Source organism: Globicephala melas, chromosome 5 (assembly GCF_963455315.2).
Source record: "Globicephala melas chromosome 5, mGloMel1.2, whole genome shotgun sequence".
NCBI classification, from domain to species: Eukaryota; Metazoa; Chordata; class Mammalia; order Artiodactyla; family Delphinidae; genus Globicephala; species Globicephala melas.
This window is the reverse complement of record NC_083318.1, coordinates 99,857,228-99,918,175: the sequence shown is the minus strand read 5'-3', so window position 1 is coordinate 99,918,175 and position 60,948 is coordinate 99,857,228. Positions and strand designations below refer to the sequence as shown.

At 40.1% G+C, this 60,948-nt stretch overlaps 2 protein-coding genes across 3 annotated transcripts in view; both read left to right on the top strand.

Moving 5' to 3' along the window:
- The first annotated feature begins 857 nt into the window (after positions 1–857).
- On the top strand, positions 858–34,861 carry HPSE (heparanase). Of its 2 annotated transcripts, XM_030878048.2 has the most exons (12): positions 858–1,197; positions 12,177–12,322; positions 14,071–14,196; positions 18,880–19,053; positions 21,128–21,296; positions 21,608–21,655; positions 22,161–22,254; positions 22,699–22,805; positions 23,931–24,045; positions 26,919–27,037; positions 28,216–28,362; positions 33,255–34,861. In XM_030878048.2, exons 1-12 carry the CDS (start codon positions 974–976, stop codon positions 33,412–33,414), a joined length of 1,629 nt encoding a protein of 542 aa, XP_030733908.1. In that variant the 5' UTR covers positions 858–973; the 3' UTR covers positions 33,415–34,861. The 2 variants fall into 2 exon arrangements, with proteins under 2 accessions (XP_030733908.1, XP_030733909.1); XM_030878049.2 differs by lacking the exon at positions 18,880–19,053.
- A 25,130-nt stretch (positions 34,862–59,991) lies between these two features.
- COQ2 (coenzyme Q2, polyprenyltransferase) overlaps positions 59,992–60,948 on the top strand; it is an 18,644-nt gene continuing 17,687 nt past the window's right edge. The window contains exon 1 of the mRNA XM_030878046.2: positions 59,992–60,325. Within this exon, the coding sequence (XP_030733906.1) occupies positions 59,992–60,325 (334 nt within the window). The remainder of the gene's footprint in view (positions 60,326–60,948) is intronic.

Below are 60,948 nucleotides of genomic sequence, written 5' to 3'. Positions count from 1 at the left end.
TAATGTCTCAGAGCTTGGGTCCTCACCTGTAAAATGAGGATAATGCCCACTTGTCAGCGCTGTGGGAGTGAAAGAGAATACAAGGTAAAGCACCTCCTGCGGTATCAGGCATGTAGTAAGCCCGAAGTGCATGGCGCTTGGTGTAATTACATACCAATGTAGGCATCAAAGGGAAAATGAAGAAAAGTTTGGCCAACAGCTAAAGGTAAATGTATGGAGGGGAAACTTGGCAAAGTCCCCAAATTCAAGGGACAGTCGTTACCCCACACTTGTATGGAGGCTGTATGTCCCGAGTTTCAGATATTGGGACACCTAATACTTTAAGGCTCTGCTAAATACTGTTTTCATGAGAAATTGATAAGAAATATTTGGAGTTAATCTCTTTCTAGGTGTATGTTAGCCAATGCTCAGATTTTTTTCCTGGCAAAAGATGCCTGGGAAACAGCAGTCCCGCCAGAGGACACATAGTTAATCAGATTTTGGCAAGCTCAAGGAACAGGCAAGTGTTCAGAAGCCAGATGAGAAGGGAAGCGATAAATGCTCACTGGAGGCTTTAGTTGAGGTCAGAAGACCAGGCGCCACAGGCGAGGACCTGGAAGAGGGCACCACTGGCGTTCTCACCAGCGCTCACCGGACATTGTGCTTCAGGAAGCCGATCCGGGATGCCCAGCGCTCCTCCCCGGGAGCTCCCTCCCCAGGCCTCCCGGGCGCTTGGATCCTAGCCACGTCCTCACCCTTTAAATAGGTGTGGGTGGTTTCTTAAGTGGACGTGACCACCGCCGAGGGGAAAGCGCGCAAGGAGGTGGGAGCGAGCGGGGAGGCGGGGCGGGTGGAGAGGGAGCAGTGGGAGGGGTGAGGAGTGAGAGGGCGGCGGAAAGGAGAGAAGGACGCTGTGGCCGGGCAGGAGGAAGTGCGCCGGGTCTCGACGGTCGCTGCGCACCCCTGGCGGGTGGGGCCGCCAGGTGAGCCCGAGATGCTGCTGAGCTGGAAGCCCGGGCTGCCGCTGCGGCTGCTGCTGCTCCTGGGGCCGCTGTGTCCCTGCTCCCCGGGCGCCCTGGCGGAACTCGCGCCAGCTGAGGACGTCGTGGTGCTGGTTTTCTCCACCGAGCGGCCAGTGCATCTGGTGAGTCCCGCGTTCCTGTCCTTCACCATCGACGCCAATCTGGCCACGGACCCGCGGTTCCTCACCTTCCTGGGGTAAGTGCGGGCCTGCGGGCCCTTGTCCTCTCTCCTGCCCTGCTGACATCACGCCCGCCCTGCCTGCCGCTCTCTTCTCTATACTCTGGGACCTTCTCATCTCTCTCTCTCTCTTTTTCTCCCCAGCCCACACCCTGCAGGTCCCCCAACCCTTGTTTTCTGCCTTCATTCATTCAGCAAGTGTTGCCTGAGTGCCAACTAAAGGCCAGGTATTAGGGGAAACTGAGGAAAGAAACTTCCCATCTGCCCCAGAAACTCGCCGGAAGGAGGGGGCCCGGCAAGTGCACCTGGAGGGCTTTGAGCATTTGAATTTGCTGCACCTTGTAGGACAAGTAACACTGTGCGCCAGGCTTCAGTCTCTTAAACTCTGTTAGTAAGGTTAAAGGAAAAAAACAACTTTTTCCTTGGGGGAGGGGTGGGGGAAGGAAAAGGCCACAAAGGAGAATAAGCTTACTTATTCTATAATAAGACTTTTAAAGAGCAGTTTTACATTCACAGCAAAATTGAGCACAAGGTACACAGATTTCCCATACTACGCTCTTTAAAAAATTTTTTAATATCACATCAGTGAGACCTGGAAGACTATTTCAGTGACTTACAGAGCCTTAATAAAAAGCTCTCTCTCCAAGAGATGTGCAAGATGTGGCGCTGCTTTACTAGCTGTAATTTTTTTTCTCACTTGAGAAAGACTGAGCCTAATGCAGGTTCACTGGCCCCTGCCCATGAGTGCAGGCTGATTCCAAGATAGGGCGCCACAGGGACAGACCCAGGTCATCTAGGCCACTCATCTAGGTCATGAGAGCCTCCAGAGATGACCATACCTCAACCAGCACAAACAACTCGAATCCTGCCATTGCCAAACACCTACAGGCTGGGCTTTCTGTGCCCACACCTTCAGCTGCTATTGCTAATTTCAGTCACTTCCTTTGCAAATAAAAGCAGATAGTCTAAGGTTGCGAGATTGGCAGTGAGACCAGCCTTGGTTCCCAGCTCTGTCCAAACCGGTGGCTTGGTTTTTACAGGTTGCTTGGCAGCTCCAAGCCTCGATTTCTTCAACTGTAGAATGGAACTTCTAAAACCTTCCTGTAGAATTGCTATGAGCATTGGATGAGATAATAAATAAGCACTTAGTGTTTGACAGTGCTCAAAATTTGTTAATTGCTTCTTCCTGGAAATTGGTGAGTATTTGCTAACAATTCATCAGTTCTCTGTGCATTTCTTTCAATGGTAGTTAACCTCTATCTTTCCCCATGTGGCAAGAAAGGAAGAATTTCCTGGTGGAAAGGAGTTCCCACTTTTTCCCCTTTCCCTTATGGAAAGTGAGCTGATATCAGGCAGAAGCTGGCTGAGAGACAGAAGGATTATTCTGGTGAAACACTGAACTAGAGGGCTCCATATCTGAGGACCCCAGGCCTAGCTTGGGATGGGGGTGGGGGGTGGTGGTGATAGGGGAAGAGAGGGTGTGAGGTGCCTTACTGCAAACAGAAAGATTAAGTAAATGACCATTTATTGAATGTGAGAAGTACTTCACGTACTTCTTGAAATGTGAGAACTTAAGCCCTTTTCTGCTGCTGCAGCCAGCATATACCCTACCCCTCCCCAAGGAGGAGAGTTTGGGTATCCCTTCCTGGAGACACAAGTCCAAAATAAAAAACCTACAGTATGACTTTTGGGGTCCAGGCCTGATCACCCTGCAGGCAAGCTAACCAACTTGATAGCAACGCTCCCCATCCCCAAACACACACAGAACTTCCATTCTTCTGAAACACATCTCTTAATTTCCCATAGCACTCTTTCTTCCCCCCTGGTCTCCACCTTTTTGTTAAAGGCTGGAGGATAATGAAACCAAAAAAGCATGGCATGCAATCAATAAGACTGTTTGTTTACAAAACACAATGTATTCCTGTTCATATGGGCTTCTCTCCAGGGCTGGCTCCTGACCCCTCCAGGTCCCTTCCCTGAGCAGAAGCTGTTTTCCATGCCTACTCCCCAGAGGCATCCACACAGTTCTCATCTGAGACCTTAAGGACTGCAGCTCAAAGAGGAATGAGCTCCCTCCCCTTCTCACCTGAGACGGAGCTTCTGAATTAGGGTTTGAGGGTCCATCTCCCCAGGATGGCTGTCACAGTGCCCAAAGTGACCTGGCCATCTCAGAAGACAGAATATTTAGCTTCCATCTCAAAAGACAACACAGGGCTTATCATCTATCACAGGAGCGGAGAGTCAGATGGGCATTGTTGTATTTCAGTTCCTCAAGAGTGAAGCTGCTTGGGTGAAGATGGCAAGAGCTGAGCAGATGAAAGCTGAAGTACTAAGAAGGGAAGGATTATAAAAATAGCTGGCACTAATTGAACCGCCGTCATAGGCCAGGCCCTGTTCTAAGCATCTCCTAGGCACTAATTCATTTAGTCCTTGCTACAAAACTGTGAGGTCAGTACTGTTATCATCCCCATTTTTAAAATGAAGAGATTGAGGCCTAGGGAGATTCAACAACTTGCCCATGGTCAGCCAACTATGACATGAAGGAACAGAATTTGAAGCCAGATGCTAATTGTAGACACACGAGTACACAAAAAGAAAATAAAGTAGTTCATATTTTTTAAAGGCAGCAGAGGAGGAATGGTAGAAAAAGATTGTCTGGAAATAAATTGAGACACTGATGTAATGAAAAGAAGCACTGTCTTGAGAACAGGAGAATCATGGCCCATATCGCTACGGTACTTCAAAAGAGGCCTAAGCAAATTCAGTCAGATGGCACGGTTCTGGTTTCCCATGGTGGCAAACAGATGTGTTTTGGGTTTGTTTTTTTTTTCCCCCACATTTGCAGTTAAAGAACATGGAGTACACAGAACTTAAATGCCAATGGTAGAACAATCTAGAATCAGAAAGGAGCATCTTTTCAGTTTGCCCTCTTCCTGGAGGTAACTCATCAACCCAGTCAAAAACTTCCTAAACCCAACTACATGCAGAGCTCCCAAGGGGCCCTGGCCCTCAAAGATGGGAGGACAGAGACCAGCAGGGCTAAACAGAAATAGAATGTGGGCCTCATGAGTAGGCCACATAATGTAATTTAAAGTTTTCTAGTAGCCATATTAAAAAAGGGAAAACAGAAACAGGTAAAATTAATTTTAATAATATATTTTACTAAACACAAAATATCCAAATTACTATCATTCAACATGTAATCAACATAAAATATTAATCAGATATTTTACATTCTTTTTCAAACCAAGTCTTCAAAGTCTGGTGTATGTTTTATATTCCCAGCACATCTCAGTTCAGACTAGGCACATTTCAAGCTGCATGTGGTTACTGCCTTGGCAGTGCAGCCACATTTCAATACAAGCACTGTTCACTAATTCAAGGTAAAAATTAGAGCGCCGAGTCAGTGGTAGAAATCACAGAGCAAAAACGGTGATGCTACACAGCGATTGCAGTGATAATGCAGCTGTGCTTGCATTTCATAAGAATTTGCCTATTTTATTTCAGCAAAGTTCATCCCTTCTTGCCAATTTGATAAATATTTATTATTAATAACTTTCAATAATCAGATTCCTGCATCTTCATGGACAAAGTTGCTTTCCATATTAGAAAAGCACTTATTATCAATGTCAAATGCATGTTTTGATAAGCAATGTTGGAAATAACCTCAGGCCCTCTTTGTGCCTGTTGCTGAGAGAAAGAACCACAGCCAGAGAAACAGAAAACTGAGAACAATCAACAAGCCATAGGCTCATAGTTTCTGACCCCTGAGACTCTGCGCTTCCCCCTGGTTGAGCAGCGCTCACTGTTTCCTTCCTCCACAAAGTCTTTCATTGTGCAGCCTAGAGCCCTTTGCAATGGTAACCCTGCTCCATTTTCCCTGGAGAATATTCTGGCCTCCTCTTTGCCCTAGCTAAAACTTGGCTCTTCTTTTGAAGACCCAAGTGGAGAAGTAGACGCAACTACTTCTCTGAAGTAGCCCTTTGGAGTAGAAGCTGTGCATTCTCCCACACTGCAACCCTCCCCCATTCCCCAGTGTAGCTTCTAGATAATTGCCCACTGGTTTGAACTCCAGATTGCTGTGGTTCAAATCCCCATTGGCTTGTTACCTTGGGCAAATTACCTAGCCTGCTTTTGTTCAGGTTCCTTGTCTGTAAAATGAGGGTAATAATGACACCTACCTCTTTGGGTTGTTTGGGCATTAAGTGAAATAATCTATGCAAAGTGTGTAAAACACTCAGTTTGGATAACTTGATGCCTGCTAGAGATGACTGTCCTGATCCAGGGTGAGGTTTGCTATCTCCACGTCTGGCTCTCCTCCTACGCTCCTTGCGACCGAACTCTGCTCCCCTCTTATTCACTCCTCATTATTGACTGAAGATCCACATCGATCTCACAGTCTCCTCTGCACTCCCACGTCCCACCATCATCCTAGATGAATTCAAGTCCACTTGAATACTGTCTCTCAGTTTCCTCACACCCACGTTTTCTAATAATCTTCACTCAGTGTTTTACTGGAGCCAGTTTCCACCAGCTGGTGAAATGTGTGCATTTCTTCGCAACTCCATATTCAGTGACATCAACACCATTATCTTGAAATCAGCCTTGATGGGAATATTTACACCATGGAAATTGGCAAATGCAAAAAACAGGGCACTTTTCTGGGGGCGGCGGGCAGCTTCCTAGAACACACCATTTCACTCCATTTCAACCACCTGATGCCATGGCCATGCCTTGACTCTTTCCATCACTAAGAACCTTTCAACATCTGAAATCTTAAAATCTCCAATTCTTGGACTGTACTCCTTACCCTCTTAGCTTTTTTTTACTTTGTGGATCCCACCACAACTATTTTTTAAGTACCTCCACTGAACAGCCTCTTCCTTTTACTTCTTCCATATCTGATTTGGGCTTCTTGATTTATCACATGAATCATTTTTATGATAATATTCCCCAAACTCCTGCCCCATTTTTCTTCTTGCTAAAACCCAAACCTAGCTTAGTCTAACTATATTTTCCCTCTTTGGAATCTATAAGGTGGCCATAAAGTCTGGAAATGGAAAATATTATCTAATCATGTACTGTCATACATATTAATAAGCCACTTATAGGTATTTGCCTCTGCTTCCAGTCTTAGTGGCCACCCTGCATAGCAGGGCTGTTACGCTCTTGGGGGCAGAGGGGAATCTCCCAGTGACATGGATTGATGTCGTGCTGTAAATTCCTGGCCTCCAGACTTACTTGGCCTTTAATGCTACTCCTTAACACTCCTTTTCTGGCCTCTCTCGTTCTCCACTTCCTTCAAAACTCTGATCCCACTTCCACTTCATCACTCTTAGTCTATGACCACATTTCTCTTTCCCAAAGAAAATGAAGTCGCTAGATAGGAACTTCCTTTTCTTCCTGCAGTCGATCCTGCAGACAGCATGGCTACCTCTAGCTTTTTTCCTTTCTCTCTTCTCAGCCCAGTTCTTCTAGGTCTGCTGTGGATCCTGTCCCCTCCCCAAGGACTTTGCTCTAGCAATCATCTAGAGAGATTCTTCTCTCTCCAGTATCTTTAACCTCTCCCTTTTTGTTGGATCCTTCTTCTCAGCATAGAAACATCCTCAAGTCTTTCCCATCTCAAATACCTCCCAGCACGTGTGTCTCTGCATTCACCACCCTCTTTCTCCTCTCCTTTGCAGCCTTTCTTACTAACCATGCCTTCCTTAGTCCATCCTCATGATGTCCCCATCATCGTGTCATAAAATCAATCTCTCCCACATCATCAGTGACCTTTTATTGTGAAATCCAATGACTACCTTTCAATCCTTATCTTATTTGTCTCTATTATGGGTTGAATGTCTGGGTGTCCCCTCCAAATTCATATGCTGAAGTCCTAACCCCTGGTACCTCAGTCTGTGACCTTATTTGGAAATAGTGTCATTACAGACATAACTAGTTAAGAATTGGTCAGAATGGAATGGAGTGGGCCCCAATCCTATATGACTGATGAGCTTATAAAAAGGGGAAATTTGGAGACAGACATACACAGAGAACACCCTGTGCAGATTGGAGTTACACTGCTACAAGGAACTACCCGAAGTTGGGAAAAAGGCCTGGAGCAGATCTTCCCCCAGCACCTGCAGAGGGAGTATGGCCTTGCCAACACCTTGATTTCAGACTTCTAGCCTCCAGAACTATAAGACAATAAATTTCCACTGTTTAAGCCACTCAGTTTGTGGTACTTTGTTACTACAGCCCTAGCAAACCAATACAGTTTCCCAGAAGCATTTGACAAGGTTGACAATGGAAACACTCATCCCTGTGTCACTTCCATTTCTGGGGATTTCCCCAATCTCTCTAACAGTTCTTCTCCACCTCTTCTTCTAGTTTATCTTCAGTGTTGATGTTCCTCAGACTTCTGACCTAGGCCTTCTTTTTTACTTCACATAATCTGAGTGGTTTCACCCACTTCCGTGGCTTGAATTACTGTTCATGCAGTGGTGTGCCAGAAAATGTTTCACGACTGGCTCTCTGGGAGGAGAGGAGACTGATTTATGTTTTTTTCTGATTTCTGTAGTATAAATATCCCCACCATGGCTGACTTCAAACTGCCAACAGTTTAACAGCTGGTTCTCAGAACGAAACAGTTGGCTCTCACAAGCTGGTACGAGTCAGTGCAGGGTGGCTCCAACTCATCTCTGCTTTTGTGTCAGAGATAAGCAACTTATTTTTACACTTAAGGTAAAATAAAAATACCTGCAGACGTTTCTTTCCCCTAACAAACTGTTCCAGAAATGGAATATCTGCAGCTGCTTTTACGTGTTCTTTTGTTATTTCCACGTCGTTGTGGTGGCAGTGCTGATGCCAGTGGATTTTCCCCCCTTTCTTTTCACTGTATATGATAGAAATACTGTACCTTTGATCAATTTTGTTTTTATGAAAAGTTTGCAGCTGTTTTAAATCTGGTTTTTGTCAGAGGGCATCAAAATTGTATCTCAAAACAAGAAAATATTCCATTACAAAGGAGACAAAAAAGTCCTTCATACCAATACTTTGAAACATGTGATTTCCTTTACTTGGCAGGAGCCGTAGCACTGGGTTTTAATTTTGTTCAGAAAACAGTCTTTGTCTGGACCCACTTGCCCTTTCATCAGGCTGGACTTAACTGTTCATTCACTTGACGAATATTTATTAAGCACCAGCTGTGGGCCAGGTACTTATCTAGGTGCTGAGGAGATTCTGATGAGCCATACAGAGTCCCTGCTTTCACAGAGCTTAGCTCAGGGGTGGGGATAGATAGTAAACCAAATCAACAAAAAAGGAAGCTAATTTCAGAGAGTGGTGAACGCTGTGAAGAACATAAAGGCAGGGTAATGTGGTCGAGAGTGACCCGAGGTGGTACAGTCATGCCTTCTGGGAATCAGGCTCCGATCCTCAGGCATCTGAGCAAGGTCGTGCACAGACACACATCTTGTGATACCACAGCTCCTTCCTGCTGCTCACTTACCCTTCCTTTCCCAGACAGCGCCAGTCTCTCCTGTCTCAATTACTTACAGATACCAGTTACACAAATCTAAATGAGCTTCCTCTATCATCAAACACAATCAAAATCAAAATCGAGGACCAGAATCGGTGCCTGGACAAAAGCAGTGGAACAGGGCCATCCCAGAGTGACTCTGGGAAAGTTCCTTGTATCAGTTTTAGGGCCACATCTCTGCACCTGTGGGCTAGGGATTCACTAGTCACTGACTTCTAGACTGAGGACTCTCCATTCTACACCTCGCCTTTATGTGTCTTCTGAGCTCCAGGCACACGTGGCCAAGGGCCTAATGGCAATGTTTTTTGGCTTTTACTGGCATCTCAAATTCTACAGCACTGTGCCCTGCCCCCATCTTCCTCCCTATCTCCAGTCTATCACCTATTCTTCATCTCAGCAAATGATATTACCGTCTTCCAGATGCTTCCCAGGGGTGATCTTGGACTCTTCTCCAACGTCCAGTTAAACACCAAATCTAGTATTTGTGTCTCCACATGTATCTTGAATTTATCCCTCTCTTCATCCCCACTGTTTTTACCTTACCTCAGCCCATCACTTTCTGTCTACATTAATGTGACCACAGTCTTGGTCCTTCTATTCAGTTATTTACACTGAAGCCTGAGATTCTTTTCTAAAATAAAAGTCTGGTGCGGGCACTCCACTGCTTTAAATCCTTCCATGGCTCCCCACTGCCTTGATATAAAATTGGAACTCCTGGACATGGTGGCTTACAAGCCCTCCATGATATGGTCCTGCTTGCCTCTCCAGTCTATCTTCTCCCAGCACCTTACTGTCCCCAATCTCTAGGCTCTCGCCACACCTGTCAGCTCTTCGGTGGTGCCATATTCCCTTCTTCTACCTCTGTTGTTTGCACAGATTTTCTCTACACCTGGAACACTTTCTTCAATCCCACCTCACTATCTTCGATCTGGATAAAATTTTTTCCTTTTGAACATCTAACAGTGAAGACGCTTGCCCCTGGAAAACCTCTAACCACCTCCTACCTCTAGGACAAAGTCTGGGTTAAGATCCCCTTTTTATGTTCTGATAGCATTGTTTTGGAATTGCGTATTTACTTGTTTATATATATATATATATAATCACTGGACTATAAATTATATGAGAACAGCAGCTGCCTGTGGCTTTTTTGCCATTGTAGCCCCAGCAACTAACATAATGCCTGACACAGAGTGCGCCTACAATGAATACTTATTGAATAAATTAATGGATGACTATGTCTCCTTTAAGTAACTCTTGTTTTTTTCACCTATTCTTAAAATGACAGAAACACACACACACACAGAGTCATCTTGTACGAATTAAAATATTATGTGCTTATTGGGCTTCCCTGGTGGCGCAGTGGTTGAGAGTCTGCCTGCTGATGCAGGGGATGCGAGTTCGTGCCCAGGTCCGGGAAGATCCCACATGCCCCGGAGCGGCTGGGCCCTTGAGCCATGGCCGCTGAGCCTGCGCGTCTGGAGCCTGTGCTCCGCAACAGGAGAGGCCACAACAGTGAGAGGCCCGCGTACCACAAAAAAAAAAATTATGTGTTTATAGAAAATGTGAAAAATACATAAAAACAATAAGAAAGAGTCTACCATCCATTTCACCACATAATTATGACTCCTGTTTTCTCCTTCTATATATATATTATTTTCATTGTTGAAATCATACTATGTCTACAGGTTGTTCCTTTAATAGTAAAAGTTGTGGTTATTTAAAGTGCAGAGTTCCCTGGCATTAAGTGTATTCACATTGTTGTGCAGCCATCACCACCAGCCATCTTAGAACTTTTTCATGTTCCCAAACTGAAACTCTGTACCCATTAAACAATAATGTGCTATTCCCCCTTCCTACAGTTTATTTATTTATTCTTTTGGCCATGCTTGAAGCATATGGGATCTTAGTGCCCCAACCAGGGATTGAACCCGTGCCCCCTGCATTGGAATCTTAACCACTGAATCACCAGGGAAGTCCCTACAGTTTAGTTTTATTTGGGTTCATAGCATAGTGGAAATGGCTTTCTTCTGAATCCTTACTCAGTTCAAGCGAACATTCCCATTTATCTTCAAGAGGTTCTGAGGATTTCCTGGCAGATGCCATCCTTCCCAGAGTTCTTTGGTGCTGTCAGGTAGTTCAGTCAATTCCATGTTGATAACATCCCTGAAGTCTCACTTTGTGCTACGTCTTCTCATGCCAGGACCCACAATAGGTTCAGGGGCCCTCGAAAGTGTTTCAATATATAACGTTAACATATTTGTCTTTCCATGAATATCATCACAAAATATAATTTAAAAATTTTTTTTATGGTGGAAGAGGTTCATGAAGGCAAAAGTGCCTAGGTAGTACTGTAAATGCTTTCATGTTACAAACAAAAAAAATGGTGAGGAGGAATCACTGAAGTTTTTAACGCAAGACACTTATCCTTTGGTCAATTTCCACCTTTTAATTTCTCTTTCCTAAGCAAAAATAAAGAAATCTTACAGAAATTTTACATAGCACTATATATAGTTAAAGCAGGAGCATGCATTGAAATTTTAAATTTTAGGTCCTGTCTTCAGTTCCTAAGATGTCAAGAAATACTGTCAATTAGATAGTCCTCCTGGCATGATTTTCCAATTTGAAATAAACCCAAATGTAAACTAATTAACTGGGCCATTTTGAGAATGCACAGCATTGGTTCCATGTGTTTTAAGAGCTTTCCAGAGAGCACTGAAGCCAGGATCACATATGTGAGGCTTCAGAAATACATGGCAAGTGTCCCCATTACCTGGGTCTTCTGTTTTTTTAGTTTTGTTCACTTAAATATTCATGACATCTTCATCTCTCTGAGAGAAGGAATTATAAATCATTCTAATTCCATTCTATAGCATTCTGTACCATTCTGAGTGCATAATAGGCACCTATCAGGAGCATTTTGGGCTTGATGACATACGCATTTAGAATTGCTTGAATTGGAAGTGTCCTAGGTGGGTAGGAATTAGAATCTTACATCGTTCTAAGTCATTTGACTTAAATTTAAAAGGAAGGTTTTCCTTGGGGTGGAGGTGGGGCTTGGTTAAGGAGATGAAGAGGACTCCCAATCATTTATGAACTTCTCTGGGAACATAAATTTTTGAAGACAATCTATTTTTCAAAGAAACAGAGTCATCTTTCCACTCTCTCACCTCTTTTCCTCCATGAATCACAAAAGGTTATGAATTTTTTGAAAATACTGAACATTATCCTGCTTGTCAAGTTGAAATATAAGCTCTTGCCCGAGTCAGAGCTCCAAGTTTTCTCAGGTGCCTAGAAGAACAGTCTTGCAATTAGGAAGATTCCAATTGAGACGATGTCCCTGTTAGAGCGATATTTCTCCCTCCAGGGCCTGTACAGCTATTAGGAAATGGGTCCACCAAGAGAGAAGGGAGTAAATCTGTTTGACTGCATTGTCTTGGAAAAAATAATTTTAATTTCTTGCTTGTCTTTATAACAGTTCTTCAAAGCTTCGTACCTTGGCCAGAGGTTTGTCTCCCGCATACCTGAGATTTGGTGGCACGAAGACAGACTTTCTCATTTTTGATCCCAAGAAGGAACCAACCTTTGAAGAGAGAAGTTACTGGCAATCTCAAGTCAACCAGGGTGAAACTTTAAAGATTAACCATATATCTGAGTTAACTTGATAACTTGAGTCACTCGTGGGCATTCTCAGAGGAGAGCTATTGCTCACATCTAACAATTAATAAGAGATGAAGGGCTCCCAGCGGACCCGTGGAGGCACCTATACAAAAAGAGGAAGCGGTGGGCAGGTTTCCTCCTCCTGATGTTTTCATGAATGTGAGACATTGGGGCAGGGGGGATGGTGTGCTGGACACAACATTGGGGCAGGGGAGAGTTAATTGTGGTGTAAACAGAACAATGATTGTAGCTAAAAGGACAGAGCTGCCTAGAGGGGCCTGTGGGTAGAAATGCACCAAAACAAAAAGAGTATTTCCTGCTCAAGACACAGCACTGATCAAGACCCATTTATTCCAAAATATGTGGATGAAAGGTGTAATAAGGGGACATGGAGATATGCTCTGCTTCTAAGAATGGATTTCAAGACTTGATTTGTTGGGCAGTGGTTCTCAAACTTTATTGGCTAGACATAATCACCTGGGGTGAGTTTGAATATTTGGATTCTTGGGCTCCAAACTTAGGTTACAAGTTTAGCAGACTCCTCAGGTGATTCTGATATTGGGAGTCTGTGGGCTTCATCTGAGAAACACCCTGGGGCGCCACGAGGATTTGCCCTGTGTCTTTCATAAGTGCTATACAGACATCAAATGGAAGCTAAATCATTATCTTAACAGTTATTAAAGAACCATGTACATCATTGAATTACAATAGTGAATTATGATATATAAAAATGAACAATATTTTATTATTTTATATATTACATATTTCCTTCTGTTTATTTTCTGCAGTTAGGAAGTGTTTAGAACCATTAATAACAGTGCCAATTGATAGAATAGTGATTAGAAAAAAAGAAAAACGCAGGAGAGTTTTCTTAGTGTAACACGTTGGAATATGTTTAGACCTGGCCCTTTCTCACCAGTCATATGCATTCAAAAGGTCCCATAAATTTAGACAGGAAACTGTCCTTTGCTCATCAATTTTCTTCATCCTGTAGGGAGGGGGGATCACTGGGGTTATCCAAGTGCTTCAGAAACATCCTTTGTGAGCACAGGGGTAGATGAGGCACCCGCTGTCAGAGAGCCAGCATGTGCAGCTTCCCAGAAAGGAAGTCAGTGGGGGGTCAGCCAGTCCTGACAGCTGCCCCCAGCAGCCCTGCTGTCTTGTGATAAGGAAGCACAGTCTGCCTGATAGGATAGTGGTGGATTTTCCAAGTACACATGTTGTGGTCTCAGGAGCTTTGATGATACCAAATTTGAAGGAATAAAAGTCAACATTTCCTGTCCTACCATTTGGCAAGAGGAAATCACCATAAAGCAGATATAGTCCATGTAAAACAAATTTCTATGTATGTTGAAAGTGAACCTTAAGAGAACTGAACTATGTTTTTTTCCGGTGGGTTCTCTAGTAATTTCAGGTTTCTGAGGAGCCTTCTGAATTGTTAAATAACTTGAAGTTATGTCCAATGTATCTATGTCCAGTATATGTCCAGTGTTTCTTCAGAAACCTGCCCTTTAGCTGTTTTTTTGTGGTAATTGATTAGCCAGCAAATTTGACATGTATAGCAGAATATATCCTTCTCTGATGTTACACTTAACAACCAGAAACTCAATTATCCTGCTTTAGTCACATAAATAGCTAACTAAATAAGTGTATGGGATTTCAACCGTGTCACTGTGAAAATAGATTCTCTAAATTTTTTACTCCATTTGCAGATATTTGCGAATCTGGATCCGTCCCTTCTGATGTGGAGAGGAGGTTGAAGTTGGAATGGCCCTTCCAGGAGCAATTGCTACTCAGAGAACAGTATCAGAAAAAGTTCAGGAACAGTACCTACTCAAGTAAGAAATGAAAGGTATCCTGCAAGTGTCCCAGCCCCCAAAATATTTGGATGGCTTGAACTTGGGCTTGAATCTAATAAGCCCTATAGCAGTTACGTAAAGCTGCATAATCCTCAAATGTTAGCAAGAGTTAATGGGCAATCTTCAACCCCAAACTTCTGTTTTTTACTTTTCTTCTCCTGACTTTGCCTACTAGCCACAGAGTGAAATATAGAATCATTCATTCACAAGCTAATAATGACCTTTACTGCTCTGAAGAACTAGGAAGTCAAGGAAGACATGGATATACTCCTTGTGTAAAAGTAAAATATAAAAGTGTGAAGAGTAAAACGTGAAACCATTCACACCTCATTGTGCATTCTGTTTCCCCTCCAAGAAGCAGCCACTGCCCTGCCAGTGATGTGTTGTGTATCACTGGCAGGGCAGCTTTCTCATTTTCTTTCCTCTGTGGGTTTGAAAACACAGGACTAGCTCAACTAACCAGGAATTTATTTCCATTCATGGAAACACTTTTCCAGTGTTTAAATGGGATGATGTCATGCAGGGCTTTACCACAAACAACTGAAACAAGCAATCCTTATCTAACTATGAAATATATTTTTATCCAAAAGTTGATGTTTTATACCCAACTAAGGAATGATGTTGCCCCAGATCTCAGTTAAGAAAGTAACCTGCTTAGATACGCTACAACTGTCTTCTTTTGGCTTTTGAAAAATAAATGATCTTGAAGTTAGTTTGGGTTAGTCAACATTTCTAAGAGTACATTATTGACAGTAAATTATTTCTTTGTAAGATTTTACTATACACTACCTAGATTCCAGTGTGTACAATGGATTTTTTATTTTTATATTTTTTATTTATAAGGTAAGGGAAAAAGTAACACATAAGAAATCAGAAAATAGGTTATATGCTAATAGAAAATGTGGTCCTCTAAATTAATTTTTGCATTTTAAAGCAGAGGGCAGAGGGGAGCTATGCTAATGGTTTAATAACATGATCTATGGTTGAACAGAATTTGGCAGGACAGAGCCTTCTCAGATCCCATTAAAGGGATAACAGAAGTCCAAGAGACCCACAGCAGGAAGGCCTTATTTGTAATTAATCATCTGAAATAAGCCTGCTAGGAGAAGACCCTATGGTATTAGGTAATCTATAGCTTTATACTTTTTTTCTTGGTCATCTTAAACATATGCCAATTTACCTTAATTTTTTAAATTAATTATTTATGTTTGGCTGTGTTGGATCTTTGTTGCTGTGCGTGGGCTTTCCCCAGTTGCGGCGAGCTGGGCTACTCTTCGTTGCAGTGGCAGGCTTCTCTTTGTGGTGGCTTCTTTTGTTGTGGAGCACGGGCTCTAGGCACGTGGGCTTCAGTAGTTGTGGCTCATGGGCTTAGTTGCTCTGTGGCATGTGGTATCTTCCCAGACCAGGGCTTGAACCCGTGTCTCCTGCATTGGCAGGTGGATTCTTAACCACTGCACCACCAGGGAAGTCCTAAATTTTTCTTTAAAAATGTTTGCTACCTCACATGATCTTTTTGGAACCAAGATGGTAGGTTTTCAACACCTTTTTCCTGCCTTTGGGATCAGGGCCTTCATAGCTTCTGCACCAGGGGAAAGCCCTTCTTTTACTAACTATGTAGCTGGGTCAGTATAATTCCAGCCGCCCTACTGGCAATGCTAAAATGTATAACAAATACAGATAGATAATTTGTATTTGGAAATATTTGACTTCTGATTTGAAATTTTCTATTTTAATCTGCATGTATTAGAAACATATAGATAGAAATCTATGGGACTTCCCTGGTGGTCCAGTGGTTAAGATTTCGCCTTCCAGTGCAGCGGGTATGGGTTTGATCCCTGGTTGGAGAGCTAAGATCCCACATGCCTCATGGCCAAAAAACCAAAACGTAAAACAGAAGCAATATTGTAACAAATTCAATAAAGACTTTAAAAGTGGTCCACATTAAAAAAGTCTTAAAAAAAATAAATCTACTGCGTTTGGTCTGGGCACCAGCTCATTATAGGGTTATCTAAGAAGCCAATAGGTGTCTCTACACATGGCTCTGCATCCGTGGCTAAGGTTGGTAATGCCTGAGTAACATCGTATGATGCGACATCATATGATGGAAGAGATAGCAAAAGTCTATTGTGTTAATTGCTTAATGGTCTGCACCTTTAAAACAGGTGTCCTAGAAGATATAGGTGAATTTTCTAAGTACAGGACCCATTGGATGGTATGTTTCACTTAAGTAGAAAATGACAAAAACATTTGTCATGAGAATATAGATTCACACTGCAAACCTGTCTGGGCAGGAAAAGGAAGCAATGTTACAGGTATAATGTTGAGTGTGACTACAGAAAGGAGGACTCCCTTATTAAAATAATAATATTCAATAAGCTAATCCTTTTTTCTCCTTCTTCTCCACCTTTCTTCCTCATCATCCCACTCCCACACTGGATGCTGGACACATTTATGTAAACAAAAATGGTATAATAGTCAGTGCCAATGTATAATGTGTCATTTAGATTGTCTTCATTCCAGGGCTCTTTCCACCCTTTCATACGGTAAGAGATAAGAGATTGGATAATGACTGGGAATTGGATAATTATCTGTGAGTTTTCTTATTTTGAGGAGGGAATAGGCTGGGTGGGTTTTATTTTTAAGAGTGGATTTTAACTCAGTAATATACAGCCCTTATTCTAGGAGATGTTACTGTTACAGAGGGCATATAATAGAATTTCAAGCTACTTAAATTCAAAGTGTTTTCGGAAAAATGTGGAAATAGAGGAAGAGTAAGGAATGAGCTGAATAAATACTCAAAAATGAAAACATTCTATGTTTCTTGAAAATGCCATAATCCTTGTAGAAGGTCTAGGCAATAATAGTGCTTTATATCTGTAAGAGTTTTTTATGGCTTACAAAGGGTTTTCACATGTGCTATTTCAACTTGGTTTTGTGAGGTAGATGGATGATGGTACTAGTTCCAGGATTGTAGATCTGTAGCCAGGGCTCATGCAGGTAAAGGGATCACTCCTGATCATTCAGTCTATAAGTGGGATAGTGGGGCTGGGAGCTCAGATCTATGATTCCTGATTTAGGACACTTTCTACAACATGATTAGCAGTATATGTCTAAAAGATAACTGTGACTAGGACAGTCACAGGGCCTTTATTACAGGCTCTATTACTGTGGCACTGTCACCAAATAGCTATGTGATATTGGGCAAAGCACTTTATTTCTTTGGGTGTCAGTTTCCTCATAGAAAAATGAGGGTGGAGGTTTGGGGAGGACTCCATAATCCCAAAGTCCCATGCTGTCCTCCACTGTGGCCCTAAGATCCCAGGAACAGGCTAGGACTCAGAGAGCTTTTCAGACCCCAATGTCTGTAACACCTTAATGATAGGCAGCAGGTTTGTGGAAGTGGGTGACACAGCAAATATCAAAAACACCTAAAATAGCTTGCTAGTGTTGTTACCGCCCCTCAGCCGTTATGTGCAGTATTAAACCTAGGGTTTCACTGCTCTGGTAATCCAAGTAGTTCAGGCTGAAGACTTAGAAACAGAGCCACTTTGAAGGAGAAAGGGTGTAAGTTTGCCAGATAGATAGAGATTTTTTTTTAAACTAGGGAAGTGAATTTCTGTTTAATAGATAACTCTAAATATACATTAAGATCACCAGATCTACGCAGGTAATAACTGATTTAAACACTCAAAAATACTTTCTGCCACTCTCAAAAAGAGATTATAGGCTAGCTAATGGTTAAAAAGCTGAGTTCAAAAGTTCCAAAGCTTTAATAACTCCTTAGTGACTCAATTTTTTTCATAGCACATCTAGCCCAAAAGAAATACCTGAGAGTTTCAATTAAGCTGTTAGGTCCGAACAACCTAATAGTAACAGTTCTCATCATGTCCAACAGATGTTGATGCATTCCCTTGCAAATTTAAAAGATCCTGCAGTGCCCCTGTGAGTAAGGTTGCCTGGTCAAATTTTAATTTCAAATAAACAATAATTTCTTTGCTGTATTTCTCAAATAATACACATGACATACACTAAAAATTATTCATTATTTATCTGAAGTTCAAATTTAGCTAGATGTCCTGTATTTTTATTTGCTAAACCGTACCAGTGAATTCACTCCCCAGAGTGCCTTGGCGCAGAGTTTGGAAACCACAGCCCTAGGCCAATTTTTTAATGTAAAATTCCATTTATTTTGAATTAATGAATTATATACATGAATTTTTCAAAAACTTTAAAAAAATGTAATCAAAGTTACCAAGTTATTTTGTGACTGAGTTTATGAGTGGAGATATTTAGATTATGAAGTGTGGGGTTTGTGTTGACTAATGAAAATCTGGCCTGTGCATGTTGAGCCCTGAGCCGTACACTGCAGTTTCCCCAGTTCACCTGAGGTCACTTGAACAAAACCCAAGCGCCAGACCAAAGCCTCTGGTATCTTCCATAGGACTTGATTCAACAGCTGAAGCAAATAAAGTAATATATATATATTTTTTTAATTTGCCAGTCCAATTTTGTTGACACATTCATAATTATAAGCACTCATTGGAATTCCTTCCATTTAACAACAGAAATAGCAATTCATTATGAGGAACAAATCTGGAGGCCTTCATCACTTCGGCACTCTGGTGCTGACCTAACCACGAAATGGTAACATTTTTCTTTTAGGAAGCTCAGTGGATATGCTGTATACTTTTGCCAGTTGCTCAGGACTGGACCTGATCTTTGGTCTAAATGCATTACTACGAACTGCAGATTTGCACTGGAACAGTTCCAATGCTCAGTTACTCCTGGACTACTGCTCTTCCAAGAGTTATAACATTTCTTGGGAACTAGGCAATGGTAAGTGCTCCCCTGCCCCTGCCCGGGGAACATTTCAATAATAAGGAGATTCCCCCACTTTGGCATTATTTGTTCCTATCTATGACCTTCTTTTTAATAATAGCAAACATGCTTTTTGCCTTGGAATATTTGTGTAAGTGCTCAGTGGTGTGAGTTTGGAATTACTTGTGGCAGAAAACTCCTTATGTATCCCAGAACCTATCGTTAATCCCAGTTTATGTTACATTTGAGCACTTCCACAGCTCCCTGATTCCCTTGAGATCTTCAGGGTCACCTAGACCTCTTATGCTTGGCAGGTTGGACTCAAGCAGTTTGCTTTTACCTTTCCATTCCTTCCTCTGTTCTCAACTTGTCAATCTCAGCAACCCCAACCCAACACTCATAATGGGTTCAAGCTAGAAGTTCTGGTACAGAGTCTTACCTGGGTCAAGCTCTTGATTGTCTCCTTTGTCATTCTTTTATTGTAAGGAACTTATAAACTGTAACTAAAGTGCTAGTGATTAGCCACATTCATTCAAACATATTTACAATGCTTTGTTCACACATCAGCCGATGGAACTGAAGATAAAATGGGAAGTGAGATGTAGTAATATGATGAGCACATACTATATTCCAGGCACTGTTCTGAGCATTTAATAAGTATTAGCTTATTTTATCTTTATAATTGCCCCGAGGTGAACACAATTATGACATTCATTTCATAGATGACAAAAGAGGCACAAAAATTTTAGCTCAATAGCTGTGTGATGCTGGGCAATTATCAGTGAGAGGAATCTTACAGGAGTTAGGATTTGAACCCAGGCAGTCTGGCTCTAGTAGGAGGTCCCTGCTCTCTTGAGACTTCTGTTCTAGAGGTAGGGAGGCAGACCAACCAGAAAGCAAGCAAAGAAGTGATACATGTCTATAGTGGTATGTATTATAATAAAGTCTAGCAGCAGATTTTGGGATTGGGTTACTGAGGATAACTGGCAAGTTGAAGCACTGAAAACAGAATAAAAGGAAGGGTCAAGGCAACCATATCTTAGTTAGATGCTGAACAACTTTACTGCAGCAACTATGTGAATAATAGGTCATCTGAACCCATCCTTACCCATCTCTGTACATCTCACCTTCCCTACTTTTCTACCCTACCCATCCCCAGCTCCTGCTCTTCAGAGTAAGATAAAAGAGTGTCATCATGTGCCCCTCTTCCCCGGGCCCCATTTTGCAAAGGGAAGGTCTGGTTTCCGGGGTGAAGGAGAAGAGTAAGGCAATTTGGGAAGTAGATTGGACACTTTCCATGCCTCCCTCCCCTCCCTTCAGCTTTGCTACTTCCAGACTCACATGCACATATAATTTGCACTTATAATTCTCAGTAAGACTTTTTTTTTAAATAAATTTATTTATTTACTTTTGGCTGTGTTAGGTCTTCGTTGCTCTGCACGGGCTTTCTCTAGTTGCAGCGAGCAGGGGCTACTCTTCTTTGCAGTGTGCAGGCTTCTCATTGTGGTGGCTTCATTTGTTGCAGAGTACAGGCTCTAGGCGTGCAGGCTTCAGTAGTTGTGGCTCGTGGGCTCTAGAGCACAGGCTCAGTAGTTGTGGCGCACGGGCTTAGTTGCTCCGCGGCATGTGGGATCTTCCTGGACCAGGGCTCGAACCCGTGTCCCTGCATTGGCAGGTGTATTCTTAACCACTGTGCCACTAGGGAAGCCACTAGGGAAGCCCCTCAGGAAGACTTTTAATTACATTGTAGAAATAGGTTTTTAAATGTCTTCTCCCACACAATCTTTTTTTTTAAGTAAATTAGGTTATTAAATACTGAATACAGACTATTTCCTAAATATCCACTAGTTTAATATCCCAATTATTAATTTCCAACTGTTTTATTACCCCCAATACTTCATTTATATAACTTATATTTTTATTTTCCTGGAATATCTTCTTTATAACTGGAGATTTTACTTTCCTTGACTTTGGATTCTAAGTTTTTGTAATATGAAAAATGCTCTGTTGCTTTTGTATGCTGCTTTCATGTTTGCTTTTAAATAAAAAATTTTCTAGGTAAGCAATTATTTTGTGAATTGCTGTCTTTCAGAACCTAACAGTTTCCGGAAGAAGGCTGGTATTTTCATCGATGGATTGCAGTTAGGAGAAGATTTTATGGAGTTGCATAAACTTCTAGGAAAATCTGCTTTCAAAAATGCAAAACTCTATGGTCCTGATGTTGGCCAGCCTCGAGGAAAGACTGTTAAGATGCTGAAGAGGTAAGAGCTAGAGGAAGCAGAACCACTTTTCTTAAATATAATATTTTTCTTTGGTGGAGAATCCTCAATAAACCACCTGTTATTAAACAATTTGTTGCCTGACTAGAAGGTTTACCAAAAGAGGAAACATTGACTGGCTCAGAATACCAAAGATTTGGGGGCAAATGGCACCTGTGATAAAATTTGTATCAGAATTAGGAAGTTTGTGTTGCTTTATCCTAAAGTAGTAACCAGCCTATTTCTAGGGAAGACAAGTGCATTTATTGTTCATATAAAGATTAAGTGATAACATAATAGATTTTTTTTTCTAGTTTCCTGAAGGCTGGGGGAGAAGTGATTGATTCAGTTACATGGCATCAGTAAGTATGTCTCCTACTGTTTATACTGAGAAAGTAAAGCTAGCTTTACTTATTACCTAGTTTTCAAAAAATTGTTTTCATTTAATTGCTAATTGACTTTATAGTTCCCAATAAGAAATGGTCTCAAGCAGCATTGTACTAGGATCTTAACATTAATAAAACAGAAATTTAAACTTGTTTTAAGTAACGTGGTAGTTTCTACAAGATCAAGGCACACTATTGTTTAAGTCATGGAATAGATGTAGCTAATAGTAGCTAAAACTAATATGCTTGCCAAAGAATGGGTAACCCACAAATACCTGCATTTGTGACTATGTTTTCTCAAGCAGAATAAGTGGTCCCCTTCCATCTTGTTCTCTCCTTAGTAGAACTTCTGCTTTTTTTTTTTTTTTTTTAATAGCACAGGGGTGGGAAGAAGTAGAAAGGAGGGCAAGGGCGGCCAATTAACTTAAAAGCAGAAAGTAAAGTTTGTTACTTTTTCCTGAATATTTTCTGAATAATTTAGCTACTACTTGAATGGGCGAATTGCTACCAAAGAAGATTTTCTAAACCCTGATGTACTGGACACTTTTATTTCATCTGTGCAAAAAATTTTCCAGGTAATAGTCTTCTTATTCTTTTTAATGTAAAACCAGAGTCCTTATTTTGTAGTCTAGCTAGTCCTAAATTCTACAGGTATATAAATTTACATGTTTTTCCAATTTTAGAGAGCAGGCACTAGGTCTTATTCACCTTCAGTTCCCCTTAGTATCGGGTCTCACCCATGTATGTTGATTGGAAATTAAAAATACTTCCAATGGCCTTTTGGTAGAGTGAACTCTCAGAGTCCATAAGAAAAGAAGGGGATTATTTACATTCCTTCCACACCTAGTATTCCAATAAAAGGTAATTTCCCAAGACCTAAATGACCGCGAAAATATTTTGTAACTATACTGAACGGATGGATCTGGGAATGCAAGGTTTTGAATATTGAATAATCTTCAGCACGATATTTGGTCAGCTTGTTTGCAATTACTGTGGAAACTTTTCTGTTCCATACATAGGCTGTTGAGGAGACCAGACCCCACAAGAAGGTTTGGTTAGGAGAGACCAGCTCTGCATATGGGGGTGGAGCGCCCTTGCTGTCCAACACCTTTGCTGCTGGCTTTATGTGAGTGAATTTGCACTTGTCTCAGGGACCAGATAGCATTCTCCTGTTCTTCTGTTCAGTTGAAATAACTCGTCAGACAAAAATCTGGTCAAAGACAGTTTCCGTGGCTGAGCTCCAAAGTTTGTGCCAGATTTTGCAAGAAAATGATTTACTAAAGTTGGTTGGACATCTTTAACATGTGCCCAAATTAATCACTGTATGAATGAACTGCTTTAGAAGTTTTGTTCCTTAATTATGGCCCATAAATATGTCAAGCATTCCTTTCTCTAAAGAAGTACATTGTAAAAGAGTGCATCAAGAGCCTTGACTCTGAGAAGGATTCTGAGTACATGTAGCTCTATTCATAGATTCCCAAGAAGTTTCGAGCCTGAAAGTATGAGGTCGCACCCGAGGGGCTACCAATGAATTTAAAGATTTACTAAATCACCCCCTTATCCAAGCACCACAAACTTGATTGCTTTAAAACCAACTGCTTTACTTACATTTCATAACTCAGTTAACACTCTTAGTCTATAGTTCTACATGCTCATATTGAGCTTTATTCTCTTTCCTCTCCTATCCTCATTCTTTTAAGCCCCGACTAGAGCACACATCCCTTATGCTTGTGGAGGCATGAGGAGGAGAGGAAAGAAAGGAGATGTGTGTTTTGCCACTGACTGAACACGGCGGGGGAGGAAGTGTCCATAAAAGCTTAGGGGTGATTCTACTTATTTCGCATTTTAGTGCTGCTGGCCACCAGCAATCCTTTCTTCAGACCTCACATGGAAATGCGGGTGGGGAGGCGGTGGGTGGAAGTGGGAAGGGCGGGTTTGGATCCCACAGGACGGAGAATAAGTCTATAAGTGTGGGCATTTGTCAACTCTGCTTTGTAGATGTTGTCCTACCCTGATAGGGACTCCTATAGCATATTAATAGTCTTCTAGGATTTGTTATCATGCAGAAGTGTGAGAACATGTGAAGTGAAGGATAGTCTCTACTTCATCTGAATGCCTTATTGATAATACTACTTTTCTGGCTTCCTGTCAATTCTTCCCACACGGAGGAATAAATCAGAATAGTGTATAGTTAAAACCGAGTTATTTTGTTTTCCAAATCTGAAGAAAGCTTGGCCTCACTCTGTTCCAGGTGGCTGGATAAATTGGGCCTGTCAGCCAGAATGGGCATAGAAGTGGTGATGAGGCAAGTGTTCTTTGGAGCTGGAAACTACCATTTAGTGGATGAAAATTTTGAACCTTTGCCTGTAAGTGACCATTATTTTCCTATTATCGTGAGTAGGTTAGAGTATACTAAGGGCCCCCTGTATTAAACTTTTATAAATAGTCAATTCTCTCAATAAATTCAATGCTCTCAATAAGTAGCCAAACCATAGACAGATGAATTAGAAGAAACCTTAGAGATCACTCATTCTAACCTTTTTGTGTCTCAAGAAATTGAGACCCAGAAATAATGTTTTTAATGTGGGTTATTTGGGGCATGTTGTGGGATTTTTTTTAAAAGGAGTAATTTGAAATTTTTTGACTTCAATTTTATAAGATAAACTTGAATCAAATGTTTTGCCAAGTAAATCAAAGTTAAAATTGCCTGTAGTATCCAAAGTTTCAAAATTTTTTGTCATGAAATCATAATTTATTTAACTTAAAATAAGCTAGTACCATGTATTTGTTTAAAAATATCACCATACGATTGGCTATTTTGTTAATAATCTTCAAGATATTTACGAGTAAAGTCTCATTTCCACCCTACCTCCAACTACATCTAATACTAAATCAGGAAATATAGCCTTTCTATCTAAAAAGCCACCTGGAAGATATATATATCTAAAAGTTGGGATAGCATAGGTATAGCCTGAGAAGTATGACCTTGATTTTTATAGTCTAAAATAGCATTTGAGAATATCTATTTTCTAAGAATAATTCCTAAGGGAATTGCTTGAAATTGTAGGAAAGCTAAGAAAGTCTGCAAAAAGCACATGCCAAAATATAAGCTAGGCTTTTGTGGTTTGTAGATAGATTTCCCCCCAAAATTGCTTTTAGTCTATAGTGGTCCAAATTCATGGAGCACACTGTTCATAACCTAAAAAAATTTTTTAGCAAAATGTCTTTGCACAAAATGGAATCTATCTTCCCCAAGCATATTATGAGTAATTTATAAAATGAGTTAAACCAAACGTGATCATTTCATTAGACAAATATCCAAAATCTACTACTGGCCCCTTCTTAAATGGACATTGAACAAGGAAGAGAAATAAACAGTTTCTTCACAATTTGCTTTGAGTCCAATGCCTAGAAATTAGCCAGCTTATCCTGTCACTCTTTGTAAGTAGTACCAGCTATTTATGATGTTATCTAAAGCTTCTCAGCCAAACATAAACTTTTGGCTTAAGAATTCTTTGTATATGTGCTAAATATACTTCCTCCTCAAGGTGCACAAGTCAGCTAGAAAAACTTGCAAGAGTAAATGGTACCTTTGACATCTGCAGAATCCCAGGGAATTCGCAAAACAGTCCTGGAAGGTGGCAAGGAAGGTATCTTAGATCCATTTTTCAAATGAGGAAGTTCAAATTGAGATGAACTTGTGTGATTTGCTAGAGGTCACACAGCTGTCTCATTGTTACTCTAAAGAATCCTGTACAAATCCTGGCTCTGAGCCTGCTTCCTTTCTACCCCAAGTCATGGAACCATGCTACGTCTCCTTTGAAAACATTTAATTGATTCTCTTCTTGTCTCCAGTAAGAATTTTGAAGTTGAGCAGAGAAACAAAAGCTGTTTGCCTGTTGAGTCTACCTTACCCAAGCTCAAGAAGGAAGGGTTGGGGTATATATATATTGAGTGGATTTAAAAAAAAAACAAAACTTTTTATTATGAAAATTTTCAAAGTAGAGAGAAAAGTATATGAAGCCCTAATGTTGTTTAATCCATAATTGTACCCACTCTTTACCTCCCACCTACTGGATTACTTCTAAGCAAATCTCAGGTATACCACTTTATCCATAAGTATTTCAGTATGTATCTCCTTTGTAAAAATATAACAAAATATAATTATCATACTTTAAAATATGAACAATAATTTCTCAGTATCATTAAATATTTAATCAGTGTTTCACATTTTCCTTATTGTCACAAATGGTTTTTTTTTGGTTTTTTTGTTTCTTATTAGTCATCCATTTTATACACATCAGTGTATACCTGTCAATCCCAATCTCCCAATTCATCACACCACCACCCCACCCCCCAGTCACAAAAGTTTTTAATTGTTGGTTTATTCACATCAGAACCCAAACAAGGTCCATATATTGTATTTATTATATCGCTTAAGTCTGTTAATCTTTAAGTTCTCTCTCCCTCTCTTTTTTTTGTCCCTTGGAATTTATTAAGAAACCAGGTAATGTTATATAGTGTTTCCCACATTATGGATTTTGCTAAATTTATTTCTGTGGTATCATTTAGCATGTTCCTCTGTCCCCTGTATTTCCTGTAAACTGGTAGCTAGACCCAGAGGCTTGATTTTTGTGGGGTTTTTTGTTTTGCAAGAATTCTTCATAGGTGATAGTGTGTGCTTCCATCAAGAGACACATAATGTCTGATTGTCTCTTTTCTTGACCTTGATAGCTAGTGATGGTCACTGCCTAATGCACTGCCTTATTGGGCAGGGGTTGGGGGTTTATAAGGTTTCAGAGGAAATTGTTTTAGTCTCTTAAACAGAAGTTTTATTTTTAAAACTTGGCTTTGTGTGTGTGTGTGTGTGTGTGTGTGTGTGTGTGTGTATGTGAGTGTGTGTGTCTATATCTAAAAGTTTTGCTTTGAGCTTTGAATTCTTGGATGATTGACAACAAAGAATATTTAGACTGTCTCTGAGCAATGAGTTACATCCTTGAGATTTATCTCCTAGCACTCTGAATTGTGGAAGTGTAGTCGTCCAGTGATAAAAAGCAGCAAACAAGATATTGCCCTCAGATTCGTGGTGGTAATGCAGACCAAAAGATGAATCCTTTTAAAATAGCTCTAGGATAACAGTCACACTCTTTGTAGGATAACTATTTTCTTGACACTGTTTTTGTTAAAGAGTAAGTAAAGATTTATTTTTGTCCCTCTCCTCCCCAATCACTACAACTAGGATTATTGGCTCTCTCTTCTGTTCAAGAAACTGGTGGGCACCAATGTGTTAATGGCAAGTGTGAAAGGTCCAGACAGAAACAAACTTCGAGTATACCTTCATTGCACAAACATCAACCAGTAAGTGTGTAAGATGCCCTTTACCAATCAACAAGTTTTAATTAGTAAGCACACAACTTCCTACTCTAACACACTGTTGTCTTCTATCTATACAGTGGGTCTAAGGTGTGTCATTGTTCTTCATTTCTTTTCATTCTCATAGTGATATGGTGCCAGAGTCTACCTAAAAAAATGAAAAAAAAAAAAAAGGTTAAACATAGGCATTTGCAGTCCAGCAAAGATTTGTACAATGATTTAATTATCACAATCCATAATGAAACTATATCCTGAATTTAAATAAATAATGATACAAATGAAGCACATAAAACCAATTTTGTATGAATGATTAATCAATTGAATGGCTATGAATGAATAAAATATGAATATGAACTCATATGAATGAATAATTATATGAATATACTTATCCCTTTGCATCATATCTGATTAATAAAGAAGAATAATTAAAATGACACCAATAACAACAATAACACTCATGTTTTCAAAAGTTTCAACCCAGTTTCTGGAGTTGAGAGGCCATAGAGACTTTTGTAGTCCAGTACTCTGGCCTTAGGTAGGAAAAATGTTCCTAAGTCTGAGATTTTTCTCTTTTTAGTTTCAGTCTGTCTTTCCTAATAGAATAATATTAAAATGCTAATTCTAGCTACAAAAGCTACATACTGTTTCCAGTTTCAGTGAGTGGAAACTCTGTTTCTGGGTAGTGAGCCCCATTAGGAATAAGTGGGGGAATGGTTTAGGTGGAAAAATTCTGAAAAGTGTCAGTAGATTTAATTTTCTTATTTGTTTCAGTCTTTTCATAATGTTAGGAAAAGCCTGGGTTTATATGGTTTATATTAGGAATTCACATGAACCCTGAAAATTTCCATTTTACCATTTAACTTCCCTATGTTTGAATGCATATGGGCTGACTGGCTTCCTCACAACGCAGCCTAGCAAAGCAGCAAAGATCTCAAAGTGCTAAAGCCCAGAAAATGGCAGTGTGAACAGCAATATTTTTATCATGTTTTCAAAATAGGACCACATTAGTAGCCTAATATTATCATAAATGGAAGGATACAAAGAGGGCCCATCATCACTATAGATACTAATACTTAGTATTGTCCATGACTATATTTTTAATCAACTATTCAATTGCTTAAATTAGATAAATATTTTTATTGAGTTAATCCATTTGCTTTTAGCCCAAGGTATAAAGAAGGAGATATAACTCTGTATGCCTTAAACCTCCATAATGTCACCAAGCGCTTGCAGTTACCACATCACTTATTTGACAAGCAAGTGGACAAATACCTCATAAAACCTTCAGGACCCAATGGCTTATTTTCCAAGTGAGTAATTTTCTTGGTTCATTTCAAACTTTCACCAAAAGTGAATTTTATTGGTGTTTGTCAGAATACCATGTGTTGATAGGGAGCCAAAAAAAAAAAAAGTCAACTATTTCAAGTTCTAACAATTCTTAATATTCAGGAAGTTACATATGAATACATGCTAATACAAGTGTGATTCATTCAGAGAGTCCAAAGCGGAAGAATGGGACCACAAACTAGCAGTTATCTCAGGGAAATGTTTTCATTTCAGAGCAACTTGATATATCAAGATCCACTCAATGCATTTAGATTATTTGCTCCAAAAAGACATAATTCTTGGTAACACAGTCACTAAAACAAAAATACCTATATGTAATTGCTATATAAAGGCATAGGAGTTGTTGTAAAATATTATATGGTGCGAGCTGGGTGTGAGTCTCTTATGGTATCAGAGTAGTGTTTTTATTGGTTAGAGTAAGAAAAAAGTGGTCAGAAATGTGCCTTTTAGGTGAATTATTTAAAGTTGGTTCTAATACATTTTAGTTATAAAAGCCTGTCATTGACTATGTCTTACAAAAGCCTGTAATCCAACAGAATACCCAAGAATGACCGTAAGCCTTTAAGAGTTAGGCACACAAACATTGTAAGATTTCTGTCTAATATGTATTGGAAGGAGACTTCCCCCATGGTCCAGTGGTTAAGACTCCATGCTCCCAAATCAGGGGGTACGGGTTCAATCCCTAGTCAGGGAACTAAAAATCCCACAAGCTGTGCGGTGCAGCCAAAAAAATTAATTAATTAAAATAAAAATTCATTGTGTGTTGGAAGGGGCTCTTTCCATCATGGCTATTCTCACATTAAAGCATAAAAAATTGAGATTACAAAATTCTTACTACCTCCTCGCATCTTTGCAAATGCTCTATGAGTGATGTTTTCAGTGACAGCCTCAGAACCTGAAAAAGTACCATAAACATGCTTTCTCCAAAGTCCTATCCCCCATAGACAAGCATTATTAACACTGGGTACCATTACTTTTTTTCCCTATCCTTTATTTTACTATAACTGTAATCATACAACCTCTAATAGGAAAAAGTGAAGGGGAACCCACAAGTTTCCCAAAGTATCTTTCCATATATAGCCTTTGTAGTCTTCTAAATGGGCTGCATGTTTTTTTTTTTTTTTTTTTTTTTTTGGCGTTACGCGGGCCTCTCGCTGTTGTGGCCTCTCCTGTTGCAGAGCACAGGCTCCAGACGCGCAGGCTTAGCAGCCATGGCTCACAGGCCTAGCTGCTCCGCGGCATGTGGGATCTTCCCGGACCGGGGCACGAACCCATGTCCCCTGCATTGGCAGGCGGACTCTCAACCACTGCGCCACCAGGGAAGCCCCGCTGCATGTTTTATAAAATGCCATGGTTTACTTATTTTCCTACTGTTTAAACCTTTTTTTTTTCCCTATTGTAAATAATGTATATTTGGATAACAGATACTTTTCTCTATTTGGGTTTTGACCCTTTTTGAAGTGGCTATTTTTTGCATATTTCTGTCTGAGGCTGATAAGAGAAAAGCTTTTCTGAAGTCGTTGAATAATAGTTGCAGAATTAGAAGTGTTTTAAGAGATCATTTTAGATGGGTATCTAAGGCCATTCAGCTCTGTTTGATTCCTCCTCTGTTGGATCTCGCAGCCTCTGCTGGCGACTGCTCTCTGTGGCAAGGATAAAGTGAGCCTCTAAGCCTTTCATCTGCTGCTCTTAGTTCTATTCTCTAGAACGGAGGATGGAAACTATACCTCATGCCTGTGGACAAGTGGGTTTAGAGGATTTTTTTTTTCTCTTTTTCTGCTAGGGGAGGTTGGCATACATTCTGTGTTAATTTTTATTTTTAATTAGTTGTCAATGTTGTAAAAATTGACAACTACTAAAGTATCTGGATTTCTAGCTTTTCTTTGAAAATAGGTGCTCTGGCAGCTCTGGGATGTTTTCCCAATTCGATGGAGTTGAACTGGGGTTGTTTACTTTAGACAGGTCGTTCATCTTTCTGTGCTCCTTAGTCCCTACGTGACCCTGCTGTGTCTTAAACCTGTCCTACTGCACTGGCACACGTAACTTCCTTGGCCCTTGAGGACATTTGAGTTTGCTACTGTTAATCTGGAACAATGCTGAATACCTCCTTTTCTCCAGAATAACTCTCAAATATTTGAAGGACAATTGGACTGTCTTCTCTCCAGGCTAAATATGCCCAATTTCTTCAGTGATTCTTCTCTTTGCTATATTACCAGACCCTGTTGCATTCTTATCACATGTTTCATGCTTTATACTTGGAAAATTGGTGAAATTGTGCATAATGTTTTATTACCCTAAGTTCTCTTTGATGAGTATATATTACTTATATTTTTCCCTCTTTAAAATGTTGCAAAAGCATCGCAGATAAGTTTAATGAGTGCACAGTCTGCACACTTGCTCACGCTAATGACCTCAGAGGGTTAAATAATAATCACCTTTAAAAAATTATTTTTTACTTGAGTAACTTGTATAGTTCCCATAGAAGGCCCTGCATAGTAAGTTTTTAATAAATATTTAAAGTGAATATATGTTAACATAAAAACAGTATTTTATAGTTATCTCAGATAAATTTTGCCCAGCATCGCCAATTTTGCCAAATCTGTTGCTTGCTAATTCCTTCTAGCTCTATTTATCTGAAACGTGACAAGCATGTCTTCTATTTCTTGTCATCATGTTACTGACTTAAAAATATAAAACAAGATACTACCCTCAAAAAAAGCCCTACCCTCATTGCCCAGCCTGATGAGGAAATATTCTGCGCGCTTTAAGCTTACACTCAGTATATTGATAGCATCCTTTAGCTACATTTATAGGTGATTAAACAGTATAGCCAGATGGATTATCTTGCCCATGCTTCATCATCTTAACCCAGAGCAGTATTAATTTACAATGATCAGACTTACCTTTAAACTCTGTGGCCTCTCCTAAAGCATTTCTGAGACTTTTTTGTGTACCCTTGTAATGGTCTTCAATTTCATGCAGAAGAGGTCTTACTACCACCATCTAGAGGTGTTTTCAAGGCCTATTTTTGTCTGTGGTTTCCTGATGGTGGTCATGGCGTTTCCTCCCACACCCCATCCAGGAACTGCTGTGATATAGGTGCTAAGATAAAGCTTGGGTGCATGTGGGCTGAGTGTAACAGCTATGCAGGCTTATTAGCCTCCAGCACAGCCATGGTTATCTTATCACATCTTTAGGCACAGAGCCCAGAGCTGGGCATTTAACCAAGGTTAAATGGAAACCAGTTTTTCTGCTGACTGATACTTAGGATAGAGTGTGAGAGATCTTTAAAAATGAAAACTTTAGGGGCTTCCCTGGTGGCGCAGTGGTTGAGAGTCCGCCTGCCGATGCAGGGGACACGGGTTCGTGCCCCGGTCCGGGAAGATCCCACATGCCGCGGAGCGGCTGGGCCCGTGAGCCATGGCCGCTGAGCCTGCGCGTCCGGAGCCTGTGCTCCGCAACGGGAGAGGCCACAAGAGTGAGAGGCCCGCGTACCACAAAAAAAAAAAAAAAAAAAGAAAAGAAAACTTTATAATAATGTTAAATTGGAAACAATCAAATGTCTAACATTAGACAATTAAGTAAATAAACTAATATGCTCATACAACTGAATCTTGTGCAGCCATTAAAATGATGTAGTGGATGAATGTTTAATGGTGTGAACAAATGTTAGGATGTGTTACAGGAAAAAGAATCAACTTTTAAGAGACTATATACTGTATGCTCATTTTTGTCTAAATGAAAACATGTATGTACATACATACATAGAAAAGAGATGAATAAATATACATCAAAATATTAAAAATGGTTATGATGAGTTAACAGGTTGCTTTTGTTATATTTATCTGAATAATAATGATGATGATAGATAATACTTTTACAGTGCTTACTATATACAAGGTACTGTTACATGTATTATATACATGACATAGATAAACTGACAGTAATCTAAATTTTCAACAATAAAAAACTTTTTTCATATATAAAAATTTCATAATGTAAAAAGCATTTAAGAAAAAGATAATAGAGATAAAAGTATCATTTGGAATTATGGAAGTAACTATCAGCAGAACTAAAAGCAGACTAAAGCTTTTCTTCATAAGCTCTTGTTTATATGAGATTTATTGCTGTAAGCATGTACTAATTTGACTTAAATAATAATAAATATGCATAAGAAATAATACTTGTCCTTAATTTTTTTTCCATTTTTTGACTCAGTTTTGATTTTAAATTCCAACGGTGAGATGCAAAGAAAACATAATTTTTTTGGAATCTGTGGTTTAGCTAAACAAAATCATTTTTGCTTCACCACAGCAATATACATTCTACCAAAATAGCTTAACAATTTAAGAAAATGAATGCATACCTCCTGGGAAAAGGGGAGTAAGAGGGTTTATGGACATAGTTATAAATGGGAAATTGACTGTCATTTTGTATGTTAAATTCATGAAATTCACACTCCATTCTATATATTTGCTTTATATAAAAATGTTTTCAGTTTCTTACCATCCAAAAAAATGCTGCAGATCCAGAAGTATGTCATCTTCGTTCTTTTTATAACTCCATCATCTTGCCTAGTATGGGTTACATGTGTTCCATTTTCTGTAAAGGGCCAGATAGTAAATATTTGGGGCTTTGCAGGCCATATGGTTTCTGTCACAACTGCTCAACTCTACCAGTGCAGCTTAAAGACCATCTAGGTCAAATATTTAACTGACATAGTGTTCAAATACAAATTATATAATATAAACTGCCACAGAAAAATTTTTTGGTCTTAAAAAGATCTCATGACTTTTATAGAGTAGGTGGAAGACACACAACTTGGCTAACTTGGACGTATCTTTCCCCTTTGCAGATCTGTCCAGCTCAATGGTCAAACTCTGAAGATGGTGGATGACCAAACCCTGCCAGCTTTGACAGAAAAACCTCTCCGCCCAGGAAGTTCACTGGGCCTGCCAGCTCTCTCATATGGATTTTTTGTGATAAGAAATGCCAAAGTTGCTGCTTGCATCTGAAAATGAAAGACATATACTAGCCCAGAGACTGAATTTTTCAAGTGCATTGATAAGAGGAAAGCAAAACTCAGGCTGTAGGAAGGCAAGCAGATGAACTGGTGACTGCTTTAGGGCCACTAGGACACTCTCAGCGCTAGCTTAGCACAGTATTTTGTTCTAAGTAGACCACTGTTAATAGTAATACCTAGTTCCAAACACTATGTTTGTATTCTGCATGTACTATTTTTATTTAAGATTATTAAAAATGTATATAAATGCTCCCAATACAGCCAGGGGGCAAGTAAGTGAAGGATGTATTATTAGTTTTAAGAAAGTGTTTAGTTGTTTTTATTTTAAAAAAAAAATAGTTATTAGAAGATTGTCAGATTCTTTCCTCCATATGCTTTCCTCCCATAGGGCTGCTGTCAGAAAAAGTTTACTACCACAACCTTCAAATCATCTATAAAAGAGAGACAATCTTTTTGCAGCTTAACAGAGAGCTAAATTCAGCTGCTGCTTCACTTCCCTCTGTTCTGTTTGTCTCTGTCAGCAATACTGTGTGAGAGGACAGATGGTTAGATGTGATAGCACAAAAAAAAAAAAAAAACTATTAATGGCAATTTGGAGGGAAGGGATTATGTAAACTTCAAATGAAATAAAAACTGACTGTAAGTGAAATTGATTTACCAAGAGGAGAAAATTTAATTCAATACATTGTAAGCATCTGTTAATGTTTACCTTTAATCTACCTTAAATTCTTGTTTTAGTTGGCTGCAAGTAACAGAAATTGATTCCAATGGCTTTGATTGATTCCAATGGCATTGATTCCAATGGCTTAAACCACCACACGTTAATAATCCCACATAACAAGAAGTTCAAGTAGGGTGAGCTCCACTGCTCAGTATGTCATCAAGGAATCGGTTTCATTCCATCTCTCTGCTCTGTCACCTTTCGTATTGGCTTCATTCTCAAGCTGGTTTCACTATGGCTGTAGCTATTCCATGGGCCCATTCAGACCTGGCAGCAGCCAGAGAAAGAAGATGAGCAATTTTTTCTGTCTCCTTCATAGATTTTTGAAGGACCCTTTCTCAGAGGTTCTCTCAGCAAAACTCTCCTCATGCCTCCTCGTGTCATGGTCGCATGGCCATTCTCCCCAGTCACTGCCACCATCAATGAGATTCCTCCAATTGTCTCCTAATAATCTTTTGGAATGGAGAGGGTGTTGGGAAGTCTATAACACTGACCACTACTGTTCTGTGCTTTTATCAGTAACAGAATGTATTATTTGCTCCTGTGTCTTAATTCTTAGAAATATAATTCTCCTTATATTTATGCCTGCTATGAATATTGTCATCAATTAAGTACATTTATAAGGAACTAAAGCTGAAACTTAAAGTTTGGATGCTTTAATATCCTTAAATTTTATATGTAAGTAATTTTTATATTTTCACATTTGAAATAAAGTAACTTTTATAACCTCAATATTGCATGATTATTCTTTCTGTTTTTTAATTTATTTACTTATTTTTGGCTGTGTTGGGTCTTCATTGCTGCGCATTGGCTTTCTCTAGTTGTGGCGAGCAGGGGCCACTCTTCGTTGCGGCACGTGGGCCTCTCACTGCGGCGGCTTCTGTTGTTGTGGAGCACGGGCTCTAGGCGCGCAGGCTTCAGTAGTTGTGGCTCGCGGGCTCTAGAGCGCAGGCTCAGTTGTAGCACGGGCTTAGTTGCTCCGCAGCATGTGGAGTCTTCCCGGACCAGGGATCAAGACCGTGTCCCCTGCATTGGTAGGCGGATTCTTAACCACTGCACCACCAGGGAAGTCCTTGATTATTCTTTCAATAAAGCTTAAGCCTACAGATCCCTTGTTTCCTTCACCACTTTATTTACACCTCCTACCTTTATTTGTCCTTTCAGCCTCCCCCATACCGACTTGACCTTGAAGAAAAGAGATCATCAGGCACAAACACGATTTCCTCCCTCATCATGTAGATTCAATCATGATCAGCGTTCGGTCCTATCTATTTTTCTTTTCCCTAACCCCTCCTTCACTTAATAAATTCAAGGCCCATTTTTTCACTTGTATTATTGTAATAATTTTCTAATTGTTCTTCCTGACTTTGCTTAAAATTCTTAAACTTTGCTTAAAGTTTGCTTAAAAATTAAAATGGCTCTCCATTTCCTATAGCATATAAGGTCCTCCATAACCTGGCACCTGCTGTTTTCTTCAGCCTCAATTCTTTCTACTTTCCCCATGAATTCTGCTCTCCACCCACACATCGGTTGAGCAGTCCAGACACACAGCCTCTTTTACCTTTTGCTCCTGTAACTTCGGTACTGCTCTTTCTGCTCTCCACCTGGACTCTTCTACCTCTCCTCTCTATGTGGCAAACTTTTATGTTTATTAAGACCCAGCTCAAACAGCAGTTTCAATGCCTCCCCTATCATTCAAGTAGCTTTAGTCATATTCTTTGCTCCTATAGCAGTTTGGACATTTACTGTGGCACTTATGATACATCTAAATTGTGTCCATATATCTTTCTAACTTGACTCTAAGCTTAAGAAAGAAGTTCAATATCTTAATCATCTTTGTATTCCCTATGCTTAGCACATTGGCACACAGTAGCCATTCAGATGTTTCCTTAATGACAGAGAAGAACGTTCAAATTTGAAACTAGCTTAGGTAGTTTGATTTTGAGTATACAGAAAAACTGAGTGATGTTTCAAACCTCAAAAAGTATTGCCTGATAACTTCGAAAAATTTTTTAAAAATTATCACTAGAAAGTTTTTACTGTGGTGGGTGGTTATATGAAGAACAGGGGCATAGTTATGTGAAGAAAGGAATGCTCTCAGTTGTATATTAATGAATATTAAATGCATTATTAATAAATAGGGTTTTTTTAACTTTTTTAGAGGAAGCTTCTTGCTTGTCACATTAGTGAGACTTTTTGAGCCCATATGATTTCATTAATTTATTTAATCAATCAAATATATTTATTTTCTGCAACTTATTATATTGGCTCAAAATTACATCTGTCTTTTAGTTTGGCCCTTGTGATTCACCTCATCTACACGATAATGGGAATTACCAACTCCTGCTGTGAAACTTGTATGTTCAGGGCTTGTCAGTTCTGTAATTGCACCCATTTTCTTTTTTAAAACTTCTGATGTGTCTCATCAACCTATTGAAACACCTCATGGTTGATAAGTCTTTTAATTATCCTTCTAACCAGAATTTTGATGACCAACCAAACATAAATACCAATCTATTTTATCTGATAATGCAATACAAAATCAAAGCAGTAGTATTCAAAATTAAACGGTAGTAGAATAAATAATTAGTTTCAACTGTAGAAGAAAATATTACCAATGATGTGCAGACCAACTTACGTACTGTGTGCCTTAGAAAAATATAGTGTGAACATTCCCATACTCACTCCATCCCTGGGTCAGAGATTTGTGGTTTTTTTCAAGGATAAGTTACTCCTGTCTTCTCCTTTTGCAATTTTATATCATTCTCAATTCTACAGACTTATGGGTTAGAAAGCCCTAGAGCAAGTTAGATACTTAAATATTTAACAGTATTTTAAAAAAATCTTCCCTATCATTGTCATTAAACGCTGTTTCTTTTTTTATATAAATTTATTTATTTATTATTTATTTTTGACTGAATTGGGTCTTCATTGCATGTGGGCTTTCTCTAGTTGCAGTGAGCAGGGGCTGCTCTTCGTTGGGGTGTGCAGGCTTCTCATAGCAGTGGCTTCTCTTGTTGTGGAGCACGGGCTCTAGGCATGCAGGCTTCAGTAGTTGTGGAGCGTGGGCTCAGTAGTCGTGGCACACAGGCTTAGCTGCTCCGCAGCATGTGGGATCTTCCCGGACCAGGGCTCAAACCCGTGTCCCCTGCATTGGCAGGTAGATTCTTAACCACTGCACTACCAGGGAAGTCCAAACACTGTAAGTTTTTATAACACCTTTGATTTAAGTTAAATTTGTTCCTTACTTTTATATATTTGATGATAGTCACTAGTTTTTAAACTGGTTCTTAGGTTACTTTATTAAATGCAACTTAACATATTTATTTCAATTCCCATAGACCTTTGAAAGGACAATAATAAGGCTAGTTTTCTGATTCTGCAGCACTCCAAAATTAATAAGGCAAATTTGCATATTTAACATATTCTTCCTAACCACATTTTAAAAAAATTCTTATATATCTAATAAATCACACACAAATTTAGTAGATCAAGTTCCCTAAGCATTTCAACATCTTAAAAAACAAACAACAGTGATAGCAAACCTATATAAATACAATTTGTAGGGCTTCCCTGGTTGTGGGCAGACCTGTTCCGGGAAGATGCCAAATGCCGCGGAGCAACTAAGCCCGTGTGCCACAACCACTGAGCCTGCACTCTAGAGCCCACGAGCCACAACTACTGAGTCCGTGCACCACAACTACTGAAGTCCACGTGCCCTAAAGCCCGTGCTCCGCAACAAGAGAATCCGCCACAATGAGAAGCCCGAGTACCGCAACGAAGAGTAGCCCCCACTCACTGCAACTAGAGCAAGCCGGCGTGCAGCGACGAAGACCCAACGCAGACAAAAATAAATAAATAAAATAAATTTATTTTTTAAAAAATACAATTTGTACAAAAATGTCATTTTCTCATGCCAAAACTACAAATTTACTCCTCTGGCCAGAGTTAATAGAATTACCAATTCAGGTCCGCTACACCAAGTACGGTAACAATTAGCTTTTGATTAGAGGGTCTATAGACAGGATATAGAACCACTAGTGTGTTGGGTTCAACCCCTTCCTATGCTTAAGTATCAGATGTTGGGGGTCATCTAAAGCAAAGGCTGAGACAAGGACTTGGGGTCCAGTAGTTTATTTGGGAGGTGATCTCAGGAAGCAGGTGTGAGACATCAGGGAGAGTGAGATGGAGGAGAAGGAAAAGCCAGTACTTAGGTTTGTTGCTGAATTTGCTGCAATAGGCAATGAGAACTCAGTTCCACCAGTACCACTGAGAAACATGGATGCCTTTCATAATTTTTCTCTTATTATTCTCATATTTCTTAGCAGCTATCATTTTATAATAATTTTCATAAAGAACACCAACTTCACATAAAATAATTTTAAGGCCTGAAGCATTATTGTTATTGATTCTACTATTTAAGCTCCAAAGGTACTTTTACACATTTATTTTTATTATTTATTTTATTAAAAATTTTTTTACTGGAGTATAATTGCTTTACAATGTTGTGTTAGTTTCTGCTGTACAATGAAGTGAATCAGCTATATGTATACATATATCCCCGCCTTCTTGGACCTCCCTCCCACCCCTCCCATCCCACCCATCTAGGTCTTCACATAGCACTGAGCTGAGCTGCCTGTGCTTTATAGCAAGTTCCCACTAGCTATCTATTTTAAACATGGTAGTGTATATATGTCAATCCTAACATCCCAATTCGTCCCACCCCTCCTTCCCCACCATGTTCACACGTCCTTTCTATACATCTGCATCTCTATTCCTGCCCTGCAAATAGGTTCATCTGTACCATTTTTCTACATTCCACATATATGCATTAATATACAATATTTATTTTTCTCTTTCTGACTTACTTAACTCTGTATGACAGTCTCTAGATCCATCCACATCTCTACATAAGTCCCAATTTCATTCCTTTTTATGGCTGAGTAATATTCCATTGTATATATGTACCACATCTTTATCCATTCATCTGTTGATGGACATTTAGTTTGTTTCTGTGTCCTGGCTATTGTAAATAGTGCTGCAATGAACATTGGCGTACATGTATCCTTTTGAATTATGGTTTTCTCAGGGTATATGCCCAGTAGTGGAATTGCTGGGTCATATGGTAGTTCTATTTTAAGTTTTTTAAGGAGCCTCCATACTGTTCTCCCTAGTTACTGTATCAATTTACATTCCCACCAACAGTGCCAGAGGGTTCTCTTTTCTCCACACCCTCTCCAGCATTTGTTGTTTGTAAATTTTGTGATGATGGCCATTCTGACCGATGTGAGGTGATACCTCATTATAGGTTTGAGTTGCATTTCTCTAATAATTAGTGATGTTGAGCATCTTTTCATGTGCCTCTTGGCCATCTGTATGTCTTCTTTGGAGAAATGTCTATTTGGGTCTTCTGCCCAATTTTTGATTGGGTTGTTTGTTTTTTAGATATTGAGCTCCATGAGCTATTTGTATATTTTGGAGATTAATCCTTTGTCCATTGCTTCGTTTGCAAATATTTTTCTCCCATTCTGAGGGTCGTCTTTTCATTTTGTTTACAGTTTCCTTTGCTGTGCAAAAGCTTTAAGTTTAATTAGGGCTGATTTGTTTATTTTTATTTTTATTTTAATTACTCTAGGAGGTGGGTCAAAAAAGATCTTGCTATGGTTTATGTCAAAGAGTGTTTTTCCTATGTTTTCCTCTAAGAGTTTTATAGTGTCTGATCTTACATTTAGGTCTTTAATCCATTCTGAGTTTATTTTTGTGTATGGTGTTAGAGAGTGTTCTAGTTTCATTCTTTTACATGTAGCTGTCCAGTTTTCCCAGCACCACTTGCTGAAGAGGCTGTCTTTTCTCCATTGTATATCCTTGCCTCCTTTGTCATAGATTAGTTGACCATAGGTGCATGGGTTTACCTCTGGGCTTTCTATCCTGTACCGTTGATCTATATTACTGTTTTTGTGCCAGTATCATACTGTTTTGATTACTGTAGCTTTGTAGTATAGTTTGAAGTTGGGGAGCCTGATTCCTCCAGCTCCGTTTTTCTTTCTCAAGATTGCTTTGGCTATTCGGGGTCTTTTGTGTTTCATTTTTAAAATTTAACATCCATTTTTGGAGTCAAATTATACTTTTTTGTAAAATGATACTTAAAAAGAAATCTAAAACAGCTCTAGGACTCAGCTCCAAAATCAGATGAAATATAGTAGAGAAGTAAAAATTGTTCTAAAGGTCAACTATTATGATGAATATAGAATTACTTAAAAAATATAAATCCGTAAAAATGAATGGTGCATATAGAGTGAAATGTCTGGTTGATTCATCATTTAAACAAATATTTGTGGAATAAAGAAATTTATTCACCATCCACTAGGTGTTATTTTCCTGTATTCGGCGGGTTTCTCCAGAGAGTTATGATTTATTTTAAAGAATTTGCTCATGGGATCATGGAGGCTGGCAAGTCCACAATCTGCAAGGTAAGCCAGCAGGCTGGTGACCCAGGAAAGAGCCATTGCAGTTCAAGTCTGAAGGTCATTTGCTGGCAGAATTCCTTCTCACTTGGGGGAGGTCAGTCTTTTGTTTTATTAGGCATTCAAATGGTTGGACAAGGCTCACCCACATTATGGAGGGCAATTTTCTTTACTCAAAGTCCACCTTTTTAAATGTTATTCTCATCCAAAAACATCCTTATGAAAACATCCAGAATAATATTTGACCAAATATCTGAGCACCATAACTCAGCCAAGTTGACACATAAAATTTACCATCCTGGTTCCTATGGGTAATAAGTTTAAAAAAAATAAAGAGTCCCTTCTCCCAGGTACTCACAATCCAGATTGAGGGATGAGAGTGCTGCAGATATTTTAGAGATAATCCAGTCTCTGCTTTTTTCTAAAGAGTTTACAGCAGTTGAGTGCCTTGCCCAAGAGGCACTATACTGTATGCCTAGCAAGTACCTCAGCAATAAAGTCTAGAGGGGACCCTGAAAGTTGGGGTTCCACTCCACGTGACTGCTCTATTGTCCTATAAATTAAAACAGGGACATTTGAGTACTTCCCTCAGTCTCTTGTACATTTTAATTGGCCCACGTTTTTTTGGGAACCCATCACCTCAGGGCAGGGCCAGCATCATAGATATGATGTATGCAGTCCCTCAAAATCCTCCACTCAGAAAAACCTCGCACTTGGTTTAATGTCCTGCTATTGCCATTTTGAAAGTCTTAATAATTTTTGAACAAGGCACTCTGCATTTTCATTTTGCACTGGGCCCCACAAGTTATGTAACTAGTCTATTCTCTGGGTACTGGGTAAAGAAAGAGTCACTGAACCTTCAAACCAGAAGTTCATATCCATCCAGTCTTCCCAGCATCTATATTCTCTGGTAGCTTTACTTCTGATCCCACTCTCTACCAATTTTTTAAACACTTACCTTCGTGCCTCTTTTTTTTTAATTTTTTAATTTTACGTTATTGATTTTTTCATACGGCAGGTTCTTATTAGTCATCAATTTTATACACATCACTGTATACATGTGAATCCCAATCTCCCAATTCATCCCACGCCCCCTACCCCCCACAGCTTTCCCCCCTTGATTTCCATACATTTGTTGTCTACATCTGTATATCAACTTCTGCCCTGCACACCGGTTCATCTGTACCATTTTTCTACATTCCACATACATGAGTTAATATACGATATTTGTTTTTCTCTTTCTGACTTACTTCACTCTGTATGACACGTCTCTACAAATGACCCAATTTCATTCCTTTTTGTGGCTCAGTAATATTCCATCATATATATATGTACCACATCTTCCTTATCTATTCATCTGTTGATGGGCATTTAGGTTGCTTCCATGACCTGGCTATTGTAAATAGTGCTGCAATGAACATTGGGGTGCATGTGTCTTTTAGAATTATGGTTTTCTCTGGGTATATGCCCAGTAGTGGGATTGCTGGATCATATGATAATTCTATTTTTAGTATTTTAATGAACCTCCATATTGTTCTCCATAGTGGCTGTTTCAATTTACTTTCCCACCAACAATGCAAGAGGGTTCCCTTTTCTCCACACCCTCTCCAGCATTTGTAGTTTGTAGATTTTCTGATGATGCCCATTCAAACTGCTGTGAGGTGATACCTCATTGTAGTTTTGATTTGCATTTCTCTAATAATTAGTGATGTTGAGCAGCTTTTCATGTGCTTCTTGGCCATCTGTATGTCTTCTTTGGAGAAATGTCTGTTTAGGTCTTCTGCCCATTTTTGGATTGGGTTGTTCGTTTCTTTAATATTGAGCTGCATGAGCTGTTTATATATTTTGGAGATTAATCCTTTGTCCATTGATTCATTTGCAAATATGTTCTCCCATTCTGAGGGTTGTCTTTTCGTACTTTTTATGGTTTCCTTTGCTGTGCAAAAGTTTTTAAGTTTCATTAGGTCCCCTTTGGTTATTATTGGTTTTATTTCCATTAGTCTAGGAGATGGATCAAAAAAGATCTTGCTGTCAGTTATGTCAAACAGTGCTCTTCCTGTTTGACATAACTTTACCTCCTTTACCTCTAAGAGTTTTATAGTTTCCAGTCTTAAATTTAGATCTCAAATCCATTTTGAGTTTATTTTTGTGTATGGTGTTAGGAAGCATTCTAATTTCATTCTTTTACATGTAGCTGTCCAGTTTTCCCAGCACCACTTATTGAAGAGACTGTCTTTTCTCCATTGTATATCCTTGCCTCCTTTGTCATACATTAGTTGACCATAGGTGTGTGGGTATATCTCTGGGCTTTCTATCTTATTCCATTTACCTATGTTTCTGTTTTTGTGCTAGTACCATATTGTCTTGATTACTGTAGCTTTGTAGTACAGTCCGAAGTCAGGGAGTCTGATTCCTCCTGCTCCATTATTTTCCCTCAAGACTGTTTTGGCTATTCGGGGTATTTTGTATCTCCATACAAATGTTAAGATTTTTTGTTCTAGTTCTGTAAAAAATGCCATTGGAAATTTGATAGGAATTGCATTGAATCTGTAGATTGTTTTGGGTAATACAGTCATTTTCACAATATTGATTCTTCCAATCCAAGCACATGGTATATCTCTCCGTCTGTTGGTATCGTTTTTAATTTCTTTCATCAGTGTCTTACAGTTTTCTGCATACAGGTCTTTTGTCTCCCTAGGTAGGTTTATTCCTAGGTATTTTATTCGTTTTATTGCAATGGTAAATGGGAGTGTTTCCTTAATTTCTCTTCCAGATTTTTCATCATTAGTGTATAGGAATGCAAGAGATTTCTGTGCATTAATTTTCTATCCTGAAATTTTACCAAATTCATTGATTAGCTCTAGTAGTTTTCTGGTGGCATTTTTAGTATTCTCATGTATAGTATCATGTCGTCTGCAAACATTGACAGTTTTAATTCTTCTTTTCCAATGTGTATTCCTTTTATTTTTTTCTTCTCTGATTGCCGTGGCTAGGACTTCCAAAACTATATTGAATAATAGTGGTGAGAGTGGACATCCTTGTCTTGTTCCTGATCTTACAGGAAATGCTTTCAGTTTTTCACCATTGAGAATGATGTTTGCTGTGGGTTTCTCGAATATGGTCTTTATTATGTTGAGGTAGGTTCCCTCTATGCCCACTTTCTGGAGAGTTTTTATCATAAATCAGTGTCGAAATATGTCAAAAGTTTTTTCTGCATCTATGGAGATGATCAGATGGTTCTTATTCTTCAGTTCCTTAATATGGTGTATCACATTGGTTGATTTGCATATATTGAAGAATGCTTGCGTTACTGGGATAAATCCCACTTGATCGTGGTGTACGATCCTTTTAATGTGTTTTTGGATTCTGTTTGCTAGTATTTTGTTGAGGATTTTTGTATATATATTCATCAGTGATATTGGTCTGTAATTTTCTTTTTTTGTAGTATCTTTGTCTGGTTTTGGTATCAGGGTGATGGTGGACTCATTGGATGAGTTTGAGAGTGTTCCTTCCTCTGGAATTTTTTGGAAGAGTTTGAGAAGGATGGGTGTTAGCTCTTCTCTAAATGTTTGATGGAATTCACCTATGAAGCCATCTGGTCCTGGACTTTTGTTTGTTGGAAGATTTTTAATCACAGTTTCAATTTCATGACTTGTGATTGGTCTGTTCATATTTTCTATTTCTTCCTGGCTCAGTCTTGGAAGGTTATACCTTTCTAAGAATGTGTCCATTTCTTCCAGGTTGTCCATTTTATTGGCATAGAGTTGCTTGTAGTAGTCTCTTAGGATTCTTTGTATTTCTGCGGTGTCTGTTGTAACTTCTCCTTTTTCATTTCCAATTTTATTGATTTGAGTCCTCTCCCTCTTTTTCATGATGAGTCTGGCTAATGGTTTATCAATTTTGTTTATCTTTTCAAAGAACCAGGTTTTAGTTTTATTGATCTTTGCTATTGTTTTCTTTGTTTCTGTTTCATTTATTTCTGCTCTGATCTTGATGATTTCTTTCCTTCTGCTAACTCTGGGTTTTGTTTGTTATTCTTTCTCTAGCTCCTTTAGGTGTAAGGTTAGATTGTTTATTTGAGATTTTTCTTGTTTCTTGAGGTAGGCTTGTATTGCTATAAACTTCCCTCTTACAAATGTTTTTGCTGCATCCCACAGGTTTTGGATCGTCGTGTTTTCATTGTCATTTGTCTCTAGGTACTTTTTTATTTCCTCTTTGATTTCTTCAGTGATGTCTTGGTTATTTAGTAACACATTGTTTAGTCTCCATGTGTTTGTGTTTTTTACATTTTTTCCCTGTAATTGATTTCTAATCTCATAGCGTTGTGGTCACAAAAGATGCTTGATATGATTTCAATTTTCTTAAGTTTACTGAGGCTTGGTTTGTAATCCAAGGTGTGATCTATCCTGGAGAATGTTCTGTGCACACTGGAGAAGAAAGTGTAATCTGGTGTTTTTGGATGGACTATCCTATAAATATCAATTAAATCTATCTGGTCTATTGTGTCATTTAAAGCTTCTGTTTCCTTATTTATTTTCATTTTGGATGATCTGTCCATTGGTGTAAGTGAGGCGTTAAAATCCCCCACTATTATTGTGTTACTGTCGATTTCCTCTTTTATAGCTGTTAGCAGTTCTCTTATGTATTGAGGTGCTCCATTATGGGTGCATATATATTTATAATTGTTATATATTCTTCTTGTATTGATCCCTTGATCATTATGTAGTGTCCTTCCTTTTTTCTTGTAACATTCTTTTTTTTAAAGTCTATTTTATCTGATATGAGTATTGCTACTCCAGCTTTCTTTGATTTCCATTTGCATGGAATATCTTTTTCCATCCCCTCACTTTCAGTCTGTATATGTCCCTAGGTCTGAAGTGGGTCTCTTGTAGACAACATATGTATGGGTCTTGTTTTTGTATCCATTCAGCGAGCCTGTGTCTTTTGGTTGGAGCATTTAATCCATTCATGTTTAAGGTAATTGTCGATTTGTATGTTCCTATGACCATTTTCTTAATTGTTTTGGGTTTGTGGTTGTAGCTCCTTTTCTTCTCCTGTGTTTCCCACTTAGATAAGTTTCTTTAGCATTTGTTGTAGAGCTGTTTTGGTGGTGCTGAATTCTTTTAGCTTTTGCTTGTCTGTAAAGCTTTTGATTTATCCATTGAATCTGAATGAGATCCTTGCCAGGTAGAGTAATCTTGGTTGTAGGTGCTTCCCTTTCATCACTTTAAGTATATCATGCCACTCCCTTCAGGCTTGTAGAGTTTCTTCTGAGAAATCAGCTGTTAACCTTATGGGAGTTCCCTTGTATGTTATTTGTTGTTTTTCCCTTGCTGCTTTCAATAAATTTTCTTTGCCTTTAATTTTTGCCAATTTGATTACTATGTGTCGTGGCGTGTTTCTCCTTGGGTTTATCCTGTATGGGACTCACTGTGTTTCCTGGTTTGGGTGGCTATTTCCTTTCCCATGTTAGGGAAGTTTTTGACTATAATCTCTTTAAATATTTTCTTTGTTCCTTTTTCTCTCTCTTCTCCTGCTGGGACCTTTGTAATGAGAATGTTGTTGCGTTTAATGTTGTCCCAGAGGTCTCTTAGGCTGTCTTCATTTCTTTTCGTTCTTTTTTCTTTATTATGTTCTGCAGCAGTGAATCCCACCATTCTGTCTTCCCCATCACTTTTCCAATTCTGCCTCAGTTATTCTGCTATTGATTCCTTCTAGTGCAGTTTTCATTTCAGTTATTTATTGTTCATCTCTGTTTGCTTGTTCTTTAATTCTTCTAGGTCTTTGTTAAACATTTCTTGCATCTTCTCGATCTTTGCCTCCATTCTTTTCCCGAGCTCCTGGATCATCTTCACTATCATTATTCTGAATCCTCTTTCTGGAAGGTTGCCTATCTCCACTTCATTTAGTTGTTTTCCTGGGGTTTTATCTCTTTTTCTTCATCTGGTACATAGCCCTGTGCCTTTTCATCTTGTCTATCTTTCTGTGAATGTGGTTTTTGTTCCACAGGCTGCTGTATTTTAATTCTTCTTGCTTCTGCTGTGTGCCCTCTGGGGGATGAGGCTATCTGTGAGGCTTTTGCAAGTTTCCTGATGGGAGGGACTGGTGGTGGGTGGAGCTGACTGTTGCTCTGGTGGGCAGAGCTTAGTAAAACTTTAATCTTCTTGACTGCTGATGCTTGGGGCTGTGTTCTCTCCCTGTTGGTTGTTTGGCCTGAGGCAACCCAACACTGGAGTCTACCTCAGCTCTTTGGTGGGGCTAATGACAGACCCTGGGAGAGCTCATGCCAAGGTGTACTTCCCAGAACTTCTGCTGCCAGTTTCCTTGTCCCCACGGTGAGCCACAGCCACCCCCCACCTCTGCAGGAGACCCTCCAACACTAGCAGGTAGGTCTGGTTCAGTCTCCCCTGGGGTCACTGCTCCTTCCCCCAGGTCCTGATGTGCACACTACTTTGTGTGTGCCCTCCAAGAGTGGAGTCTCTGTTTCCCCCAGTCCTGTTTATGTCCTGCAATCAAATCCCACTAGGCTTCAAAGTCTGATTCTCTAGGAATTCCTCCTCCCATTGCCAGACCCCCAGGTTGGGAAGCCTGACGTGGGGTTCAGAACCTTCATTCCAATGTGTGGATTTTTGTGGTATAAGTGCTGTCCAGTCTGTGCGTCACCCCCCAGCAGTTATGGGATTTGATTTTACTGTGATTGCGCCACTCCTACCATCTCATCGTGGCTTCTCCTTTGTCTTTGGATGTGGGCTATCTTTTTTGGTGAGTTCCAGTGTCTTCCTGTTGATGATTGTCCAGCAGGTAGTTGTGATTCTGGTGTTCTCACAAGAGGGAGTGAGAGCACGTCCTTCTACTCCGCCATCTTGAACCAATCTCAAGCCTTGATAAACTCTTGAACAAGATTCACAGCACTTCCGAGTTGTTGAACATATTGATATGCCAGGAGGGTGGTATACTTTGACTCCATAGGGACAGATGTTCCTGTGCTTGGGACAATTCTGATCCTTGCCCTATGTACCTCTTCAACTGATTGTTCATTTGTATCTTTTATAATAAATTGCAACCGTAAGTGTAGTTCCTTCTTGAGTTCCATGAATCATTCTAGAGAATTATCAAACCTGAGAGAGGGTCATGGGAACCCCTGAATTTGTGATCAGTCAGGCCAAGTGCAGTTAATCTGGAGATCCAATTTGTGGCTGGCATGTGAAGTAGGGGCAGTCTAATGGGACTGAATACTTAACTTATGGGATCTGTGCTAGCTCTAGCCAGTTAGTATCAGAATTGAATTGAATTTTAAGACACCCAGTTGGTATCAGAGGATTGGAGAACTGGGAATTGTTGTTGGGGAAACAACACCCAGCTTAACCTAGAGGTCTAGTTTGGGGTATTACCATTTGTCCTCTACAGAGAGATAAGAGAAATTTTATTGTCCTTTGGGTCAGAGCAATTCATTGGACAAATGGTTACAGATCTGCTCCTCATGGTATGTGAAAAGCAAAGTATTTCTAGGGAAAGCGAACACCAACATTCTTTGTCTTTATACCATATATATCTCTGTATCTCAGGAGGCCAGGGCTTTTTACAGGAGCACTAAGAAATCCAGGAAGATTTATTTTCCTACACCTCAGAACTTTGTATGTGTACTTCGATTAGTACATCCTGCCTCCATCCCTCCTCCCCCATCCTGTCTTGACCTGGTTAATTTGAGCCGAAACTTCAGATCTCAGATTACACATCACTTCTTCTGGAAAGCTTTCTTGACCTTCCCACTCAAAGTTTGACAAGAATGCTCCTCCTGAGTGCTTGCACAGGGCCCTGGGCCTATATAGCACAGCACTGTCATATAGTATCAAATTCTGTCTGTTGTCCCTCTAGTCTGTGTACCCCTTGAAAATAGGATATTTTCTCCTTAATATACCCTGTGCTAAGTAGAGTGCTTTCAGAAAATAAGAATTCAATAAATATTTTGTTAAATTATTTAGTCTCAGACTTTAAGGAGTTTACAATCAAAATGACAAAAACATACAAATGAGTATAATACAAAGGAAAATTATGTAAATTCTGTAAAACAAATAAAGCTGTATTTGCATTTATGGAGAGAGAAAAATCTTACATAGTTGAAGTAATAGGGAGAGTAAAGGGACAAAGTAGGTGATTAAATAGTTAATCCCACTAGGGGATCATAAGTAGAAAAAATATGGGACACCCCTGTAAGTTAATGATTACTCAAGAAAGCAGGATTGGGACTTCCCTGGTGGCACAGTGGTTAAGAATCCACCTGCAGAGCAGAACCAAGAAGAACTACAATCCTTCAGCCTGTGGAACAGAAACCACATTCACAGAAAGATAGACAAGATGAAAAGGCACAGGGCTATGTACCAGATGAAGAAAAAGAGATAAAAACCCCAGGAAAACAACTAAATGAAGTGGAGATAGGCAACCTTCCAGAAAAAGGATTCAGAATAATGATAGTGAAGATGATCCAGGAGCTCGGGAAAAGAATGGAGGCAAAGATCGAGAAAATGCAAGAAATGTTTAACAAAGACCTAGAAGAATTAAAGAACAAACAAACAGAGATTAACAATAAAATAACTGAAATGAAAAATACACTAGAAGGAATCAATAGCAGAATAACTGAGGCAGAAGAACGGATAAGTGACCTGGAAGACAGAATGGTGTAATTCACTGCCACAGAACAGAATAAAGAAAAAAGAATGAAGACAGCCTAACAGACCTCTGGAACAATAGTAAACACAACATTTACACCTAGGGACACATACAGACAGAAAGCGAGGGGATGGAAAAAGATATTCCATGCAAATGAAAATCAAAAGAAAACTGGAATAGCCATACTCATATCAGATAATATAGACTTTAAAATAAAGAATGTTACAAGAGACAAGGAAGAACCCTACATAATGATCAAGGGATCAATACAAGAAGAAGATATAACAATTATAAATATATATGCACCCAATATAGGAGCACCTCAATACATAAGGCAACTGCTAACAGCTATAAAAGAGGAAATCAACAGTAACACAATAATAGTGTGGGACTTTAACACCTCACTTACACCAATGGACAGATCGTCCAAACAGAAAATTAATAAGGAAACACAAACTTTAAATGACACAACAGACCAGATAGATTTAATTGATATTTATAGGACAGTCCATCCAGAAACAGAAGATTACACTTTCTTCTCAAGTGTGCATGGAATATTCTCCAGGATAGATCACATCTTGGGTCACAAATAAAGCCTCAGTAAACTTAAGAAAACTGAAATCATATCAAGCATCTTTTGTGACCACAACGCTATGAGATTAGAAATCAATTACAGGGAAAAGAAGGTAAAAAACACAAACACATGGAAGCTAAACAATGCATTACTAAATAACCAAGACATCACTGAAGAAATCAAAGAGGAAATCAGAAAATACCCAGAGACAAATTACAACAAAAACACGATGATCCAAAACCTATGGGATGCAGTAAAAGGAGTTCTAATAGGGAAGTTTATAGCAATAGAAGCCTACCTCAAGAAACAAGAAAAATCTCAAATAAACAATCTAACTTTACACCTAAAGGAACTAGAGAAAGAAGAACAAACAAAACCCAGTGTTAGCAGAAGGAAAGAAATCATCAAGATCAGAGCAGAAATAAATGAAATAGAAACAAAGAAAACAATAGCAAAGATCAATAAAACTAAAACCTGGTTCTTTGAGAAGATAAACAAAACTTATAAACCATTAGCCAGATTCATCAAGAAAAAGAGAGGACTCAAATCAATAGAATTAGAAATGAAAAAGGAGAAGTTACAATAGACACCACAGAAAAACAAAGCATCCTAAGAGACTACTACAAGCAACTCTATGCCAATAAAATGGACAACCTGGAAGAAATGAACACATTCTTAGAAAGGTATAACCTTCCAAGACTGAACCAGGAAGAAATAGAAAATATGAACAGACCAATCACAAGTCATGAAATTGAAACTGATTAAAAATCTTCCAACAAACAAAAGTCCAGGACCAGACGGCTTCATAGGTGAATTCCATCAAACATTTAGAGAAGAGCTAACACCCATCCTTCTCAAACTCTTCCAAAAAATTCCAGAGGAAGGAACACTCCCATACTCGTCCTATGAGGCTACCATCACCCTGATACCAAAACCAGACAAAGATACTACAAAAAAAGAAAATTACAGACCAATATCACTGATAAATATAGATGCAAAAATCCTCAACAAAATACTAGCAAACAGAATCCAACAACACATTAAAAGGATCATACACCATAATCAAGTGAGCTTTATCTCAGGGATGCAAGGATTCTTCAATATAGGCAAATCAATCAATGTGATACACCATATTAACAAACTGAAGAAGAAAAACCATATGATCATCTCAGTAGATGCAGAAAAAGCTTTTGACAAAATTCAACACCTATTTATGATAAAAACTCTCCAGAAAGTGGGCATAGAGGGAACCTACCTTAACATAATAAAGGCCATATATGACAAAACCACAGCAAACATCATTCTCAATGGTGAAAAACTGAAAGCATTTCCTGTAAGATCAGGAACGAGACAAGGATGTCCACTCTCGCCACTGTTACTCAATATAGTTTTGGAAGTCCTAGCCATGGCAATCATAGAAGAAAAAGAAATAAGGGAATACAAAATGGAAAAGAAGTAGTAAAACTGTCACTGTTTGCAGATGACATGATACTATACATAAAGAATCCTAAAGATGCCACCAGAACACTACTAGAGCTAATCAATGAATTTGGTAAAGTTGCAGGATAGAAAATTAATGCATAGAAATCTCTTGCATTCCTACACACTAATGATGAAAAATATGAAAGAGAAATTAAGGAAACACTCCCATTTACCATTGCAACAAAAAGAATAAAATACCTAGGAATAAACCTACCTAGGGAGACAAAAGATCTGTATGCAGAAAACTATAAGACACTTATGAAAGAAATTAAAGATGATACCAACAGATGGAGAGATATACCATTTTCCTGGATTAGAAGAATAAATATTGTGAAAATGACTATACAACCCAAGCTATCTACAGATTCAATGCAATTCCTATCAAACTACCAATGGCATTTTTTACAGAACTAGAACAAAAAAATCTTAAAATTTGTATGGAGACTCAAATGACCCTGAATAGCCAAAGCAGTCTCGAGGGACAAAACTGAGCTGGAGGAATCAGACTCCTTGACTTCAGACTATACTACAAAGCTACAGTAATCAAGACAACATGATATTGGCACAAAAACAGAAATATAGATCAATGGAACAGGATAGAAAGCCAAGAGATAAACCCATGCACCTATGGTCAACTAATCTATGACAAAGGAGGCAAGGATATACAATGGAGAAAAGACAGTCTCTTCAATAAGTGGTCATGGGAAAACTGGACAGCTACATGTAAAACAATGAAATTAGAACACTCCTTAACACTATACACAGCAATAAACTCAAAATGGATTAGAGACCTAAATGTAAGACTGGACGCTATAAAACTCTTAGAGGAAAACATAGGAACAACACTCTTTGACATAAATTACAGCAAGATCTTTTTTGATCCACCTCTTAGAGTTTTTCACAAAAATAGACAAATGGGACATAAAGAAACTTAAAACTTTTGCAAAGCAAAGGAAACTACAAACAAGACCAAAAGACAACCTCTGCATGGGAGAAAATATTTGCAAATGAATCAATGGACAAAGGATTAATCTCCAAAATATATAAACAGTTCATGCAGTACAATATGAAAAAAACAAACAACCCAATCCAAAAATGGCCAGAAGACCTAAATAGCCATTTCTCCGAAGAAGACATACAGATGGCCAAGAAGCACATGAAAAGCTGCTCAACATCACTTATTATTAGAGAAATGCAAATCAAAACTACAATGAGGTATCACCTCACACCAGTTAGAATGGGCATCATCAGAAAATCTACAAACAAATGCTGGAGAGGGTGTGGAGAAAAGGGAACCCTCTTGCACTGTTGGTGGGAATGTAAATTGACACAGTCACTATGGAGAACAGTATGGAGGTTCGTTAAAAAACTAAAAATAGAATTACCTATGACCCAGCAATCCCACTACTGGGCATATACCCAGAGAAAACCATAATTCAAAAAGACACATGCATGGGGCTTCCCTGGTGGCGCAGTGGTTGAGAGTCCGCCTGCCGATGCAGGGGACACGGGTTCGTGCCCCGGTCCGGGAAGATCCCACATGCCGCGGAGCGGCTGGGCCCATGAGCCATGGCCACTGAGCCTGCACATCTGGAGCCTGTGTTCCACAATGGGAGAGGCCACAGCAGTGAGGGGCTTGCGTAGCGCCAAAAAAATATAGACTTTATGCCCAAGACAACTGAAGGGGATCAACTTCCAAGACTAGAGGTACTTTTCCCCTAATTACTAGAAGTGCCTGACGGAGGACTTCCTGAGCCCTGATGTCAGTCTTCCCCTCCCTCTGACCCTTACAAGCGCTGACCCTTTATTCCAATTTGCAGCCAGACCAGTTCTTGCTCACTGTCAACAGCACTGGGGACCCCTTCTGTACTCTTCCTTTGCGACAATCTCTCGGGCATTAACACCTGGTTGGGAGACTACTTTGGAAGGGATAACATCTAAAGTTGTAAGCACAAATCTTAATTGAACTGCATGGTGGATTTTGACACGATAAGAAAACCTTTGGATGGCTAACTATTGCTCTGGTGAAAGCTGCTATATCTATGGAAATGGCTGCTCCAACAAGGGCTATCTCACAGGTGGGAGCCGTTGCTCCAGCCAAGGCTATTATCCCAGGGGAAAATGCACCCAAGGGTGAGGAGAGACCTCCTTTTATCCCAAGCTACCCAGCGGGCCCATTTTCAGCCTAGTTAGCATCCGCAGCAGCATAAGTTACCAACCAACTGCCCCTACAGTTCTGCCTCCAAGAGAAATTTCTGATAAAAATCAAGGAACAATAAGAGTTCATATGCTTTTTTCAATGTCCTGTCTAAGGCAGAGGATAAGTTGGGAAGTTTTTCTGAGGATTCTGAACTTTTCACAAAGGAGTTTACTGGGTTAATGAGATCTTTTGATCTCACCTGGGGGGATTTACAGATCTTATCCCACTGCTACACCCCTGAGAAAGAACAGCATATAATACTGGCAGCCAGAGCCCATGCTGACCAAGTGGCAGCCCAAGCCCAAAAGGGCCATACAGTACACCAGGTGGGAAACAACACTGTCCCCGAAGCAGTTCCACAATGGAATGGCCAGATAAACTTTATTGACAGGGATTGATGGGACCATATGATTAATTGTTTAAGAGGGTATGAGAAAGCTTACAGTGAAACCCGTCAATTATGAAAAAGTGAAAGAAGACCAACAGGGACCAGATGAAAATCTTACAGTTTTTCAAGGGAGATTAGTGGAAGCTTTTGAAAAGCATACAAATGTGGATCCCTTCTCCCCTGACAGACAGGCCCTTTTGGCTATGCATTTCATAGCCCAGTCTGCCTCAGACATCGGTACAAAATTCAAAAAACAACTGCCGGTCCTCAGACCCCTATGAATGATTTGCTCCAATTGGCTTATTTGGTTTTCAATAAGAGGGATGTGGCCAAAAAGACTGAATGCACCCAGAGAGATAAACGAAAAGCCCAAATGATAACAATGGCTTTGTCCACTCAGAGACCACCAAAGGGGAGGCCAGGTTTTCTAGGCCAATTTGGCCATAGTAGACCACAAGGCCCATGGGTACCTGGACAAAATCAGTGTGCCCTGTGTGGACAGAAGGGACACTATAGGAAAGATTGTGATTGATGTGCCCTTTGCAAACAGCCAGGAAATTGGAAGAGGGAATGCTCCAGATGCCAGAGAGCAACGGGGGCCTCTCATCCTTTGATGGTTTCACAATCAAAGGACTGAGGGGGTCCAAGGCCCAAGATAGCCCTGCCTAAAATTACCATCTACCTAACTAATGCTGAACCTCAGGTGGTCATTGAAGTGGTGGGCCACCTGATAAAATTTCTTACAAACACTGGTGCAACCTTCTCAGTCTTAACATAAAAGACTGGAAGCCTTAACAACCATAAGAAATACAGAAGGGAGTATCAGGAAAGAGACAGGGACACACTTTCCTGGGACCCCTTTTGTGCAACATCAATGGCTGGTCATTTCTATATTCCTGATTATCCTATTTTTTTAATGGAAGAGACATATTAATTAAGTTAGGGTCCGCTCTGTTTCTCAAGGGACAAGGAAGGCACCCTTATCACCAAATGATATTAACAAAAAATAAAGAAGAACAGATTAAATCTATAACTGAGATAAAAGACTCAGTAGACCCTAAAATATGAAACACTGACGTTCTAGGCCTAGCCAAAAACAAACAGATAGAGGCCGTAAGTGACCCTCTTCCAGATTTAGAAACTGTTTGGGAAAAAATGGTTTGGATCTTCAAAATCATGGTTATAATCTCTTTTAATGACTCCTTTAATGCTTAATTTCTTTTAATTTATATCTTTTCGTAGACTCATCCTCTGACGCTTAACATCCAAGAGGGCTTAAAGGATGATGCTAAACAAAGTGACATTCGTTTACAGTTCTCCCAACAGAGAAGGGACAGTCAGCCAGGTGTTTTACTCCTTCCCCAGGCAGGCCTACTTCCCATCTCAGCAGGAAGCAGTTAATGATCAGTTGTCACCCCTTACTCCCTTTTAAGCATAAAATGGTAAACACCTGGAGGGGGGAATGATAGGGACAGAGTAAAGGGACAAAGCAGGTGATTAAATAGTTAATCAATCCCACTAGGGGATTGTAAGTAGAAAAAATATGGGAGATCCCTGTAAGTTAATGATTACTCAAGAAAGCAGGTTTGCTTAACCACAAAACCAAGCAGGCTTGCTTAGCAACAAAACCAGGCAACAGAAGCATGAGACACGCCCCGAAACAATAAAACAATGGTGGAATGAGACCCACATCCTGCCCAGTGAGCTCAGTAAGTTAATGATCCCTAGGACATGCTCTCTGCACACATAAAAAACAATAATTTATAGAAAGGTGTTCATTGTACAGAGACCTGAAATACTTTTTTACAGTCCTGGCTTGACGATGTAGGGACAAAAAAACTCCCCTGCCCAACCTGGAGGAGGAGCTGATGATGGAAGTATGACGTCTACTCAAAAATGAAGAACAGGGCTTCCCTGGTGGCACAGTGGTTGAGAGTCCGCCTGCCAATGCAGGGGACACGGGTTCGTGCCCTGGTCCAGGAAGGTCCCACATGCCGCGGCGCGGCTGGGCCCGTGAGCCACGGCCATTGAGACTGTGCGTCCGGAGCCTGTGCTCCGCAACGGGAGAGGCCGCAACAGTGAGAGGCCCGCGTAGCGCCAAAAAAAAAAAAAAAAAAAAAGAAGGAGAAGAAGAAAGTGGTCTTTTCCCCCTCCCCACTTTTCCTTTGATTATAAAACTGCAGCCCACTAAGTTCTCGGGATGTGGCACCCTCTCGCCCGCCCGCTTGTAAACCTCACAAGCATCCTATTCTAATAAATCACTTATCTCTCACTTTGCCTCTTGCTGAATTCTTTCTGCATTGAGACATCAATGACTGGGCTCTTCAGAGCCCCCTGATACCACATCTATCAGTTTCAGGAGGACTGTCTACAATTCCAAAAGTCATGGCAGTGGTTATATGGGCAGATGCTGTTCTCATTTAAGTTTCAGGGTAGAGAGTATGCTCAAACAAAATAACAGACTCAGAAACTCAGCCTTCATCTGCATCTCCCCACAAAATCCAGTTCCAAGGCTCTTTTCCCCACCAAGCACAAAAAGCACTCTGATGGCAAGTCTGATGATTGCTCTACAGTAATGAGCCCACCAAGGGAGCTAGAAGAGGCCCAGCTCCAGAGGCCCAGCTCCCAGCTAGAAGAGGCACTCCCATTGAGGGTGACAATGGCAGGAAAAGGTCTAGGACTAGTACTTCTGCATCAAGCTGCAGAGCAAGGTCTGGCTACTCTGGAAGTTCACATTCTCTCTGTGTCTCCCCTGAGTTCCATTCATCAGAGATAGGACCACATACGCTATTCTTATTCCTCATTTTAATCTCCTTAAAATGATGAAAAGCTAAGGAAAAGGTGGGATATTTCCCTCAAATCTACAGAAATACACACTGACAGGCTTCTAAGAAGTATAACTAAGAATCACATCACATAGATAATTTCTACTTTGGGGACAATTTAAGTGCTTGATATGCCTACAGAAACATATTGTTCCAAAGGCCAAGGCAATGTCTACTGAATTTAAGTCTGAGATGTCTTTGTTGAGTTTGAGAATCCAGATGAAAAGACATCGAAACTGTTAAAAGGTAAACTGAGGCATATTAAAAATTTTAAGAGTTTATTTGAACATTTATCTATTCAAACGGTCCAGAACCAAACTGGAAATGGTTAGGAACACACCTTGGACAGGAGCCAGGTAAAAGATATATGAAGAAAGTGTGAAGCAAAGTAAAATAAATTATTTGATTGGCTATAGCTTAAAGCCTAGTTGGCTATTTGTGACTAGTTATCCTTAGCACTCTGATTTCCTAACCTTGAGGCAGTTACAAACTTAGATTTGGGTTTGCTTATTTAGGCTGCCACAGCATAGAATCACATCAGTCTAACGTTCTCCTCATTTAATTAATTTAACAAACATATGGAGGAAGATGGCTGTGTGATCAGGAGGCCCCCTCCAACAATGCTGACCCTTGGCCTAAACCTCTTACCTGTCTCCCAGCCACACAAGACACCCTATGAAGACCCATATCCCCAAAGAGTACTCTTATCCTAGGGCCAGTGCAGCCTCAGGAGCTCTTTATAGTCCTCCCTTGAATCAGGGTTGCAAGAACTCCTTCCTCTCTGTAGCAGATCCCAACCAGAGAAATACTGTAATGTTTATAACTGGGGGAGGATCGGTAGGAAAAGTCCATGCCAGAAGGCTGGATCAGCAAGGGCTGCCACTTTAGAACTTTCCTCATCCCCAGAGGCAGGCATACAAATCTTTAACTGAAGTGCTTATCTGATGTGAGTCTATTTGTTTGGGCTGCAGAAGAGTGGTGTCTCTGGGTTACTGTTTATCACTGCCCTCCAGTTCTGTGTCCTTAAAAGTGAGCTCATCTGTTTCCAACTTCTGAAAGAGTAAGTCGCAAAGTCAGCTGGAACAAGTAAGCTTCAGGATGCTACTGCTCTGTCTCGTCCTTGGAGCATGTTTTTTATTTTCACATAAAATATCCTAAGCTGAGTCTAGGGACCTGACTGAAAACATCTGCCTGTTAGTCTGTCTGTTACTTTAAGAAAGGAAGAAGTTTATGCAGGTAAAGTTTCTATTAGGACTAGAATTGCTATACCTTTAAGTCCCCTTCTGACTCCTATATACATATACATATGTATGTATATATAACATTTATATATGGAATATATATTTATGAATATTTGTATATTTATATAATATTGCCATATAAGAAAAATATTTACTTTTTGTCTCTAGTTCCTGGCACAAAGTTCCTAAAACCCTTGGAATTTCCTGAGTGGTGTCTTTTCTCATTCATAAGGAGCCCCCTTTGAATGCACCAGAGTTTATACTAATGAGGGGACTTTTGTAAAGTCCCAAAGAATGGGGGCTGGTTGCCAGAGGAACCAACCACCTGATTAGTGGGTTGGAACTTTTAGCCCCACTCAGATCTCCAGGGAGGGGAGAAAGACTAGAGATTGAGTTCAGTCACCAATGGCCAATGATTTCATACACCATGCCTATGTAATAAGACCTCCATAAAACCCCAAAAGGACAGGGTTCAGAGAGCTTCAGGGTTGGGAAATAAGTGGAGGTGAGGGGAGAGTGGTGCACGTATAGAAAAGGCATGGAAGCTCTGTGTTCTTTCCCACATACCTTGCCCTATTTATCTGCTCAATCTGGCTGTTCCTGAGTTATGTCCTTTTATAAAAAACTGATAATTAGGTGCGTGAAATGTTTTCCTAAGTTCTGTGAGTCACACTGGCAAATTAATCAAACCCAAGGAAGGGGTCTTGGGAACCTCTGATCTATAGCCAGTGTAGGGAAGCAAAACTTTGTCACCCCAAAATGTGTCTCTTTGACATGGAGATCTTTTTTTTTTTTTTTTTTTTTTGCGGTACGCGGGCTTCTCATCATGGTGGCTTCTCTTGTTGCGGAGCACAGACTCTAGGCACGTAGGCTTCAGTAGTTGCAGCACACAGGCTCAGTAGTTGTGGCTCACGGCTTCTAGAGCACAGGCTCAGTAGTTGTGGCACACGGGCTTAGTTGCTCCACAGCACGGGGGATCTTCCCGGACCACGGCTCCAACCTGTGTCCCCTGCATTGGCAGGCGGATTCCTAACGACTGCGCCACCAAGGAAGTCCCAATAAGCTGGACCTGTGATGGGCTTCTGAAGTGGGGGTCAGCGAGCTTACAGAACTGAGCCTGCAACCTCTGGGCTCTGATGCAAACTCCAGATAGATAGTGACAGAACTGAGTGAAGTTATAGGACACTCAGGGGTCGCAGAGTTTCTTGATGTGTGGAAAATCCACACGTCTGGTGTCACAAGCCAAGTAGTGTTGTAGTAGAATACTGAGAGCAAACGCAAACAGGAGGAAGTGTGTGTTTTCCTTTACAAATATAAAACGAAATTTCCCAGGGCCTTGATCCCTCTGTCTACAACTGAACAGGCTGTGAGCTACTTTTGTAAATTTATTAAGGACCACCCCGTTGCCACCACCACGGGAGACAAGATATCACAGAATCACTGTTGAGGTTTTAAAGAAAGGTGCTGAAAGACTAACCCAATTCCCTAGAATACTAAAATTCAAATGACAGACTTGCCCATAGTCAGTCAGTAAGTGATTAAATGGGATAATACATGTAAAGTGCCTGTAACCGTGTCTGGCACAGAGCGCTATCCATTAGTTGGCTATGATTAACCCCTTCGATCAGATATTCTAGCTGCAGGCTCATAGCATCCCACACACTCGCTGCCTCTGGATTATACGAACTGCTTTGAATTGATAATCAAGTTTAAGGTTTTCACTTGTGTAATGCATGTCTGTTAACTCTGAGTACGATTTTAATGTACATTCTCGGATTTGGCCGCTTGGTGCCCTTTTAGCTTTAAAAAGGAAACACCGCAAATCAGTATTTTGGGTTCAGTAAGTTTTTCTCGGTGTTTTTGTTTTTTTTTTTTCCTGTTACAACTGCTACGTATTTTGATAATAGGAACTCCTTTACCTGAAGAACTCCCTTACAGGTCAAGGTGACCACAATCCTTCCCGTTTCACGTTACTCGAAAAGCTCCGACCAACCGGTCATCCTGCTGATGTCACTGCGCATGCCTGCCTGTGACAGGACGCTCGGGAATGACGTCAGGCCCCCGCGGGTCCGCGCTCTCCGGAGCGCCATGCTGGGCGCGTCAGGCACGGGGCTCGTGCGGGCCCTGCGGGCAGGGACGCAGGTGTGGCTGTGGGGCTCGCGCGGCCGCTCCCTCTCCTTGCCGCACGCGGCCCGTGGGCTACACGCGGGAGACTGGCGGCCCTCAGCCGGGCGGGGACCGCTCGAGCGGCGGCCGAGCCTGCCTGCGGCGGCGATCGTGAACTCGGCGCCCCGCCCTCTGCAGCCCTACCTGCGCCTCATGAGGTTGGACAAGCCCATAGGTGAGTGTGGACGGATGTGGCGGTCCGGGGGCTGCGGGCGCAGTGGAAGTGAAGTCCGAAAGCCGGGGCTTGGCCGCCAGGTGCCGAATACCGTCAAGACACCCGAACAGGGCTATCTCCGAGGTAACCGGCCGGCTGTCAAGCCTCTCTGAATCCTGAGCACGTGAGCTGGGCAAAAAATTCGCTCATTCCACAGTCCGTGTTTAAGTAGTGAATCGAGCAGAAATTCCGTACCCGTATCTCTGCATTTGCGCAGATTTACAGTGTGGAAACACTTCTACGTTCATTATGTTTCATCCTTCCCATAATCCCAGAGCAAGTAATTGAGACGATAAAGACGCTGAGGAAATTAAGGCTCTTTGGCAGAGCCAGACCAGATGATGCTGAGTTTTTTTTGCTCTTTGCCCTGCACCATCCGTCACACAAAGATTTAATTCATTTGGATGCTGCGGGTACAGCATTTATGGACTACTTATCAGCTCACAGTCGCCTCCTAAGGGAGGATTTTGCTGAACTTCCTATTTAAATTCACCTTTCTCCTCAGTCTCTCTTTACCCCCCATTTTTCTTCATAGCATTCGCCACTAGCCGTATGCATTTATTGGTTGATACACTTCTCCAGTA

What these genes read in the sequence shown, in the direction of transcription:
- HPSE (XM_030878048.2), top strand. Translation starts at nt 974, where the DNA reads ATGCTGCTGAGCTGGAAGCCCGGGCTGCCGCTGCGGCTGCTGCTGCTC. An exon ending in ACTGTTAAGATGCTGAAGAG is followed by an intron (nt 21,297 to 21,607) that starts GTAAGAGCTAGA and finishes TTTTTTTTCTAG; the next exon opens with TTTCCTGAAGGCTGGGGGAG. An exon ending in CCCAATGGCTTATTTTCCAA is followed by an intron (nt 28,363 to 33,254) that starts GTGAGTAATTTT and finishes TCCCCTTTGCAG; the next exon opens with ATCTGTCCAGCTCAATGGTC.